Source organism: Juglans microcarpa x Juglans regia, chromosome 4D (genome assembly GCF_004785595.1).
Source record: "Juglans microcarpa x Juglans regia isolate MS1-56 chromosome 4D, Jm3101_v1.0, whole genome shotgun sequence".
In the NCBI taxonomy this organism is placed as follows: Eukaryota; Viridiplantae; Streptophyta; class Magnoliopsida; order Fagales; family Juglandaceae; genus Juglans; species Juglans microcarpa x Juglans regia.
Window position 1 is genome coordinate 27,194,845 of NC_054600.1, and position 72,089 is coordinate 27,266,933.

A 72,089-nucleotide genomic window follows, 5' to 3' on the forward strand; every position below is an offset into this window, starting at 1 on the left:
ATTTTATTAAATCTCCACATAATAAAATAAATATATCAATTTTTTTAAATCATAAAATAAAAATAATATTAAAAAAATATATTTTAATAATATTTTATTTAATTTTTAATTTTAATCTTACGTCATCTCACCTGTTAAAACAAACGACACATGAAAATGATCGCACTACAGCAACCGACACAGTGAAGTACGTGAGCTGCAGGACTGTAGTTGCTTAATTTTTGTTCCATTTAAGCAAAGAATAAATGGTAAATAAAAAAAGCAGAGTATTTGAAAAAGTAAAATGACCTGCTTATCCTTCGTCCGATTCAAAGTGATTTTCCGCCATCTCCCATGTCCCTGAGAGGCGAAGAGAGTGCGTAAATGGAGACGAAAAGCCCTCTCCCATGTCCGAACACGGTGACTGTTCGGAGAAACCCTCACCGGAGGGCTAGGCCTACCCCTTCCACAACCGCTCCCCAAATACCCGTCCCATCCTCGTCTTCCTTGACGATAGCCCAAGATATTCCATCATTTCCTATCCAGGACATTCTTTCAATAGAAATCCCCCAGAAGGGCCAAAGCCCTACAAAACCGGACCTCCCGTCCTCATCGTCCTCTTCCACCGATGCTCCAGTCTCCGAGAACCTCAGAGTCTACCTCAGAATTCGGCCTCTTTTGCAGCCCAAGGCCACGGTCCGAAACGGCAGCGCCGGGGAGCATAACCATAGGTCGAGAGCCAAGAACGCGTGGCCCCAAAACTTAGCAAATAAGGGCTCTGCGAGGGACAAGAACGCTATGAAGAAGAGCGGTGAAGTTTGTCTCACGGTCAATGATTTTCAGTCAGTGACACTATCGCCGCCCTTAGCTTTAAAAGAATCGAAGCGAATCAAGTCTGAGGTTTACGGAGGGTTTTCTCACGTATTTCCGGCCGACTCGTCTCAGGTTTCTTGCTTTTCTAGTCCGTTTGGTTACCATGAAAATGCATTAAAATAAGAAGGATCTGAATATGCAACATGGAATATTCTGATTGAAGTGAACTTTCCGCTTAACTAGTTTGGTTCAGATGCGGAAAAAGTATTAAATTTTATTTCATTATGATTCTTGTTACTAATTATCAGGATCTTTTGGAATTTGTCTCTGATGACAACACAGGGTGAAGTGTATGAGAGAATGTTGAAGCCTCTGGTCGAGGATTTTCTCCAGGGCAAAAGCGGAATGCTTGCTGCATCGGGTCCTAGTGGCTCCGGTAAGACTCATACGGTTTTCGGGAGTCCTAGGGAACCTGGTATGGTGCCGCTTGCGCTACAACAGATCTTTAAGCAGTCAGGGGAAAATAATTCTGAGACATTCAGGTAGCTGGCAATTGTGCAATTACGTCTATAGATATCTACATTCTATTTAAGAGTTCTGAACTTGCCAGAGTCCATTGCATTGTGAATGTGGGGTTTTTGTCTAATTTGTTCCCAGATGTGGTAGCATTATCAGTATATTCGTAGTTCAATGATTCTAATTGTTAACATGTCTGGAGCAAATCAAGGTTGTAAAGAAAGAGACTTCTCGTATCATGTATTTTCAGGTCATTTTCTATATCAATATTTGAAATAACTTCAGAACGAGGAAAAGGAGAGAAGGCATACGATTTGTCACCTGATGGAACTGAATTAAGCATGCAGCAATCAACCATAAAAGGCCTACAAGAGGTTCATAGATATTTCTGTTTTATGTAAACATTGGCTCTTTTGCTGATTTACATTCATATGGATAACTATCTAACATCTATGTTGATGATGGAGATAGAACTTTTGATTGGATGATGGAGATAGAACTAATAATATGACTTGTCTGTGTATGCAATTGGTATAAACAGGTTGTTATTTCTGATGCTGGACAGGGAGAGTCTTTAATAGCCCGTGCTATGTTAAAACGTGCCACAGGAATGACTAATGCAAACAGTCAGTCAAGGTGAATGACAACGCAACTAATTTTTTCACTGATATCGTTATTGTATTTTATAGTTGATTTAGATAAGAAATATCAAAATAGTGTTGTGAGTATTAGAGATTTAAATGATCACTATGATCAGTTCCTGTTATGCTTTTTTTTTTTTTTTGGTACGTAAAGTTCCTGTTATGCTTAGTTGTTATTCAGTTAGATTAGTTAGTAGTTAGATGCACACGCAGCAGTTTAGGTAGATGTTTGGCTAATCAGTTCTAGAACTAATCACTGACTCTTGTATATATTCAGTTAGCTATTTTATGCAAAGTTTTAAATTTCATTTCGTACCGGCTTGTACGGCCGAAATATATCGTACCGTCCGGTATAGAGAAAGGCCGAGTTTCATACTGGTCAGAATTTCGGCCTGTACTGGTCGATATTTCGGATTTCGGCCTTTACTTTTTTTTTTTTTTTTATTTCTTCCTCATTTTTGGAATATAATTTATATATATATAATCACTTATAAAAAAAATATATATTTATATATAATTTATTCATATATAGACCATTATTTTGGAATATAATTTATTCATATATAGACTATTCCGAAATGGTACCGGTACTGAAATATCTTGTTTCAATGCCTCAACCGAAACAGTATTAAAAACATTGGTTTTATGCTCTCCCCTTCTTTTAAAATCTTGCAGCCGGTCGCAGTGTATCATTAACATTAACAGCGTTGCGAACAAGGTTGATGAAGTCGGTAACAATGCTGTCTTAACCATTGTTGACCTTGCTGGAGCTGAAAGAGAAAAAAGGACTGGGAATCAGGTACCTTTCCTTTAAAATAAGCTGATTTATTTTTATAAAAGTAGTAGTTGCAAATTGTTGAAATATTTGTGGGTTTTGATTCTGATATCTGGTTGTATGATTATCTAGATTAAGAAAGTAATTAGGAAAAGATACTTTCTGATTAATTATCTTAGTAAAATAATACAAGGGTATATATACTATTTACAGGGCCAAAACAAATATCTACAGTTAGTTACATTCTAAACACACGTTGGAACTAAGTCTAACTAGAAAATATAAGCAAGTAAAAAACTTTGAGTGATACATCAATTAGAAACTTTAATACTTCCCCTAAAAATGGAGCGTAAATGGAATGAACTCCCATCTTGCATATCAAAGTAATAAACTGTGATACCCCATATGATAAGGATAAGGGTAGATGATGTATGAGATCCCACAGTGCTTGAGGAGGAGAAGTTCTTGCTCTTTATAAGGTTTCAATTGTATCATTGACTAGTCCTTTTGAAGTATAGGCCATGTGGTTTGGTCCTTCTATTGGGATGTTAAATAAACTGCTGACCACCTAAATCCTTAGCGAGAACATCAACAAGCTGATGTTGAGAAGCAACATGAAATGTCTTGATAACTCCAGCTTGAAGCTTGTCTTGTACAAAATGGCAATCAAACTCAATGTGTTTTGTATGCTCATGAAAAACAAAATTTGCAGCAATGTGTAGAGCAGTTGTATTATCAAAAACAGATGAGCACTGTTAGTATGAGAAACCTAAAAATCTGAAAGTAAAGTGAGAAGCCAAACAATTTCATAAGTGGTGGTTGCCATCGATCAGTATTCAGCCTCTGTTGAAGAACGATAAATTGTTTGTTGTTTCTTGGATTTCCAAGAAACCAATGAATCTCCAATAAAAATACAATAACCAATGATAAATCTTTGAGTATCCGGACATGAACCCCAATCAGAATCTATAAAAGTTTTAATCTGAAGACAAGTGTTAGCTGGAAAGAACAGACCATGACCTGGAGTAGATTTTACATACTACGAAATGTATAGGTTGCTTGCAAATGAGGCTGACGTGGCTTATCTATATATTGACTAAGGCCCCGTTTGGATAGTGAGAGTGTTTCATCTCATCTCATCATTACAATTTTCTCAAATTTCCACACAAAATATAATAAACAATTCAGTTTTTTCAAATCTTAAAACAATAATAATATTAAAAAATAATATTCTAATAATATTTTATTTAACTTTCAACTTTCATCTGAAACCATCTCATCTCATCTCACTATCAAAACCGCACTTAAGCCTATGTATAGAAAAAGTAAGGCCAAGTCTTGTAATTGTAAGATATAAAAGTCTACCAATAAGTCTTTGAAAAACTGTAGGATCGTCCAATAAATTACCGCTGTCTCGACTAAAGATTAAGCTCAAGAAGTGTAGTGGAAAACTTGGAAAACCATTGACGTGATGCCTGCTTCAAGCTATAAAGAGACTTGTTTAGTTTGTACACCTTAGACTCCCCTTAGTATGAAAACCAGGAGGTAAAGTCATGTAGACTTCCTCTAGCAAATCATCATGTAAAAAAGCATTATTCACATCAAATTGTATAAAAAACCAATTCTGAACAATAGTTATAGGAAGTAGTGTGCTAATAGTAACCATTTTTGCCGCAGGTGAAAAAGTTTCAAAATAGTCCAAACGTTCACGTTGGGTATAACCCTTAGCAACTAATCTCGCCTTATATCGTTTAAGAACCATCAGCTCTATATTTGATTTTATAGACTCACTTACATCCAATGGGTTGTTTCCCTGAGGGTAGGGAGGTAACAGTCCAGGTATTATTGGTTTCTAGATCTGCAACCTCACCAGCCATAGCATCTCTCCAATGAGAGTGCTTGACTGCTTAATGATAGAACTCATGCTCAATATAGCAGTAATTGCTAAAGCAAAATATCTATGTTTAGGAGATGAACGATGATAAGAAACAAAATGATTAAGAGCGAATTGATTACCTGCTGGAACAAAAACAAAACCTATGGAATTTGATGCAGAGTGTGTAGTAAAAGAGTTACAATAATAATGCTGCAAATAACCAGGAGCTCCTTGGATTTGAGATGATTTACGGACTGGTAAGGAAACTGTATGGTAATTTGTGGATGAATAATTTGCATGTGAATTAGGAGATGAAGGATCTTGAGTTGCAGGTGAGGTTGTGTTTATGGCTGTATCTGCAAAAGAAAAAACTCCAAGAATAGGAGGAGAGGGTAAAGTGACTGTTGAAGGCATAATAAACATTTTAGATGTTGGTGATTGACTTGGAAATGGCAATGGAATGATGGGTGATTGCACTGAAGTGTATTTAGATGGACACACAAAGGGTAAGGAAAGAGAAACTTTGTAAGTGAATACATGCTCATGAAAGACAACATGTCTTAAGTAAAGGTGACTTTTGTAGTACGATCTAAGAGTTTGTAACCTTTTATACCAAAGGGATAACTAAGAAAAATACACTGTCGTGCTCTAGGATCAAACTTAGACCGAGATCTGAGTAAAGAAGATGCAAAACAAAGACACCCAAAAGTTCTAAGATGATCATAACTAGGAGGGGAATGAAAAAGCAACTCACAAGGAGATTTATGACCCAATGTAGGGGTTGGTAATCTGTTTATGATGTGAGTGTCTGTCAAAATGGCATCACCCCAGAATGGAAGAGGTAGATGGGATTAAAACATTAAGGTCCGAGCTATGTTTAAGAGATGTTGGTGTTTACGCTCAACAACAGGGTTCTGTTGAGGAGTTTCAACACAGCTAAGCTGATGTAGGACACATTTGGAATTGAGAAAAGATGATAATGAAAATTCAGTACCATGATCACTACAAATTTTCTTGATTTTGGTATGGAATTGGGTTTCGATTAACTTGAAGAATTGAGAAATTATAAATGAAACTTTAGATTTGCATCGCAAAAGATATACCCATGTGGCTCGTGTACAGTCATCAACAACAGTTAAAAAATATTTGTGACCTTCAACAGTGGGAGTAGAGAAAGACCCCCAAACATCACAGTGAATGAGGTCAAAAGGAAACTTAAAAAAATGAGGATTATTGGGAAAAGGCAGCTTCTTTTGTTTGGCCAAAGGACCGACAAAACATGGAAGATGAGATCTAACATGTCAGAAACAAGTTTATTGAGAAATTTCATCCTTGAAACAGAAGGATGACCTAATCTATGATGCCAAAGTTCAAATAATGTACATTTTGATGAATTTGAACAAATAGACAATTGTTTAGCTAAATTTGAAGAAAATACAGACAAAGACTGAGATTTATATAAATCATTGAGGGAAGAGCCTGATTGTTGCAATACATAGAGTCCTCCTTTTGTCTACCCACTCTAATTAGCTTCCAATGAGTCAGGTCTTGTATGAAAATAAGATCAAAAAGAAAGAACAAGCAGCAAGTTAGAGACGAAGTTAACTTGCTAAGAGAGATTAAATTGGAAGAAAAGGTTGGAACACAAAGAACATCTCTAAGAATGAGAGTGTTAGAAATATGGATAGTGCCAATGTGTGTGACAGAGACACATTAGCCATTCGAAAGTTTGACTGTAGTGTTTACGATTGAAGTAAAAGAAGAAAAAAATGAAGTAGAAGGGACCATATGATCTGTGGCTTCCGAATCAAGAATCCAAGAAAGAGAATCAAGATTAGTAGTATTAATACTAGTAGAGGAAAAAATTGAGGGAATGTGATGATTTGGGTTATGAGAAAAGGAAAATAAACCAGCAAATGGAGAGGAAACAGAACCGACTGCATTAGCAGTGTGTTGTGGAACATCAGAGGAATAAACAAAGTTGGAAGGTTGGAGCAAGGCCAATAGTTGCTGATATTGAGACTCAGTCAAAGAAATGGGAGATGCAGTCGAAGAAGTGTTGTCAGAGACAACCTGTTTTGCCACCTTGGCTTGAACTTATATCCCTGTGGAAATCCATGGAGCTTTAAGCACTTCTCAACAACATGACCAGTGGCTCCACAATGTTTACATACTGGACTTTCTTTCTTGGACATGGATCTTGCAGGACAAGTAGTATTAACTTTTATAGCAAAAACATGATTCTTAGATGAGGAAACAGGGAGGATCGAAATCTCATGCTGTTGCTCTTCTTGTAAAACAAGGCTGAAAACCTTGTTAAGAGGAGGCAAAGGCTCCATTAAAAGGATCTGAGCCCTAATAGGAGAATAGGACTCATTTAAACCAACAAGGAACTGAATAATTCATTCATGATGAACATGTGTTTAGGGTATGAACAGCCCCACAAGAACAAGCCGAGATCGGCTTGTAATTGATTAATTCATCCCAGAGTGCCTTCAGCCTTATAAAATAGGCTCTAACATACAATTGCCCTCGAGAAAGAACAGAGATCGATTTCTGTAATTGAAAAATGCAAGGACCATTCTTTTGGGAAAATCGCTCCTTTAAGGAGTGGTTTGAATTCAGAGATGAGTTGAGATGGTTTGTGAATAGTACAATAAAAGTTGAATTATTTGTTATATTTTATGTGAGAATTTGGAAAAGTTGTAATGATGAGATGAGATGAGTTGAGATGAGTTGAGGTGGGTTGTGAATTCAAAAGGCGCCTAAGTCATTCTAGATCTCATATGTTGTGTTGATATAAAGGATGCTAGCAGAAATTTCAGACGAAACTGAGTTGAGAGTCCAGGATATTATCATATTGTTGCAGCTCATCCATGAAGCAAGCATCGGATTTGAAGGCTTGAGGATGGTTCCATCAACAAACCCTAATTTGTTTTTTGCAAACAAGACCATTTGCATCGATCGGGATCAAGTATGATAATTGTCACCAATAAGTGGCTAGGTGACGAGAACGATGCCAGGACTATCGCCTAGGTGAAGGAAGAATAGGCTAGTGGTTCTTCCATCGAAGAGGAAGAATGTGTCGGTGCCGTGAGGGAGAGAAAGAAACGTGTAGAAGGTCTTAGAAATCTGATACCATATTAAGAAAGTAATTAGGAAACGATACTCTCTGATTAATTACCTCAGTAAAATAATACAAAGGTAAATATACTGTTTATAGAGCCAAAAGAAATATCTACAGTTAGTTACATTCTAAACACACGTTGGAACTAAGTCTAACTAGAAAATATAAGCAGGTCAAAAACTTTGAATGATACATCAATTAGAAACTTTAATAATCTACCTGACTGCTCTCCTATAACCTCGGTAATTTGTTGTTTCTCACAATAAAACTAGATACTATCTAAGACTTGAAGCTCATAAGGGGCTCTATATGTTTTCGTTAAAGGTAATAGTCTCTTGGAGCTGGGATGAAATTTTAATTCGGGATACAGTTCTAAATTTCTTTCATGTTAGACATGTAATGTTCTAGGGAAGCATTGGAACTCTAGGCAATAATTGGAATCATTTTCCCCTTTTTTCTCCAAATTTTCCAGTACTATTACCAGATTATCAGAAATATAATCTTAAACTACAATATAAGATTTAAAAGAACATCTTTGGAATGAGACTTTAGGGATTCATGATAAGATTGCATGAAGTTATCTTAAGCATTGAAGGGTAAATGTCATATGTATAGTGTTGCGACCTTGGTCGGGCATATCTGATCTTAACCTGGTCTGACAATTTTCAGGGGGCAAGATTGCTTGAAAGTAATTTTATCAACAATACATCAATGGTTTTCGGCCTGTGTCTAAGAGTATGTATCCTCAATTTGGTTCATGGATCTCATAGTCAATTCATTCTATATCTTCATAATTATCCTTAGTTGCTATATTTCCTTAGCATTTAATCATTGATTGTTTCACTTTATCGATTGAATACATTTTATTCCTTCCATTCTTTATCAATCTCCATTCTTCCATGCGCACGTGATATAGTTCCTTTCTTTTTTTACAGTCACTGTTGGAGCACCAAAAGAACCCCAAGAAGCCATTGCAGAAGCACTTCCAGAACTCATTGGTAATGATTCCAGTAATGATTTCAGATGTTGCTTTTATTAATGCATTTTAGCTTACAATCCCTTTTTTCAATACATCTCCCATTCAAGGGTTTCTTGTTGGCAAGGAAATATTGCTACACAGTCTTCTAATCTTTGGTCTTTTCACTCTTGGATTGATTAACACATTCTTATCGAATCAAATATAAGCTACAATTGCGACTTCTTTCTCTAACAGTTGACCAAATACCTGCGAGATTATTTGGAAGGAAAGAAGCGGATGACACTGGTATGTAGGTTGTGGGTAATGGTGCTTTCTGTTTGATGAGATCTTCCATGGCCAATTTAGTAATCTGAAATTAGCTTTCACTCCACTTTTCTCCAACAAGCTTCTGAAAAAATTGCATGCATTTTTTTTTTTTTTTTTTTTTGCACTTGCAGATTTTAACAGTTAGAGCCGGAGCAGAAGACTATCTTGATACATCCTACTTGCTAAAACAAGCTTCACCATATATGAAAATCAAGTAAAATAATATAGCAGTACACGTATTCTTTTTCCAGAAATCTGATTATACTTCCAAGTTTCTTAGTATTTTTCTTGTAATGTTAATAATTTTAGGTTCAATAATGTTGAGGAGTCTTCCATCAAGAATGGTAACAAGAGGCATGTCCAAGCATTGCCTAGAGTTGAGCAGCCCAAAAGAAGGAAACTTAGTGGCCTTGAAGCCCACGTGGTATTTTATTCATCCTTTTTGGAGTCCTAAATGTTTCCCTTTTAGAGTTCTAATTCTGTGCATACCACTAACATCAGTTAATTTTTTTCCTCCCTGCATTTAGGCATGCCTACTGCCTAGTGTAATTTGTCAAGTCCATTTCTTTGCATGGGGTTCGTAAGATGTTAACGTAGGTTCAGTGAGGATTGAATTATACTCTGGCTTCCAAGTCTCATGGGTACTGTTTTTGAAGTTTAGGCTTTTCTTTTGATATCAACATAAAGAACCTAGAATGGTATGGAATATATTTTTTCTTGATAGGTTTGGTGAAAGGCCGATAATTTACCTGATCTATATGGTCACGGGTCTGAGTTTTAATGGGTAAAAAGATATGTTGCATTTGCAGTGTCTTTGGGATTCCTTATCATTAAAAAAATATTGCAAAACCTGTTGAGTAATGCCTTTTTGCTTTGCTTATAGCTTTAGAAGTGAGGAATACAGCATGCATGGGAGAAAACCTCCCTTATGATTTAATAGAGTTTTTCTTTTTGAAACTCTTGTACATTCCAATTTGTTCTTGCAATTTGGAACTCGTTTCTCTCTGAATTCATCCTGGCCATTTACATCTGTTGGATTACAAAGGAACATACACAAGAAAGTTGTTCAATATTGGTACTAAAGTATGATATGCAGTACTCTTCCCCAAACTTAAAATATGTTCAAACACTGAGGACACAACACTTTACCAACATCTGATACTTGTTAGATGGCTTGCAAATAACTCATTCTATCACGTGTAAAAAGTGCCCAATGAAAAATTTTGGCCTGATTTGGATAGTGAGTTGAGATGGTTTGTGAATAGTAGTGAAACTTCCGAGGGTGCGGTGCATGGGACCAGGGTTTATTTTGCAGGAGTGGGTCTGAAGGGCCCTGCCTTGGAGAGGTTCCCCGACATGAGAGAGAAAAAGTTGAATAAAAATATTATAAAGTTAAAATATTGTTAGAATATAATTTTTGTTTTATGATTTAAAAAAGTTGAATTGTTATTTGTGTTTTGTTTGGAAGTTTGAGAAATTTGTAATAATTAGGTAATGATTAGAGGAAAAAGTTGAAAAGTGTTTGTATTTGTGGTGTTTGGATATTGAGATGAGACGGGATGAGATGAGATGAGATGGAAGTATCTCTCTATCGAAGCCAGGCTATACTTCTTTCATGTACTGTTACATAGTTGTGTTTTATTAATGATTTATTTTCTTACTATCTACGGTCCTGCAGACTGATAAACACTCAAAACATGTTTTTTTCCCTAGGCTCCTTTAAACATATAGATTAATGGTTAATACTAACACAGCATGTGCAAGTATCTAAATTTATAGTAGTTGCTGGGCAACATCCTATGTTTTCATGAAACGTGAAACTCATGTCCTGTTCCACATAATGGCTGAAAATGGATTTCCTTGATCATCATATCTGCTGTTGGATGTGATTCCTGAGATCCAGTTGTTGGTCATACTTTTCAGATTGTTATTATGAATATTTATGTGATTTTAGGCTTACATTTATCATCACTTGTACTTTGATTTGATTTCAGCCTGAAGAAGGAAAGCGCATTGGAGAGGAGCAAGGGCTTTCTGAGGAAGGTTGTAGAAAATGCATTAATTTCGTGGTTTCTCATTTTGTTCTAGTTACTTGACTTGCATTTTTTTCTGGTTTATCTTTAGAATATCTGGTATATTTGCTTCTTTTCAGAGGCCTCTCAAATTTTCAGATTGGATGTTAATGAGAATGCAACCAGAAAGTCGGACTTTCCCAGCTTGGCAGAGAAAGAGAGAAACCATCAGATCATGCAGAATTTCACTAAAGCTATATGGAACGTCTTGAAGCAATATAACCAAAAGCTCAAGGTATTAATTCATTAATAGTAAGTTTTGGTTAAACATTTTTTTTTTCTTGTATATGACCCGTGTACTTGGGCTTTTGCCTATTCCTACGATCTATAAAATCTTATTTACCGATAAAAAAAAAAAAAAAGTTTTGGTTAAACATTTTCATTCTGTACATGCCAGATCATGAATTAGTAACTGCATCCAATCTCCATGAATGTCTTGAAGTTTTGATATCTCTATCAATGCAATTTCATCAGTCAACTGTCTGGCACAATCTATTCCAAATTTCTGGTTCTGATCAGGTGGCAGAGAGTGAAATCCAGAGTCTCAAAGAAAACCTTACAAATGAAAAGACTAGAAGTCTTGAGCTGGGAAAAGAGCTGGAGGATTTGAAGTCCTACTGTACTTGTTCCAAGGGACTTCATGGTGATGCCTCCGTGGTTAAAATATGCACAAGTTCAGAATCCATTGTAGAATTAAATGGATCTAATAATGTTGAAGAGGTTTGCATTACACACCCACCCACCCCCCCCCCCCCCCCCCCCCAACAACCCCCATCTCTCCTTTTAACGTGCTGTTTAATTTTCTTTTGCATATTTTCCTGGAACTACTCACTTTCTTGTTTTGCTTATGATATCCATCTGATAAAATAATCTATACTTAATGTTGATGTTCAGAAAGATGTGGACCTTCATTCTTCCAGCCTCAGGGCATCTAATTGCAATGACACTCTTGGAAAGTGTGACTCCTGTCCAAGTCAGGATAAATATGTGTTCTCACAGGTATAAAGATATCTGCAATTATTTTGTTCAATCTATTTTCATCAAGTCCCGGCCCTGGTCTTATATGATCCCAAACTATCTCATGTGGATCTGGGAGTTAATAGTTATTCGTTCACTTGGGATACATCTATTTGCTTTAATAAAATCTCTTATTACTTATAAAAAAAAGTTATTCATACATTTTGTTACATGTTTCTTTTGATCTCTCAAATATGATTTCTATTTCCTTTCTTTTTAGTGCTTTTGGCAATATAACAGTATTTGAATTGTATTTCAAGGAAAAAGGTGGAAACTTCTCCTTAAAGTTGAGTGGATTCGACTGTGTTGACAATAAGCAAGAATCTGATGCCACTGTAAGGAAGCGTCACCTTATATTTTTTTAGTGGTGTCTCCTTTTGTGAAATCCTTTGATATTGTGAAAATTTTTTCTCGAGTTTTCAGGAGAGTTGTTCTGATGTTGACATAGGAAATGCTTCACGCTTTTGTGTTGAAAACTGTAACCAGCAGAATTATCAGGTATGACTGTTGAAGTTGGGAACTTCTTATATTAGGAAACAAAGAACATGTATTTACTCTTATGTGTGCTGAGAATAGCTGGGGATATAACACATTTTTGACATTATGTAATCAGGTAGGTGATATCTATCCCAGGAATGGACACAACACGGGGGATTTAAACGAGTCTAAATCTTTGGGAGTCAAATATAATTATTATCCAGATGCTGATGCAACAGGTTTGATTCAAAAAGTTTGTTTTTTGTATGCATATTGTGCTATAATGACTACTTGTTCTATGATATGGAAACCATTGGTAGTTAGATGCTTGAATTCTTTTGAATAGTTTATAGAATCTAGCTACCCAATGTGTCCTTCAGAACTAGTAGATGCAGGAGATCTTCTTGTTAGCAATTAGGCCTTGTTTGGATTTGAGACTCATCTCAACTAATCATTACAACTTTCTCAAATTCCCATACAAAATATAATAAACAATTCAACTTTTTCAAATCCCAAAACAATAATAATATTAAAAATAATATTCTAACAATATTTTATTCAACTCATCTAAAACCATCTCAACTCATCTCAACTTAACTCATTTCTAAATCCAAGCGAGGCCTTAATGTATCTTTTGTGATTTTTGCATATGAAGATAGTTCTAATGGGCTTTGTTTAGAAGGTAGCCCTAGTTAATCCGAAGGGATTTGGATCCCAATAGTATGGTCTATGATTGATGTCATTCTTCCTTATCTACTAGTATATTTTTCAGCCTGGTTTCTATCTGTAAGTAACAAGTTCAAGGCTTTCAGAGGTTGCTATCAGCTGTTCTCGGTCACATGGGATAGTTAGAGATGACAGCTGTTCATCCGTGGAGCTGGACCAACTTCTTACCAAGGAGGATAAGGTTAAATTCTTTTTCACGACTTATTCTTTTATCTGAAGTGGTGCTTTTTCCTCAGGTTTTATGTCAAATGTGTGTTTTTCTGCTTTGATGGTTAGTTTGTAATGTTTCTTCAAGTACGATATCCAGCTAAACACACGAAAAAATACTACTTCAAGTACGATATCCAGCTAAACACATGAAAAATTACTACTCTGTCATTACATACATATATCTGCTTCGTTTAATTACTTTCTTCGTGGATTACCCATATTCAATTGCCTATACTGCTTCTCATTAGTCTTTTTACCCAAATAACAGCATACGTTGTGACCTGAGGAACTTGGTGCTTGCATTTAAAGCAGAAGAGCAAGGCTACCAAGCTGGGACCTGAATTGGCTTTGCCAATATCCCTAAACTGAATTACTTTGAGCTTGTAGAAACGCACACACATCTGATTATTTTGGTCATTGTCAGGTCATCCCCATGGACTTTTAAAACTTTATTTACAATTAAAAATTGAGGTATAAATTGATTAAAAGATAATTCAACACTTCTAGAACTGAAGAAGTTATCTTGGCTGTGAGCTCTATAAACCAGATGTTCTTGTTTTGAAGCTCCGGATTCACACTCTTAGGGCCATTGGACTGGGGGAATTTCCCCTTGAATTATCCGAGGTGCAATTACGGGAAACTTCTTACTAAGGGCCTGTGCACCATCGGGATTAGTTGGGACTTTGTTCAGGACACCCGGTGCCAATCAAAAGAAAAAAAAGAACTGAAGAAGTTATTGGTCCATTAATAGAACTTATATATATATATATATATATATATATATTCTTGTGAATTGAAAATCATTCTTGGGCAACTTTGTACCTTTAGATGCATGCATACAGAGTAAAAAGTGGTTTCATGGTTCTTTTTCTTCTTTGGATCATTTTTTAGGAATCTTTGGATTTGCCACCATCACCTAAGGAAGATGCTGCATTTACCCAAGCATGCAGTGATCTTGATGTGCTGGATAGTGAACCTATATCTAGTACTCCCTATAGAGACTTGAATTTGGAGAAATTAAGCAGGTCAGTGGGTTGTCATTTCATTTTCAAAGTGTTTGGCTGCACACACTGTCTTCCTTAATTTCAATGCTGATGACACAGCTTCTCACAATTAATCAGGAAACCTTTGCTTGCATCCTCGATATGGCCAAGGGACCGCAGTGCACTGGATGTTGACGATGGGATTATGGAGCCAGTGGTAAGTTGTTTGTGTGTTTCCCTGTTCTTTGCTACTTTTATGCATATACAATCACTTAAAATTTGAAAATGTTTTGTGATCTCTCTGTGATGATCATGGGAATGCCAACACATTTTTCTCGTTAAATGAAAAATAATTTTATATGGATAATATGATGCAAGGCTTTATATAAAATTTGATCTGCTCTCTTTTCTTCTCTTTCTTGTTCTGTCTTTTATAGGATTTGTTGGATCCACCTCAATCACAAAAGGAAAAGGTTACATTTACCAAAGAATGCGATGCTGATGATGTGCCAAATATTGAACCAAGAGTTGATTCTTCCAGAAAACTCGAGAAACCAAAAAGGTAACCGGGGCTGCCTTCCATATTTGAACTTGACATGTCACTATGTGTCTTGCCTTGGATCTTGTTGAGGCTATTAAGTTTACATTTTTTTTCAAGGTGGATCTCTATCTTTGTTCCTGAATCTATTTGCATTTTATTGCCAAAAATTAGGAGACTTTTGCCTGCATCATCCATATTGGTGAGGGATTTCAGTGCATTGGGCGTTGAAGATGATGTTGAGAAACCAAAGGTAAATTTGACAATTCTGCTATTTTCTTTTTGGTTTGCTATAGCCTATTCCTGTCTGAGGCACTAAAGGAAACAAAATTTTCTAAGTTTCGAGGTAAATTTGATAAATCAAGTTTGTACCTCAATTCACTGACGTGGAATTAGGAACCAAAACAATGTTTTTTTAACACCCAAGTAGTGAAGTAGTAGGAACTCTTCATAAGGTGGGAATGGGCACACTACAAAAATTGCCTTGCGGCTTCATTTTGGCCTACAATTTACAGACAATATTAGCTGAAGAAATAAGAAAAGGACAAGTATTTAAGGATTTTTTTACAAGTATTCTAGGAAATATTATTGTATATTTCTATTAAATCATATGCAGAGCAATAGAGCTGGAAGGAAACTGGCTATGGATGAAAGAAAAACAACTCAGGGTAGGATCGCTCTCCTGCGCTTACTTAAGATCACTCCCCCGTAATATAGCAACGGCGCTTTTTTTTTTTTTTTTTTTTTGCCTTTTCTTTCGGTTTGGTGTATAGTTGGGACTTTACGGCCCCTGCAGCTCTAAATTACGAAGTCTGGTACTTGTAACAGTCACCATTGTTGTTCCAAATAGAAAGCTTTTACATAATATGTTTTAACTCTCAGTCGTTCAATCTGTCCAACTTATGTGCACGTCCATGACTAAAATGTTCGTGATTCCATGGTTTAGGTTTTAGACTTGGGAGATTCCTTTGTCCTCTCAATTGTTTGTAGTCTCGAGCGCATGGCTCGGTCGAAACTGTCTTTGTAATTTTTCATTTTGCATAAAAAGAAATGCAGTGTTTTTGGGCTACACCGACAGCTTAGGACAGTTGTGGGGTATGGCGTTGTCTGAGCATAGGCACAAGTACAACAAACATTTCCTATGTCCCACGCCAATTTATTCTTTATTCTTGGTCGGTACCGGCCCATGCTATTAGCCTATTTATATAGATTAAGAAGTCGGGTCACTTAGAGCTGGTAGTGGTAGATACTAGATGAGGCGGGGGGTTGTTTAGACTTTAGATGCATCTACAAAACTACAACTGAGCTAAAGGTAGCCTGGGAGAAGACTGAGGTGGGGGTCATATCGCAACTTGAGTCTTTGTAGTTGCCACGATCCGATGGGCTAGCCCAAATTGGTGAAATCGGCTCGCCATGGGAGTGGTGTACACTTGGGTTTATCTAGGGCTGAGAACCGATTATTTTGGAGTCGGAGGGCCCAACCTCCGACTCCGACTCTGACTTTTTCGGAGGTCAAATCCGACCTCCGACTCCGAGATGTACAAAATCCGCTCCGACTCCGACTCCGACTTGTCGGAGCGGAGTTGGATTTTTTTTTTTTTTTTTTGTCTTTTTTAACTTCATATTTGACCCACTTTTAAAAAAAAAAAATTGTGGGATTTCAAATTTCAATTTTCTCAATGTTACAATCTAAACTAATTAAACTTTTGATTATAACAAAAAATACAACTAAATAAAACAAGTAACATACTAACTTTTGATTAAACTTTTGCTAGTGATTTTAATTTAGTATAACTATATGATAATATTAGTATAAATATTATACTAACTATATCACTAATAGTATTAGTATACTAATACTAGTATATCACTATAGTTAATAGTACCCTATAGTAATATAACTATATTAGTATTAGTTATAGTGATTTAAATTTTAGTATAACTATATTAGTATAAGTGATAGTGATTTAGTATAGTTATAATACTATAAGTTATAACTATAGTCTATATTAGTATTAGTATTAGTTATAGTAATTAGCATAATTATATATTAGTATTTGCTATAGTGATTTTAATTTAGTATAACTATATAATAGTATTAGTATAAATATTATACTAACTATATCACTGATTGTATTAGTACACTAATGAATAATACTAGTATATCACTATAGTTAATAGTATCATATAGTAATATAGTATTAGTAATTAATACTATAGTGATTTATATAGTAATTTATATATAGGCTTAAAGTGGTTTACTAATTTATATATAGTAATTAATACTATTAGCAATTTATATGAATAATACTTTAGTTATTATACATTAGTATTATATGTTATTATAAATTTATAGATTAGTGTTTACCATTAGTATTACAATATTACATGTTGATGTTATTATGCATCTTAGTGTTTATAGTATATTATATATACATTAGTATTACATTCTATTATATTTATACATTAGTAATTTAGTGTTACATGGTAGTAATATTGTAAATTTGTAATAGTATGATATTTACATGTAGTCATATACTAAACTATTATTAGTCAATTTAGTTTATATATTATCGTATAAATATATTATTTAACTAGTATATTATTGAGTTTAACTAATTATATAAGATATATTTGTATAAAATTTAAATAATTAATATATAGAAAAACACATCTTTTTATAAAATATGTATAAAATTGGAGGCGGAGTTGGAGGGCCATGTCGGAGGCAAAGGCGGAGGGTCGGAGTCGGATCGGAGCGGAGCCGGAGTCGATTCATCAATGACTCCGACTCCGACTTCGACTTCGACTTCGACTTCCAAGAGAAAAAAACCTCCAACTCCGATAAGTCAGAGTCGGAGCGTAGCCGGTGCGGAGCTGAATTCAGAGTCGGATTATTAGATTTTTTGTCAGCCCTAGGTTTATCTCAATCTTTGTGTCTCATCGTCGTGCACAAGGCCCCACATTGTGGCTGATCACGATGGACTTACTACCAGCTGCCCATTGTTGTTATATTTGTAGCCTCCCATTGAGTTTGCCACCAAAAAATAAAATATTACATCACTATCTTGTTATCTATTCTCATTTTATTGCGTTGGTATTTTTTATCAATTAAGAAATCAGTTTTTATTTCTTAAAAAAATAAGCTTAAGATTTGATAAACTGTCACCTAAATCAATACAGTAAGATAATAATAAAATAAAGGTATAGTTTATAGCATTTATAAGAAAGAATTGTGAAAAAGAAAGACACTATTTTAGTTGAGTTGAACAACTCGTAATTAAGGGTCTGTTTAGAATTTAGAAGTTACTCAGAGCAATTCAATTTAATTTAATTTTAAACTGAGTCTAATATTTAAATACTCAACTTTTAAATTATTAACATCATTCAATTTAAAATTTCTTTACATGTGAGACATATAACTTTTTTCAATTCAAAATTTTACTTAAAAAAATATAAAAAAATTAATTTTTATTAGTGAGACTTATTTTTTTATAAAGAAATTATATGAAATTTATTTATTTAAAACTTGTAATTAGACTTGCTATTTGTGTTAGATTCATTGGATGTGAAAGTTGTAGCGCGTTTGCTGTTGCCATGAGGAGACCTGACCTTACGTTGCGTGGACCACATAAACGTTCCGTGAAGTGGGTCATAAATACCTTTCTGTAAACTTTACATTATATTTTAGGGTAGTAATACTACTTTATTACTATTTATCTATTATTTAAATATATTTCAAATTTTTTTATATTTTTATCATTTTTTTAAATATTTTTTTTAATATTCTTAATCTCTAAAAAAATTAAAAAATATATAACTTTATTAATATTCACTTTTTAATTATTAAATAAAATTAAAAATTAAATAAAAATAATAAATAATAAATAAATAATAGTAAAGTAGTAAACTATCATTATTCTATATTCTAAGCCCGCCGTATGCTTTCGACTTTGGACTGATGGAAGAGATTATGTCTGCTGTCAACGTCCCAATCCCGACTGATTAGCTCAACCTTTTTGTCCTTATCCCTTTATTTTTCACCCTGTCATCATTAACTTTATCATGTCTTGTCAGAATGTTGTGAGCTCATTTTTTCCTAATCATTTCAAATTATGTTTTTAGACACTTTTAAAAGCACTGGCCACGCAACTTCGTCCTCGCTCACATTGTGTTTTCTTTTTCTGTCGGCCGGACATTAATAATAAAATGCTATAATGTAACAGAATGGGCTATAATGTAACAGAATGGCAGACCAAACCCAACAAAAAGAAATCTATATCGACCATAGTAAAGAGAAAAGAGAAATAATATATTAATAAAAAAAAAGTAAATATGAGATTTATAAAAATAAAGAAATTAATTTTTTAATTATAAACTTTATTCTTTTTTTAAAAGAGTACAAAACGCTTATAAAATTTATGACTATATATACTATTATTCATTACGCCTAGAACACTAGAAATTCTCAACTCCATGGTAACAAGATTTTTACCTCATGGTGTGTGTGGATATATGCACAACCCTAGCGACAACAGTCCCCACATTATCTACCACGTGAAATGTAGCTAGTCACATGTATGCGCATTCCGCAAGAATAAATGAAAAATATTATATATATAATCAAGTATTTTTACCTAACCAATTGTTGGAATACACACACATATATATATATATACACACATTAATTTTATCGTGCTGAAAAAATTAATTTTCCATGGAGTTGTAAAGAGCACAGTCAATAAAAAAAATGTTGATCGATTCTCACTACAATGGGTGATAACATGTACATCTCATGTTTACACGAAACTCTATTATTTTTCAACGGTATATTATCCAATTCTACTACGGACAACTGCCCACGTGGAACCGTTGCATAATCGAGTGACACGTTAGCATTTGAAAAAAAATATTAAAAAATAGAGAAATGAAAACTGAGAAATCGAGAAGACCATCATAGTATAATTCATGTAATTGCATAGAAGAAATAAAATCAGAGAAAAAGAAATTAGAAAAAGTAAATAAATAAAAACATTATTGATGTCGTGTTTTGCAGCCCAAGCAACTTCAATGTTCCTTGGTTCTCCCGCAAGGATGGAAAAGATGGGAGCTCAGGGTGGTGAGGGTCATTTCCGATGTTTAAGTCAGTGCCAATCTTAAGGACTAGTTTCTTGGAAAGGAAGAATACTCATCCTTCTCCTTGCCCCTAGCCCTGGGGAATGAGTATATATACTTGGTTGTGGTGGTCCCAACACCTGTCAGCGGTAGCACGTTGGCGTATTGGGGAGGCCCTGGTGGCGGGCGATCCCCTGTCAAGCCGATCATGGTCATGCCACTTCGTACTCGGATTGTACTATCCTCCTTCATTCTGCCAAGCGACAGGCCTACCAAGCCTGATCATGGCCACCTTGACAAGTTTGCGCCCACGATTGTCGTGGCGTGTCAATCCCACTAGTCATTAAATGTGACGTGCCTCTGTCCTGGCACGCCCTCTCTCGCGATCTATCCTACCATTAGTTATATGGGGGTGACAGTGGCCGCCTTTGACCTTGCGTGCGTGGTTTGTCGACCATGGTATCGGGCCTTCTGGCTTGGAAGGCTCACACTTTGTGCATGCAACGTTGTCGTTCCTCTCTGTGTCTCCTAGGTCGGGCCTGCCCCTCGGACCTGGCTCATCCTATCCCTTATCCTAGTTTCCTATCGTTGGGTTGCTCGTGGGCCAGACCCTCACATATCGACCTGCTGTGGGAGGAATAACATTCCTCATAGTACCTCGCGAACTCGCACCCCCACGTGTGGTGAGAATTCAAAGAGTTTTTGCTACTTTCTTCAAATCGATCTTTCCTTGCACTCGCCTGACACCTTGCAACAGTTTGGTTGCCTCCATAATGGCTTGCAAGCACCTTGGGATCTTCCCACCCTTTCATTCCCAACAATTCTGGGTAAGTGGGGGTCCGTCCATGCACTCGTCAACGTATTGGCCCATGTCTTCCATGCGCAAGGTGCCCACTTTGTACTTGCTCGTGACTTCGTGTTGGTTGGGTTCCCCATGACACCACTCAATGAGAATCTTGGGATTCGCCATACCCCCTCAGTTCTTGACGGCTGGTCATTTCACTTCATGCGGCATGCCAATCGTCACACACCCTTCCCTATTTAAACTTGCTTCTCCTATTTGTCATCAACCTCTTCTACTTCTCTCACTTCCTTTCTCATATTCGTGCTCATCTTTGTTTACCTGGTTCTCTCCTCGCCATTCCTTTGCTTCACTTCTTCCATTTTCTTATCATCGATGGCGCTTAAAGAAGCTTCCGAAGTGTGACACCAGTACTTCGCAGGGTGAAGCTGTGAGTCGTCAGTTTCAACCGCTGACCTCCGTGTGCTAAGGAGAACCTACGACATACCAAAATTGGTGATTCTGGAGATTGCAGTGGATTCGGATGGAATGGCTTCTCATGTTGCACTCTACGCCCACCTACTGGTGGTATTTCTTCAACTTTCACCCTTCATGGCGAACTCACCTAACACCTGATTGACGACCACTTGGGAGTCTACTTTTACTTTGACCTTGGTGGCTCCCGCAGCCTGGCTACTGACATTCCTGCTAGCAGAGCCTCATACTCAGCCTCATTGTTAGTTGTTTTGAAGACAAGTTTTATCACGTAATTGTGTTCCTTACCAAACTCAGTGACAATGTGCACCCCTACACCCCCTCTAGCCCTGCAGGACGAGCCATCAACGTAGACTTGTCAAGACTTTCCCTGAGGTGCAGCTTGTATCTCATTTGTGAAGTTGGTAAATTTGGTCACAAAATCTGCTAGCACTTGCCCCTTAATCGTTGCCCGGGGAGGTACTTTATGTCAAATTCACTTAGTTCGATTGCCTAGTTCATCAGTCGGCCGGAGGTGTCGGGTTTCTGTAATATCTTCTTGAGGGGAATGTCGGTGAGTACCATCATAAGGTGGGCTTGGAAGTATGGCCTTAGTCTCCTGGCAGTGACCACTAGTGTGAAGGCTAGCATATCTATTCGCGAGTATCTTGCCTCGACTATGCGAAACACTTGACTCATGTAATAGATGGGCCGTTGTCTTTCCTCCTCATCCAAGACCAGGGCTGTAAATACGGCATGCAATGATACCGCCAGGTACACAATCAAGTTCTTGCCCAATTCGATTTGGCTGAGAAGTGGCGCGCGAGCTAGATATCCCTTTAGTTCGCCAAATGTCCGGTCGTAGTTGACATCCCAATTTCACACTTTCCTCAAGACTTTAAAAAGGGGAGACATTTTTCGGTTGAGTGGGTGATGAAGCGGTTCAAGGCCGCCACTCGCCCCACTATCCTTTGCGCTTCATTAATGTTTCAAGGGGGACATACCTATTATTGCTTCGACCTTCTCCGGGTTGGCCTCGATTCCCCAATTGGAGACCATGAAGCCTAAAAACTTTCCCGACTCCACTCCAAATGTGCACTTCTTTTGATTGAGCTTCATCTTGTAGCGTCGTAATACTGCGAAAGCCTCTCAGAGATCAGACAGATGCTGCTCGGGCCTCTTACTTTTGACCAGTAGGTCATCCATATAAACTTACATGCTTTGGCCGATCTGATCTTTGAACATACAGTTGACCAGATGCTGGCATGTGGTGCTAACATTTTTTAGCCCGAAAGGTATGACCTTGTAGCAATAGAGTCTTCGGTTAGTAATGAAGGCCCTTTTTTCTTTGTCGTCTGAGCTCGTGCAGATCTAGTTGTAGCCTAAATATGCATCCATGAAACTGAGCAGCTGGTGGCTCGTGATTGAATCGATGATCAAATTGATGCGAGACAAGAGGAAGTTATCCTTTGGGTAAGCCTTTTTTAGGTCAATGAAGTCGACACACAGTCTCCACTTCCCGCTCGCCTTCTTGACCAGTACCACATTTGATAGCCATTTGGGATAGTAGGTTTTCCTAATGAGACTCGTCGCAAAAAGATGACCAACCTCTTCGGCTATGGTGGCGTACTTCTCGACACTGAAGTTTCGACACTTTTGCTTGACTTTTTTGCCCTGGGATCAACACAAAGGTGGTTTTCAATGATGTCGTTATTGATCCTGGGCATCTTTTCATGACTCCATGCAAAGACGTCCTGATGCTCGATGATGAGTCGCTTCATTGCCTGCCTCAACTCGAGAGCCATCTTGGTTTCGACCCTTATAGTGCGTTTGGGTCTTTGGTGGCCTACAAAAACCAGCTCTAAGGGTTCATTTAGCTTTGCTTGATGCAGGTTCTACTCATCACGGATCTCTTCACCCCGGTTTGCTAGGGTCGGTGGGGGTGGTGGCCTCACAGTCGCCTTTGCCTCTTCAACCGTCCTGATGTCCTTCCCTCATGTCTTAACTCACGCTCATTAGATTCTTGTGCCAACACTTGTTCACCTTAAACTTCATCCACCACCGAGTTCTTAGGGATTTCATCTTAAGGTGATATGTTGACGTCATCGCGCTTAGACTATTCAGGGTCGGATGGCCCAATATTGCATTGTACAAGGATGAGGCCTTCACTACTAAGAAGTCAATTAGTGTCGCAAAAGTTTTTGGGGCCTTCCCAACCAGAACAGACAGGGTGATGGCCCCCACTGGTTGGACCACATCTCCCATGAAACCCTTGAGCGACATCAAGGCCGGGTGCATGCAGTCGAGATTGATTCTCATTCTGACAAACACTTCCCATAATTGGATGTCGGCAGAGCTGCCATTGTCGATCAGGACTCTTCGTGCCATAAAGTTGGTGACCTGCACAATGACCACCAAGGCATCGTCATGGGGGTGGAGGATCCCCTCTTCGTCTTTCTTGGTAACTGTTATGGTGGCTCCTACTATATGCCTCCTTGACCCGGCCGCGGTTCTCTTAGTTGTGAATATTTCCTCGTACCGGGCCATGGGGGTCTCATCCCGATGAAGTGGGTCCCCTACAGGCATATCCCCCTATGATAGTGCAGATTTCGCCTACTAGGTTGTCATCCTTGATCAAGCTTCAGTTCTGTGGGCTCCAGTCCTCTGTCACCTCAGGCTTTCGCTTCGTCGGGGCCATGGGAGCTCTTTTTCCCTCCCCCTTGGCTGCCTTGTTCTAGCAAGCTCCCAAGCTCCTCCATCTTTTCGCTTCAGAGTGTAACAATCTTTCGTTCGGTGTCTGTTTGTCTGGTGGTAGGTGTGGTATTTGCGGGTCTTCTAACTCTATTGAGGTCCCCCACGCGAGCTCGGGGTGTGCTCACCTTCCACGGTCATACTCAAATACACTTGGGTTCCACCGTGAGTTCAAGTTAACGCCTCGTTTCTTCTTTTGGCCTCCTGTGGCCCCTTCTTGTTCTTCTCGTGGTTCGTATTGCTACTCGGTTTGCCAGTTCCAGTTTGGCCTTTTAAGAAGCCATCAAAGTCCAAAGGGTGTCTTTGGCATTGATAAAGCTGTCGGCACGATTCATGAATTCCCACAGAGTTCCAGGGGGTTTTTCTTGCCAACTCGGCCATGAACGGGTTTTCGCGGCCAGATCCCCCAACAGGGGGCCGCCAATGTGATCTTCTCATCTTGATCGCCTGAAATCATGTACACCCGATTAAATCGGGAGAGGTATGCCTTGAGGCTTTCGTTGTTGTGCAATTTGACTGTCATGAGGTAGGCGGCCGATCCTCTCCTCTTTCAGCTCACCATGAACTGCGTTAGAAACAGGCGCGCCAACTCGCCGAAGCTATCGACGGATCTTGGTGATAGGGATCTAAACCACACCCTTGCTGCTCCCTTCAGTGTCAGCAGGAAGGCTCGGCACATGATCTCATTCGGGAAACCATGAAGGATCATATGGGTCTTGAATGTCTCCAAGTGTTCCAGTGGGTCTTTGGACTCGTTGTATGTCTCCATCTGGGGGACTTTGAATTTGGGTAGAAAAAGGACGGCCATGATCTCCACACTGTATGGCAAGTTCGTGCTGGTGAGCAACTGATCTATAGAAAATGACGCGCCCATCCGTTTGGCCATTTCTATGTATTTTTCCCTGAGCTCCTCGATTTCGTGGTGCATACAACGTCTTTCTTCCTCGGCTGTGTCGATTTCTGGGGCGTGCCTCGACTTGGCGTGTTTGTTCTGGTTGTGTTCTAATCCTCCTTCCAACTCCTTATTAGCCTTTCACAACGCCTCATTCTCTTGTCAAATACCTCCTACTTCCGTCGTCAGCTTCTTTATTGTGTCTCTAATTTCGATGAGTCTTGCTTTCATAGCCCCAGACTGGTCTTCTTCTTCGCGTGGTCTAGAAACATATTGTTGCCAGCATACAAAGGATATTCTTTTATAGGATAGATCTCACTTACGAAGCCACTGTTGATGTCGTATTTCATGACCTGAGCAACTTCATTGTTCTCCTGGTTCACCAGCAGGGATGGAAGAGATGGGGGCTCAGGGTGGTGAGGGTCACCTCCGATGCCTAAGTTAGTGCCAATCTTAAGGATTAGTTTTCTAGAGAGGAAGAATAATCATTCCTTCCCCAGGGCTGGGAGAAGGAGTATATATATCTGGTTGTGGTGGTCCAATACCTGTCAGTGGTAGTGTGTTGGCGTACTCGGGAGGCCCTGGTGTAGGGCGATCTCTTGCCAAGTCGATCATGGTCGTGCCACTTCATACCTGAACTGCACTGTCCTCCTTCCTTCTGACCAGCGACAGGCTTGCCATGCTTGATCGTGGCCACCCCGACTGGTTTGCACCCACGTTTGTCTTGGCGTGTCAATCTCGTCAGTCATTAAATGCGGCGTCCTCTGTCCTGGCACCCTTTCACTCGCAATCTGTCTTGTCATTGGTTATTTTGGGGGGACAATGGCCTCCTCTGACTTTGCGTGCGTGGTTTGCCAACCATTAAAGGTGCCGATTCTTCTGGCTTGGAAGGCTCACACTTTGATGCGTGCAATGTTGTTGTTCCTCCCTATGTCTCCTAGGTTGGGCCCGCCCCTCGAGCCTAACCCATCCTATCCCTTATCCTGGTTTCCAATTGTTGGGCTGTCCAGTGGGCTAGGCCCTCGCATCTTAGCCCGCTGTGGGAGGAGCAACCTCCCTCACATACATGATTTTATTTGCACAAGACGAACATCCAAAAATTGGAAAATACCAAGGCCCGAAATGCCATAATCAACATGTCTAATGTCCCTTACATTCTCAGCTTTCTCGCTTTTCTCTCCCTCTTTTCTTTCCAAATAATCTCGGTACATTTTCCTTCCCTCCTCCTCTTCCCTCCCTTTTTATCCTCCCAACGCTATCCAAAGTATTGCCAAACTGTCATTCTCGTTCAAATGCTTCCCATCCATGTTTTCCACATGTAAGCTTACCTCCCTCAACTACAGGTCCCTTCCCTCCGACCTGCCACACGATACCATGATCCCACACTATACGAACTCTAACAAGGATCCTCTTTCACCAGTCAATAATGTCGCGAAACGTATGTGTATCTCTCTGCTCAGGTAGTGCCGCTGAACCAACACTACCTTGTGGCTTAAGAGGTTCACCGCCCATCGTCCAAGCGGTTCAATCATAATCTAGCTCAGCGCAAGGTCCTTCTCGAGCTCCAGGCAGGCATCCTCATAGTTGGGGAACTATATTGGCGTTAAGACCACATCTTTTGGATCTAGAAGGTCTAGTTGAAACGACGAGCACTGGAACCAACCAGACACGGTCTCGATCTCGATGACCTTGCAAAAAAGAGCTTCAAAGCAGGAATGAGTTAAATAAGAAGAGAGAAAAGGAAAAAGCTTAGAAGGAGAAGGGAGAAGGAGAAGACCATCAAATGGAAGGAGAAGAGAGTCAAAACAGTGTGTTTTGACTTTAAAAGAAACACATCGTTTCATTAAAAATGACATATCAAATGCAAGTAGTGTAGTTCATCTCATCACCTTCTGCAAGCTTTAATTAAAACACATCGCTTTATTAAAGTGATGTAGAGCGGTTGCATATGCTGGTTGAATAAAGCTTTTTTCTATATTAATTATCAGGTGCAATCTGCATTTGATCCACATCAATTAACATGATTTAGGCTTTCGTAATTGGGGTAAAAATGTAATCTACAAGATGATATAGATATATTGAATTCTAGATTCGAGTATACATACGTACATATATACATATATGTATTTGGTACATGGAAGATACAAATCAATGATGGTCTTCAGTTCAATCTACATTCAGCACGCCACCTCCAAAATCAAACCAAGGCAGTAGCCCTTCAAGACAATGACCGCAAATAAAATAAAAAAAGATTGAAAAAAAGAAGAAGAAGAAGAAAAGCTAGTAATAACTATTATCTTCCTTTTTGGATCAAATATATGTTATCCAAGCTTAAGGCTTCCATTATATCATCAATCTATTTCAATTCATCTCAACTCATTATTATAATTTTTTAAATTTTAATATAAAATATAATAAATAATTTAACTTTTTCAAATTTTAAAATAATAATAATATTAAAAAATAATATTCTAATAATATTTTATCATCTCAACTTAACTTACTTTAACATCTAAACACAATCTAAATATGATAATGTGTGAATCCTTTTAGGAAAATATATATTTTATATATATATATATATATATTCGCTCCCATAGTTTTAGTATTCTACATGTACTATGCATTAATGGGCGTTTAAGAGGGGTATTAACACATGGTACCATATCCCTCTTCTCCTACGTTGCACAACTCCATTTTTTCTTAATTAAAAAGTTATCACGTGTGGCGGCATGTGACTCATATGGACCAACTGAGACAGCGACGACTATCCAAGTAACCCACGTACTTTTCCTCTGGGCTGAGACCGTGTCCAACCTCATAAACTATTTTCTTCCAAAAATCTATTATTATTATGTTTTCACGTTCCCTAAACAACAACCCCCCCCCCCCCCCCCCCCCCCCCCTCCCCACACACCAAAAAAAAAAAAATTCCCCAACGTTACCGGTTCATCCGGTCCTTTCCGAGCCGATTAGCCCGAGTCACTGCCTGCGCCAACGCTCCTCACGTGCAGTATGGTTTACCAATTGGAAAGCAAAACCGGCCGACCCAGAAAAACCTTAAAAACAAAAACAGAGAGAGAGAGAGAGAGACGGAAATTTAAAAAACAAAAGCATTTACGAGGTAGGAAAAAAAACTTGGGAACGTTGAGCGTTTCTCTGGTTCGAGAATAACAAAAATTAGCTTCACGGAGAACAAAGCGAGGGTTTTGCGAAGAGCGTGAGCGAAATCCAAGCCATAGAAAGATACAGAAAGTGTACCGATAGAGAGAGGTACACAGAGAGGAAGCTGAGCTAAGCTGCTACTCCTTGTGAAGGCCGAGTCGGAGCTAGGGTTTCGAATTCATTGACCAAGGTAAAGAATTACACGCCTCGATTGTAATTATTGCTTCTCTTTTTGCATTTTAATTTTTGTGATATTTATTAATTTCCGATTATTAGCGTCATTAATCACCCTGCCCGAAAGCATTAATTATAATTATTTCTTTTGTATAATTCTCAAATTTGTTTATCTTCTTATCACGTCTGAAACGTGCCATCAGCCCAAGGATTCTTCGTCCTCTTGTTTCTGCTATTTTTGAATTCTAGGGTTTTGGTGCTCTATGCCTATGTTAATTTGTGTTTTTTTTTTTTTTTTGCCTTTTTTGGGAGTGTATTATTGTAGAGAAGATGAAAGTGTTTCTGTATGGTTTCGAGCTGTTTGGTTTAGAAATATGCTTGCTTTTGATCTAGCAAGTCTGAGTTTTGTTAATGTTCCATTCACATATAGCTTGTTTTTTGGGTTTTGATATGTTGACCCTGCGGTCGATTCAGGATTGAATCACCTTTTTCTTGGCGGTTCAGTTTCAACTTTCTCGACATTTCAAGGCATTAAAATATCAGGTGATTTGAATTCTTTTAAATGTTTGGACTTCTTTCATTTCCTTTTGAAGTTTTCCACTTCATTATTTTTCCCTAATTAAAAATTTTGTGAACTTCAGCCAAAATGATTTGGCAGAGTGGAAACTATTTGTAAATGATAGGTTTGAATGAACCTCAATCTTTTTTTTTTTGATCGATGGACATGCAGGTGTGTTTTGTTATAAATGCGAGCCTGATTCAGTCTTTTTTTTTTTTTTTTTTTTTCTTTGCCTTGTATTCTTGTTAATAGTTTCATTTGAAAGAACAGGACTTTCGAACATTAGAACGTGGTTTGCAACATATATTGACAGATGTTATTATACTTGGTATTTCTTTATTGGGCTTACACGCAACACAGGAATGTTGTCTTCTTCAGTAGTTGACAGATTAAAGTTAAGGAAAAAAGTTTTCATTTTATTTGCATGGTTTATTTGTTACATACAGGGAAAGACACAAATGACTAAACCTGCAAAAGCCCGAAAAAGGTAGCTGAGAATTAATATTCAAAGAGCCCAAGAAAGTCTCCCACAAACATAATTTGTTTATTAACCTATGGGGTACATATCGTCTCAACACCTCCTAGAAAGTCATTGGACAACTGATGATCTAATCTGACATTTTAGTTTAGCAGCTCTTATTTACCAAGCATGATAAAAGCCCAATATTTACCAAGAGAACCTAAATCAGATCTTTTAATTTGGGGTCTGTAATGTCACATTGTCCAAAGGCAACAGCACAGTTATATTATGCATGGAATTCAATTGTGGCTGACAACCAGTTCCTGCATTACTATGGCTGCTTTTGGTAGGACCATTAGTAATGAATGTGCTCTAGAAGTCATCGTCCTTGTGTAAAATGTGATCAACTTTCGTCCCTTTTAAAAAAAAAAATCTCTAAAACCCTTTTGTGGGGTTAGTTAGTTCTTGTGAAGGTTTTTAATTTTGTTGGGTTTGGCCTTGCATTTGTGTGGAGTCATAGTCTCTGTTAACTTATTCTTATCCCATATATGGTATATGGTCTTCTTATGTATGTCTATTAGTATAGTTCTGGCAGCTTTTCTGTTCATTCTACTTTCTGATTGGGCAAATTTATTACGTTTTTATTATTCTTGGATTTTGTATAAAGGCTTAATTTCTTTTGAAGTTGTGTAATCAATGAATGCCCTTGTACTTTTCTGAGTTTTTTGACTTCATCATTTATGTTCGTCTTTAACATGTTAGCTGCTTCAAGTTGTTTGTACTTTGTAGTATGTTGCCAAAGTTGCTTGGTAACTTGACCATTTATCATCAGGTCACAGATGCCTCATCTCAAGACCCTTAGCTTTTTGTCCCTTGTTTAATTTGAATTAGATCAGAACTTTGTTTAGTTAATGGTAACTAGGTGGGCTCAGTTGTATACTTCCTGTGTACTAGGGGCTATGCCTATTTACTTTTTTCAACAAAACTTTAATTTACCTGTCAATTTTTTTTTTTTTTTTTGGTTTAGTTAATGTTCAAGGTTGCCGTGTATGGGGCATTATACTGTAAAATTTCTGTTTTCCAAATTTGTAAACTGGCAATGAAACAAATAGGAAAGTCAACTGTATCTGACTGATAGAAATGTGCCAAAAAGTAAGTATACTTGTTTCAAGTGCTCACATGACTTATTGAAGGTGTGATGACTTGAACTAATCTTATCCAGTTAAACTACCCAAATTACCACCAAAATAAATGTGTACCTTGTGATGCTTTCAAAAAATGCTTTAATCCGCATCAATGGATATGCAAATACTAATGCTCCTGCTCATGTATTATTATTTTCTCGTGTTTCATCCTCTCATGAGTTTTGGACTTCTTTAAATAAATAATTTTGTGGAGATGAGTACTTTTTTATGAATATATACTTTGAAAACTCTTTTGGCATCTCATCCAGGAGGAGGAACAAAGTAGGGATTGAAGTTGATTTTTCCTAATTTGTTGATTGAATTCCTAACTAGGTTAGTTTATTTCCCTAATCGATCTCTCCCTTGGCAGTTGACTCAAATCTTTTAAGATCAACAGTTTTTTTTGGGACACTTGCCGAGTTAAACATTATTGTTGTGAAAAGATTAACTTGTTGATAAGTATCGCTAAACTAGCATGATAGGCGATGCTCTTGTATATGTCCCGTATACTTGGGCCTTTGTCTACTTTATGCTCAATAAATATTTATTTATCGATAAAAAAATATTTGGTTGGTTTTGGTTGGTGTTATGTTTTTCGTAGTAGATTTAATGTTTGTAATTTATTGATCACGGCTGAGGCTTTTTCCTGGTGTCCAATTAATCTGCAAATGCTGGATACACTTAAAAAGTCAAAGTTAGTGTTGTGATTTGCAAGCTCTGCCAACCAGTTTATTTGAAAAGACTCAAATTGCAAAGATGATTGTGTTACTGGAACTTGATTGGTTGAACATTTTATTAGGCCTGCTTAGGTTTCTTGTTACACCCCCTTTGGGTGAAAGTAATTTGGGGATGACTTATTGTTGTGGTTGGGAGGGTTATGATTATAGTAATTTTATGCTCTGCAGGTAATTGGTGAACACTGTCCTGAGATTTTACTGCAGTTTCCAATGGGTAAAAAAGCATCAGCATGTCTCAAGGATTTATTTGATGCTTGGAAACTTGGTGTTTGAAGCAGGATGACTCTGGAGGATTTCTTTACCTTGACTGAGATGAAAGATGGGCTCACTGCCCCATCTCGAGTTGCAGAACTACTCAATGTAATGCAGAAGGAGAAAGATTCTGTCATGAAGAATGTTGGTGATGCAACCAGGCAGTGGGCTGCTGTTGCAAGTACTATTGCTGCCACTGAGAATAAAGATTGTCTTGATCTTTTTATTCAGTTAGATGGGCTTGGGTATATTGATGGATGGTTGAAGGATGCTCAAAATTTTGGTAATGACACAAGTGACAGTTTCTTGGAAGAGTCAATCACTGCTCTGCTACGAGCACTTGAAAAGCTTCAAATAGACAATGAGAGATCAATATCTTCAGGGATTTGGATTACTGTCAAGAATCTTCTTGGCCACAATAGCTCTAAGGTTCAGGATAGAGCAAGAATTTTATTTGATAGCTGGAAGCAGGGTGAGGATTCTGATTCAATTCTCCAGAATGTTGAGGATAAAAGTAGAAGGCTTGCTGAAGAGGACGGTGGGCAATCTACTTTAGATAATCCCATCACCAGAGGAAGTGTTAATGAAGAAAATAACGTGTTAGAACATGCCAAAGATGAAATTTTGCCATTGAGAAGATCAGATGAGCTTCAGCCAGAAAAGAGTGAAGATGCACAGGTTCCAACTCATAATGATCAGCCTGGTTCCCACAAAAAACTGGACCATGAGGATGCTAAAGATGGAAATCCTGACCATTTAGCCTCCTTGTCAAACACACTACAAGAAAATCCTTCTATAAAGGAAGTATTGCCCATACATGCTGCAGAAGGAACCACTTCTACTGGGGCTTGTGGGGTTCCAGTTACAAAGCAGTGCACTGATGATGCGGTACTTTCTGACGTTTTAAAGTTGAATGAGCAATCTAAAAACGAAAAGCAGGTCCACAAATTTGAAAATTCTTCAGATAAGTTGGGCATGGCAGAGATCTCTTCTACCTCTGATGCATCAGAATCTGGAGGTGCTTGTACAGGTGATGATGACGCAAGTATGCAGAAGATTGTGAGGGAACCTGCTTTGCAGAACAGTGTTGCTGCAGGTGAGAGAGATATCTGTTCAAAAATCAGTGCAGTTGGTGATGTGAAGACACCTTCTTCTGATTCTAAGAGTGGGTTAGATGATACAAGAGTTATAAAGCATTGCAGTGGAAACATATTCAAGACTACTGGTCAAGGCAGTGAATGTTGTTCTAATGCTCTTCAGGACTTGTCTGCAAATGGAGGTATTTCAGGAAAAGCTGAGGATTTAGATACTAGTTTCTCTAGGATGGAAGACACTGTTGAAGCTGACGAAGATAAGGAGCATACAAGTGATGATGGCGATGATTTAATGAAAGCTTCTGATTTTCCTAAAGCAGCAATGGATATCAAGAATCCTGATGTGATTGACAAAAGAAGGTTCAATATTGAACGCGAGTATGGAATAGTCGATGCCCTAGAAGTTGCTCGGCTGGTTGCTCAAGAAGTAGAGAGAGAGGTGGTGGATTATAGAGAACCTTTCAGCAGCTCGTCTTCAGAGAAAACATCAGAAGGTGGGATCAGGCAGCCAGATAGCCCAGACTCTATAAATGGAAAGCATGAGGTCCCAATAGATGAACCACAAGAGGAGGTACCAACAATACCAACTGGGCAAAGTCATTCTGTGGAGACAAATCTTGAAGGGGATGAAGGCTCAATTAATTCAGCTAATCTGGACAATGGACCAGAAAATTCCACTCATGATATGGAGTCCTCTCAGGTGACTGAAGCGGCTCAAGAACCAGAGGTTAACATAGAGAAGGGCCCGTGTGACTTTGATCTGAATCAAGAAGTATCCTCTGATGAAACAGATTGTCCAGCAAATTCCTCTACACCGATTTCTTTGGTTGCTGCTTCAAGGCCGACAGCAGTTCCTGGATTACCTGTAGCCCCTTTGCAGTTTGAGGGGAGTCTTGGATGGAAAGGAAGTGCTGCTACTAGCGCTTTCCGCCCAGCATCTCCCCGCAGAAATCTAGATGGTGATAGGATGACTCTTTCAATTGGAGGAACTAATGATGCTTCAAAACAGAGGCATGATTGCCTTGACATTGATTTGAATGTGGCTGAAGGTGGAGATGAGTTGGGAAAACAAATTCCTGCATCATCTGGCCTTCCTTCTGGGGAATCTTCAGTTGAAGTGGGCTCAATGAGATCAGGGAGGCTAAAGTTGGATTTGAACTGTATTGGTGATGATGGGGATGCTCCAATTCTGGATACAATTATGGGAGAACAGCTCTTCAACAACCGCAATAACCATCGCAGCCCATCTCCTGCCTCGTCATCTTCATCAATGCAGCCTTTTTTTAGGAACATTGATTTGAACGATAGACCTAATATTCACAGTGACACTTTGGATCACGGGCCTAGCAAGTCTTCTCAATTTGTAAATGAATATGGAGGACCTAAACCATATGCTCCTGTTATTTCTCTCATGGGCACCAGAGTGGAAGTCAATAGGAAAGATTTCACCTCTCAAACTCCATCTTTGCCAAATGGCAAGTCTACAGAGCCTACAATGGATGCTAGCAAGACTAGAGCAGGGGGTGTTTTGGGGATGGGTCCTACAATGTCTTATACCCATTCTCCTGTTTTTGGGAACATGGGATTGACAACAGGACCCACCATGTCTTTCTCCCCAGCTATTTATGGAGCTGCTGGCTCAATCCCCTATATGATGGATTCTAGAGGAGCCACCGTTGTCCCACAAATTGTGGGGTCTGCATCAGCTGTTCCGCCTGCCTACCCACAGCCAGCATTCATCATGAGCATGAGTGGTGTACAGCAGCCAGGTATAAGCAATGCTGGACGGTCTCGCCCAAATTTTGACCTGAATACTGGGTTCATGATGGAGGGAGGGAATAGAGAATCGGGGGGTTTGAGGCAGCTTTTCATTCCTGGTCCAGCCAGGTCTATGGAGGAGCACCTGAGAACCAACCTACAACAACCCTCTACAAGCTCTGGGAATGGTGCTAAAAGAAAGGAACCAGATAGTGCATGGGAACCCTACCCATTTAACCATAAACAACAGCAGCCTCCGTGGAAATAGAAGCGTTTTATTTGCCTATGCTTCTTCCTTTCTGTGAATCAGTTCATAAATCCGACCAAGCAAATTGATGCTTCAATGCCTCGAATGATCCAGAATATTAGGTGAGCCATTGGCTTTAGTGGGACTGTGGGAGGGGAAGGATAACTGAATAAAGCCAGGGGAATTGTGAATGTAATATGATTCTTGCCATTAATTGCTGAAGGGAAAAAGTTAGGTTTAATGTTTTAACTTTGATTTACTCTCTTTTCTGTGTTTCATAGATGGCCATCGTAGTCATGGAAGGCTTGGTACATTTAGCTGTAATTTCTCTCTATATCACAGAAATTTATAGGAACTATGTCTTTTTCGTTGTTTTATGGTGCTCCCATTCAAGTTTCAAGAGAATAAATCGAGTTCACGTTACACGTATGGCTTTTCTAAGTAGTTTATCTGTCACGATCTTAACTGCTAGAATTTTCTGGACACGGGGCCTGAAAATTTCACTTTTGGAATCGGTTCTGCTGGAAACCGCATGGAAAGTATTCGAGTTTCATCTGACACCTAATTGACAGCTCTCCTGGCTGGGATCCAGGCGAACATCGGTGCAACTTTAAATAATAATTCTGGTCTACGATCTGGCGGTGGTAGGTCTAGACTAGACTTAATATTGCAGGGAGAACAAAATAAATCTCAAGTTCCATATATGTTTGGAAACCTCAACCTTTTCTTCTTTACTGCTAATGTTACACTTGACGTTACATCGTAATAATTTATAAAACAAACAAAATGATGATAATAAATGTCCAAATGAAAATTCCATAGAAAGTCCATTCCGTCGCACAGAGGTATGTTATAGGAAATCTTAGCCACCGACTTGATAGTGCTACCCGCGCTCGTACCTGGAGAAAGAAATTGAATAACAGTGAGTTTTCCCATGCAGCAAGCATTGTGGCATTAACATTATCAATGCAAATTCCCTGACTATAAATGATACAACGGTAAGTATACTTAAGATCCCAAACAATGGGCGAAGATACCTGGCAACGGCTCCACCACAAAAGCATCTAAACATAGTCCTCAATTAAAATATAAACTAGAAAGGCGAAAAGGACTGCAAGCTAAATCATATACCTTGACTTGCTCTTAAACGAACTTTTGGATTTTTTCTTGGGTGCACTGACGTTTCTTTTTCTGCTCTCTCGCCCATGTCACTCTGGAATAGCTCCCGCATCTGTTCTCTTCTTGATCGAGTTTTTTGGGTTAGAGGTTTTGATTTCTTACTGGTCTTCTTCACAATCTTGCCAGCATCCTGCGCCCTCTTTTTAGCCTTCACTGCTTTTGCCCGTCGGTATAACCCACATCGACAAGTGACTTTCTAGTCTTTTCTTTATTAATTTTCCCATTACCCTGCAGTTCTTCAAATTAGACAGTGTGCGCCACCTTATAACAAACTTAATAAAACCTCCTACACTTAAATGTAAGGTAACAAAAGAGCAACAAAAAAGCTGTAGTTGATAATAATATCACTTGAAAGGGCAAGTAAGGCAATTGTGTTGACACAAAGAAGCGGAAGTAACCTTGGACAAAAATCAGCTCAGATATTGAGTTATAAAGATCGATTAACAGAAGATAGGCCACAGATCACAGAGAAAGTTGTGCGAGAGTGGATGCATGTGCCAATGTAGCATAGATAATGTTTATAAATGTTACAATGTAAGAATCATATAGACATAAATTTTGAATTGCTGGCATGCCTAATAAACACAGGCAGATCGAAAGGCTGCACCAAAATTTGACAATGGAAATTAAAAAAAAAAATCTAGCAAAATTTTCATTACTCTTTAGGTTACAATATCCAATTATGCACATTCTTCATAGTACTACGCATAGGTTTAGTCATCCACTTGTCCCAGAAAGCTTCTGATTCTTTTTTTTGTTAATCCAGACAATTTTTGTGTTGCTAAAAGCTGCTTTTTAATAAGATAAAAGTATGAGAACTATTCAATATTTATGGGAATCAACAAATACACACACACACACAGAAACAGGAGAAACATACTTCTAATTTGTTAATTTGATTTTTATCCTCCAACATTTCTCTTTCCAATTTTTTACGCTTCTTCGAGGCAAAATTTTCTATTCAGCATATAGCATTCAAGAAGCATGAGTCATGTTGTATATCAACAAAACTTTTCACAAAAATCATCAAATAAACAAGCTCAGATACACAAGATATAAGCACCTCACGCTCTTGCTTCCTTTTTTCCTTCATTTTGAGGTCTTTGGCCTGTTGGACACTGATTAAGTCTTTTCCAGGATTGTTTTCTTTTTCCAAAGATGCCTGTTGATAATTTTGCAGATGCCATGTCTCAGTCATCTGCAAATGGAAGTGTTTGGAAAGAGAGGACTCCACTGGAGATAAGACAATACAAGGGGAAAGAAAAAGTAGAGAGGGAAGTTCTGGAAAGAAGCATGGGGGCAGGGGGCAAATAGAGAGGGAGACAGATGTTCACCATAAAAAATGGCTAGCTATAGTTTAAGAAAATAGTGCTCAGATTCGAACGCTAGGATCACACTGTAGAAGGACCTCGAAAATAGAATACCCATTTGCTTTATATATAATAACAAAATTTCACAGAAGATCAAAAGAAAAGGGCAAACCCTAGTAAAGGAGAATATACAAGATACAAAAAGTAAAACCCAGTCTGACCAACAAGGGCTGCATGGGAATTTGAATATCCAGCAGAGAACAAAACACTATTTGTCTAAACACCCTTTTGGAGAAGTGATGTAAAAAATGACATTACTGGGGAGAAGGTCTTCTGGAGCCATAAAATTTTATTGCATCATATAGAAACGATATTTTTTATAAGAGTACAGAAGCAATCAAGTAGTATTGGAACTGCAACACCTATCATGCAGAGACATTAAGCACAATTGCTCCCTCCAGGTCCAAGGTTCAAATCCTCTTGGCTACAAACAATTTCTAGGGGCCATCGGACTGGGGGAACTTCCCCTTGAATTATCCGAGGTGCACTTGCAGGAGTTTCCTTGCCAAGGGCCTGTGCACCCCCGGGATTAGTCGGGACTTTGTTCTCGGGCCTGTTGCGGGAGATTCCAACAAGTCACGTACTAGTCAAGAATTTATTTCTGTTCAAAATTTTGAAAAATAATAAAAAAAAGGAGTTGATTATAAATAACCTTTGCAGCATTCACGACAAGCTTCTTCTCTTTTTCTGTAACAAACCAGGTCTTTTTGGGCCGTGAATAAATTTCATCCTTATATGCAATCATATTTTCAGCATGTTCACATCATAGAGGTGCACCAACTTATGTCAGCTAAAAAGATATCTGAACGATCAACTAATCACAATTAACCAAAGAAAAATCAGATTACAAGGGATACTTTGGAAGTGAGAATACAGAGCTTCAAAACGCTGACTTTGTCAAAATAATAGAAAGATCACATACAAATATTCAACTCATTTATCATGGAAGTACAACTGTATACAAATGATTTCAAGTGAAAAGTAGCACATATGTAAATTTACAAACCTTTGTTGCTTCCATTTCAGCTTTTCGTAGGGCTCTCTCTTCACTGTATATATTCAAAATCTCTTCTTGAAGAACTGCAGCCACTTGATCTTCCATGTGCTCAATTATCTCAGACCACTTAGTTATTGATTGCTCAGCAACAATTCGACTCTTCAGCTTTGAATCAGCTCTCTTAGCCTACCAAATCAGAATCAGAATTCAGGTAAATCTTATTCAGGGTTTTGTGAATGCATCAATTTTGTATTGCTCTCTCTCTCTCTCTCTAGTGGATGGAAGAAAACCTCAAGAAAATTCTCAATAGGGGAAATTTGTTTTAAGAATGATTATGCAATTAATATAAAAGAAACTATAAAGAGCAAAACTTCTGATAGATGGTTGGGAAAAAAGAAGATTGACTAATTAAAGGTGACAACCAGTTGTAAAACTGAGAAATATGGAGCTGAAGTAGTTATGAGGAGCAAGGTTTTAAATCAAGAAAGAAGAAAAAAGAAGATGAGAGAGGGAGAGAGAGAGAGAGAGAGAGAGAGAGAGTTTTCCAACAAATTAACTGGAACAACTAAGGAGTCCACCTCTTTTCTTTTGAAAAAAAAGAAAATACAAAGAAGCTTTCCTTAATGCTAAAGTAGACTATCCTACTTATCTTCCAGATGATAAAATCCTTATCAGGATATGAGGAAGAGAACGATGCTCACAATGTCTTTCAAAAGAGATCTGTCATTATCTGTTAGAAATGTAACAGCATATCCTTCCCTACCAGCTCTTGCTGTACGACCAACACAATGAACATAGCTGCACAAAGGAACAAAAGACTGAAATGGTTTTCACCAGGATGCAGAAAGTGAGCTCCCAATTATGCATCATATCGCAACATTGATAAGGGTTAAGTATCTACCTGGTAACATCCTGAGGACATGCATAATTTATAACCATTTGAACACCTATGATATCAAGTACCTATGAAAGGCAAGCAACAAATAGTGTCACCAAAACAATAAAGTTTATTATTATCCAACTTAGTACCACTTGAGATCTTTTAGGCTTTTACTTATGCCTGCAAAAAGCATGGAGAGGAAAAAAGGAAGGGAAAAGACAAAGGCTTATAAATTCATCCATTAATTTAACACCCTACCCCCACCATATGAGGGAAGAGAAAGAGGCTACAATAATTGATTAAAGAGTTGATATTATCGAACAAAAATGTGAAATCATGAGAACTCTTAAGAGAGAAGAAGATAAACAAGTTTGAGAGTTTGTTCTCACACGAGTAGCTACATAGTTGCAATAAGGAAATCAACTTCCTGCTTTCTGAAGAGTTCCAAAGCCTACAAAGCACAGCCATAATATAGATTCATAAAACCAAAAGGATAGGCATGCAAGATAAAGCATTCTCTAAAAAGCTTCAAGATTTTAGTACAATAAGAATATGATTATCTCTACCTAAGAGTGATGTAACGAATCCAGAAAAACAAAATGCACTTCATAGAAGATACTCACATCAAGGCGCTGGACTTGTGTAAGATTTCCGTGAAGCTCGGCAGCTTTAAGACCAGCTAATCCAAATAGAATCTTCAACCGATGTGCAGCCTGTTTTGTTCCGCAGGAGCTAAGGTAAGTCTGTAAAGTTTAAAAGCTCAAAACTTGATTGAATGTAATGGGGAAACAGGATTGATTGAAACTGCAAAGCAATGCCATCTCACCGGGCTCACACTGTGTCATAATATAATAGTCTACTCTAGACTGAAAAAAATGTGTATTTATAACAATATTTTACCATATACTTATGCAGCTTTAGATAAATTCATCCCAACATGACGATTTCACAGTTAGATACAATTTAGGCAACAATCAAACTCACCATTCACACATGAAGACAATAAGGCCTTGTTTGGATTTAGAAAGTGTTTCATCTCATCACATCACATCATTACAACTTTCCCAAATTTTCACAAAAAATATAATAAACAATTCAACTTTTTCAAATCTCAAAACAATAATAATATTAAAAAGTAATATTCTAACAATATTTTTTTCAACTTTCATGTTTCATCTAAAACCATCTCATCTCATCTCATCTCTAAATCCAAACCAGCCATAAATCTAAATGAACGTAGCAGTAGTTAGAACCAGAAGATGATCACTTTGGAAGTGAAAGTCTTTGAGCATAATGCAAGCAGAACTGCTTCCTGATTTACTTCACGCATACGACGTATCCTAACCACTCTACACAACATAAGTCATATACCTTGATGATTTAGATGAAAATGTAGAGTATAAGGCTACCACAAAAACTATAGAGGATGATTCAGATGATAACCATCTGTTCAACAAAGCACTCTCCAGAACCATCTTAGCTAAAAAAAAAAGTAGAAAATAGCATTATAAGCAAAAAGAGAATTAAAGTTAGGTCAAATGAAAACTTCAATCAAGGAATTACTCCTCTGTCAATGTTGCAGGCCGTTTCATGGAAGGGTCAGCCGAGAGGCGCAAGGGTTTGGTCAGAGAAAGCTTTATAAGCCCATCAACTTCTTCAGTCATTGTAGCTGAAAACAGCATGGTCCGTCTTCTTGCTGCACATAGATGGACCTATTAATAAACCATCAGTGGGTAGAGCTCATTATTAAACAAATCAGAACACTAAAATATCTCAGCTCTATACTCAGAATTTTTAGAATTATAAAAGACAACAAGATACCAGCTCCTGGATTTCAGCATTAAACCCAAGCTCCAGAAGGCAGTCAGCCTCATCAAGGATTAGAACCGCAAGATCGTCAAAATCCACAGATATTGGGCATTGATCTCAAGGCTGCCTCTTGCACCTAATATAGAAATACTATTGCTGCAATATCCCTGAAAAGCTATACAGGGAAAAAAACACATTTTTAGAGTTTTTCTACTAGCAAGCTAGTGTGTAGAACACATCATATACATCACTTAAATGATAAGATTTGATTTGTAAGATTCAAATTTTATAATGTCTTTCAAATCAAAGCATGCCATTTAAGTGCTTTGCTAGATGTGTTATCCACACTGGCTTATAAATAGAATTTTTCTGTTTTTCTTCTATCGGTAAACAAGATTTTACTGATCATAAGGATAGGTGAGAGTTCAACTACACAGGACATATACAAGAGCAAAGCCTAGGTGTATGTTCTAGTGATACGAAAATACACATATTTGTACTATCAGTTAATAAGTCGTTCAACTTCTAATTAATGACACACTAATGGTGTCCTCATACTTGTGTTTAAATGTTTATATTTGCTTTTTGGGGAAATATTTTTTGATAGGTAAATATAAAAAGTTCATTCATTTCAAGAAGAAGAGGAAGAGTAAACACAAGTACTCTTTTTTACCATTAAAGTTTGCTATTGCATTTCACCATATAATGGAGTCAGAAAAAAAAAAACAATTATCATAAAACCCAGGATTCCATTTAAAAAAAAAAACATTTAGTGAAAATGTGCACACTAAAATACTTGGAATCTAATGGAATCTAATTCTGGTTGTTCAAATAGATTTGATTTCATGCGTTTACAAGAACAACAGCAAAAGTGAAAAAAAAAAGAAGGTTTTACTGAAAGCATCACAATCAAAAGGAGAATGTATTCACACATCACACCAGGTGGGTGGAAATTATTAATGAAATTAATGATCGAACCTTTGTTGAAAGTCCACCGACAACCAGGCAACATCTGATGTCAGTAAATTGAGCAAGTTTCTCCATCATACCGTGAACCCTGCATAACAAAATCAAAATTCAATTGATATATTAGGATCAAAACAGGTAGGTAGGTAAAAACAACAATTTCTTTCTTTTTCTATTTTCTTTGACAAGTGAGGTATGATAAAGGAACAAATCCTGTAGTGAAAGATTGAATTCTCCATATAAGTTTTCTCGAAGATGGTATTTAAAGCTGGTATGACTTTATATATATATATATATATAAATTTTGTTAACCGATCAATAGAAGATATATATATATTTTTTTTATCGGTATATATATATATATATAAAATATTGTGCCCAGCTTGGATTTGAGATGTCAAACAGTGTCTCAGAATTCATAATTGAAAGCTTCTTCATAATCATCAACACAAATTCAAGATAACGGAGAATTGAACTGGAATAATATTAATGTACTGCATGAAACATAGTGCGCTGCATGGAAGCACAAGTGGAAGCTTCAAGCTTCAATGCATTAACTAAATGGGAGCAGCAATACAAAAAATTCTCCTATAAAAGAGCGTGCTGTATGCATGAAAAAAAAAAGTTGGGGGTAATAGCATCTACTGAACTGCCAACTCTCGAGTTGGAGTAAGAATAAGAACCCTTATCGCTGGCACACAAATCAGACGGAACAATAACCTCTCCAAAGTTGGTAGTGTAAAGGCAGCAGTCTGTGAAATGGAACAATTGCAAAAAACCATTACTTCCAACTAAATTGACACATCGCAAAAAGTTTAAATTCATGGCCCTCCCAACTTCATTTATTGGCTTTGTATAAGATTTGCAGCATGCATGTCAGTAATGGTAGAATAGTTTATTTCCAAAAACAAAAGAAGGAAATCACAGCATTTCAGACAATTTACCTTCCCGGAACCAGTGATAGCACTCCCACAGATATCTCTCCCGGTCAATGCTAATGGTATGACCGCCGCCTACAATCAAAACCCTAAAACTCAGAAACCATAATTGCGTAAAATAAAAGCAAACGAACCGCAAGATTTAAATTTTACAAATTAAAATACTAAAAGGATGGTGTAAGAGAAACCTGAATTGGCGTGGGCTTAATGTATCCCAAGGCCTTGCAAGCCCAAAGTAGAGGGTGCGATAGATTTAGCTCCATGAACGAATTGGCATGGAAAGAGGCTCCTCGAAAGGTGCAAAGAAAGGTTTACTCTCACCGGCATTACTGGTCCCATCATCTTCCTCGGGGTTATAATCATCCTACATAATAGGGGAAAAAATAGGTTTACGAATTTTCATAGATAAAGAAAGCATGAATTTTGAATTGAGGGATTAAAAAGAGAAGAGGTTTAGTTACTTGTTCGTCGGGTTCAGACTCGGATTCGGCATTATCGGAGTCGTCGTTGGTGATTGGAACAGAGTGGCTAATGCTCTGGAGATCTTAAAGTCGACAAAGGTTGTGCTGCGATGAGCGTGTTCTTCGGCCACTTATTCGGAGTAGGAACCGAAGTCCCATGGAGATTGAGATTTTTAATTAGAAGATCGCTATCGTTTTTCTTCGTCGTCGTCGTCTTCTTTTGCTGCTTGTTCTAATTCTTTTGTTTCTTCTTCTTCTTCTTCTTCTTCTTCTTCTTCAAAGTGATCAAGTTCTTTGTCGCTTGGGTGTTCGAAAACGAAAGCTGGAGCCATGGAAGAGGACTGGGTTAAAGGATTTGATCAAAGAGAGTGAGGGTTTAAAGGGTTTTACCTATGAGAAAAAAAAAAAAAGGGGGGTTTAATCAGGTGGTCCGGCACTGTATCCAATCCATTAACCAGCCTGAAAAGATTGGGCGGATTTGGCTTAGGGCTTTAGTCAGTCTACTCCACTTGCGAAGGCTTGTCACTGACGTCGGGCCGATATCCGGATTTGAGCTTTGAGTCATGTCACTGGGCCTATTGTAACTTCACTCAGATTTGCGCCTTTCCAGAGTTGCTTTTGAAAAGGAGTAATAACGGAGTGGGAGAGAGCGGCAAAATCTTTACTGAAAGTTGCAGTTTGTTTGTAGCAAAAAAATCATTGTATTTGTATGTGTAATATTATAAAAATTAAGGAACAAGATTGATTAAGATAAATAAATGAATAAATCTCTTCAATCTATTTTTTAACATGATATGTTCAGTGATTTTCAAAGGGAATAATCAGCCTTAATTGAAGCATTTCCAAGTCTGCCGTCCCACCACTCCGATGTGAAATAGGCTCCTCTTCAACTAAATTTAACCAGAAATATAGAGTCAAAAGGCAATTTAAGTGAGTAGAGGTAGTGAACACATTGGATTATGTTCATGCAACCTTAATTGGTATTTAACTCCAACGCGTGCACGCAACAACTTGTGCTTCTGACAAGTTATGTACGTGAACAAGAAGAATGCGAAGACGACTTCTGCTTTTCACCTATTGTACTAACTGCATAACCTAATTTCATTACCAAGGGCATTGCATTGCCTACTAGGCTACTTTGAGGCCAAAAACAGGAAAGCATCGTTATTGTTGTTCTCTCCCACATTAGCTGAGGCATTACCTGAGCATGAAATATTGCTCATATGGGCGAGGAGATGAACGACTCTTCCTCCAAAAAAAGAGTTGACTTGAAAGTATCAAACACCAAAGGCAACCAAGTGATTGACATCTGTCCACCATCTTTACACAGATTGCATACTATGATTCGTGTGTTTGCAAGCAATTAAACTTCTTTTGGTCAAATAACCTAATAGAACTCACTCCTTATTAAATCAAACGATGAATTTTTTTTTCCATAGACGTTAATCATGCAACAATTATTGTACAATCGTTTCAGTTTTTTATTGCACTTCAACAAATGTGTCTCATTTATGTCCACCAGGGAATTCTACAGATGGTATTAAATAAGTATCATCGTATGCCAGTTAATCACTTGGCTTCCTTCTTAAGGATATCTGCATACATACTTCTCAACTATATACCACACAAAATGATCCTATTAATTTCAAGTTTCTTCATAAAAATCATTAAGCCTCTTTTCGATATAAGAAGTGTTTAATATCATCTCATCTCATCATTACAACGTTCCCAAATTCTCACACAAAAATGTTACTATTCATTCCAAATCTTGTCATCCCCAGTAAATAGTGTCATATTTCAAGGAGTTTCTTATATCTACCACTTAAATGGCATGAACTTGAGAAATGTATCACATCAAAAGTGCTATGGAAAATGACAAAGGCAGTGATGAAGAATAGCCTTACTCAAAATAGAATGAAAAAGAACAAAAAAAACCCAAGTGTTCTAATGACCCTTACTGGCTATTGAACTCGGCATGGATGCACAATATAAGAGTGGACAAACCATCAAACTATAACTGAGAGCTAATACCTAAGAACAGATATGCATACGGCCTGCTAGTTTTGGGGACTCCAAGATGAAACTAGAAAGTATACACGGGGAGGAGGGGGGAACCTAATCAAATGAAAATGGAATATAAATTCGCCTAGGCAAACAGCCACGACCTAAGAAATGAAAAGGGGCAGGAAAATAGCCAAAATGATATCAGGCAATACAAACACGAAAGGTAGTTAGAGCAGGCAAAAAAAAAATGCATTGCGATTATCCAAAACTGAATGGCCAACCAGCACTCATGAAACCTCGCCAGAGGACAATGACTTAATCAATGTTTGAGCATCTCTCCACTGTAAACCCGTCTCGTTTTGCCTTAATAGAAAAGAGATATATGTATAAAACAAGAACGGTTTGAGAATCAAATTGAAGCCGCAGAGGTTGAATCTAAAGCTTCTACTCGTGCTAAACAGGCTAAGCTAGTGCAAGATAATCTCAGAACTTTATTTATGAAGGGATGACATTGAACATAAGCAACACCAACTTGAGTTAAATACTATTTACATTCAGAAGAAACGGAAACATTTCTCAACTCTAATATACTAGTAAACAAACAACCCAAAGTTCATAAACAACTTAACATTCCCCACAAAAAAGGGTGCATACCGATTCGGATCAACCTGAACCAGAATTATCTCCACCGGAACCGGAAGCTCCAGAGGCACTCGCCCAAACTTTCTTCTTCCTCTCCTCCTCGTACTCCGGATCATCCGTTGGCAGCTCGAATCTACAAACCGGACAAGAGTTTCGGGATCCCAGCCACGGGCCAATGCAATCGCCGTGGTACTCATGCGCACAGGGCAATTTCGTGGCCGTTTCGCCAACGTTGACCATGTCCTTACATATAGCGCAGACCAAAGCCTGGTCCTCCGACGCAATCTTCACCGTCGGTAAAGTTGACACGGTTGATTTGGCCGCTGGTGGGGGGCCTCTCCTTGCGGATATATCGTTCTCCGCCAAGGCCTGCAGTAACGCCTCGTACCCATCTGCGTCCACGTAATCCTCGGGATTACCGACGTATCGGTCCGATTCAGGAACCTCGAAACGAAATTCGATGGAGGTGTCCTCCAGGCCCATCAGAATCTCGGCCCAGTCCAAGATCCGGTTCCGCCCGCTCCTTTCCCGGGGCACAAAGTCCTGGATCCGAACCCGCAGCAGATCACGCCGCCTTCGCCGCATATCTTCCTCATCCTCATCTCTCTCTAGTTGATCTTGATTTTCCTGGTCCTCGTTGTCAGATCGATCTTCTTCTTCGTCTGCCTCGTCGCCATCCTCTGCCTCTTGATTTTGAAACTCAGTATTGTTCGGATCTTCGTCTTCTTCATCATTATCCCATCCATCGAGCTCAATCCGGAGAAAATCGTCATCAGGAGAATGGTCCCGAGGCGGTGGAGGAGGCGGGTGATCTTCACGCGCAGCCTGCGCCATCATACGGAGGACCTGAAGAAATTGTGAGCCCAGAAACGGATCTTCAGCCTGATCGGATGATCCAGAAGGTATAGCCGACGGCGGACGCGACGTAGCAGGAAGGGATTCGACAAAGCCGTTCTTGCACTCGTGGCAGATAACATCTGGGAGATTGTCTAGGGTTTCGATAGAGACACGTTTCTCGCAGTGGTAGCACCAGTACTGCAAGGTTTCCGTGTCGGAAACTGGCTCCGTCGGTGTCTGGTAAGGGGTTCCGGCCATGGTGTTTCGGGTTAGTGTTAATCCGATACGGCCGAGGCAAACCCGGCACGAGGTGGAGGCGGAAAAAGAAAGGGGTTGGGGGTGTTGGGGAGCTCTAGGGAAATTGGGGTTGGATTAGATTTTTGAGGATTGAAGGAAAAGTGGGATATAGTTAGGTGGTGGTTTGCCTTCGATCTAGAGCCGTTCGATGGGAATGACAGCGTGATTACGTGGATTTGAAAAACAATCGAGGCAGTTAATGCTAACTTTTGTCGAGTTTATCTGGTGGGTCTACCAGTGCCGCCATGGGTACATGCCGTTCCTTCCGCATCAATATTGGACATTTTTCTCTCACCAATTTTTTTATTATTATTGCTTTAATAATGTACGGTTGTTAATTTTTTCAAAGAGATGTGCGGTTATTAATTATTGAAGAAATAGAGTTTAAATGTGGAAGATTTGAAACAGAAAATTTTGATTTGCTTTTTTTATGGGGTTTGATGAATTCTCTATGTGTTTATATCTTTAAGAACAATATTTTTTCGTCTCATATTTTTTGACGATTTTAACCCTTACTTTTTCAGCAAATTCTCATTTTTTTACTATTTTCAGCAAATTCTCATTTTTTTACTACTTTATGTATCTCTCTCATTGTTGGTCCTATTTCTCAACTTAGACCCTCTATATTTTCTCTCTCTACCCCTCGCGTCCCTTGGCGCCATGCACTCATTGTCAGCCGGACAACAGCTCTCTCTCATTGTCAGCCAGACAACAACTCTCTCAACCTCTCCTACGTTTCTCCCTCGTAGTTGTCGTGCACTCGCCGTAAAGAATACTCATCGAGTTGTCAACCACTGTTTGGAGCAGATCTAGCCTCCAATTCTCACTTTCATTTGCTCTTAATGAACTAATAGTTGCATGCATGTTATAAATTTTGTTGTCTATTGTAGAGTTTGAGCATCGATTGCAGAGATTTGATACAGGGGTGTTGAAAATGAAGAAAAAAAATCTTGTCGTGCGTCGTATTTGTGGGTTGTTCTTCTTTATTTTCATCGTTGGTATGCACTGTCGTGCATGGTGCTTGTGGGTTGTTCTTCTTCGAGTTTAGAGTTGTTAGCTCTTTTCTTTGGTCATCGGTGAAAGAGATTTTGGAGCTGAGGCGTCGAATATGAATTCTCATTCGCAGCCGCATCGGTTGCTTTTGTTGTTGTGGGTTCCGGTGTACTGTGGATATGTTGATTTCTAATCATTTTTCTCTTCTTTATCTGGGACGTGATTCGCATGGGTAGCTCAAAATGTATTCCTCATTTTTTTCTTCTTGAAATCTGTTCAGATTAGTGTATAGGTCTCTCTGGATCTCAGGGATGATTCCAAGTTTTTCTTGCTGTCATTGTTTTTGGGTTCAAATGCTTTTGAATTTATTTTATTTTCTTCTTTGTGCTTGTTGGGTTTTCCTTCTCCTTTTTTTCTTTGGATATGGATCTTGTCGTGCAATTTTTGTTCATCGGTATGCAACATATTTTTTTGGGTTTGTCGGTTATTTCATGTTAAATTTCTCATTTGTTATTTTAGTTCTGCTTTAGTTTTTTCTGTAAATCTTCTTTTTGGTTTTCATCAGCAACTGCTAGGCCATATCTCTAGTCTTTTTCGGACGAATCCATCCAAAAAACATTGTCCTAGGAGTAACACTGCACCCACCAAAAATTTGTCTCAAATGTGTGTCCCGAAAAGCACATTTCATTTTTTTATTTTTCTTTTCTTTTTTTCATATATTTTTTAATCATTATAAATATATTTTTTAAAACAAATAAAAAATTCACAATATCATTTAAAAGCACTTCCTTAATCATTAAGTAAAAAATAAAAAAAGTTTCGAGACACTTTCAAGACACATTTTCGGTAGATTTAGCATTTCTGTTATCCTGGATACCACATACGGTTATCACAATTTGATTCACAAGTTTCCATATATCTAGAATATCAACATTGGTGCAAAGTGAAGCAGCACAGGTGTTGTTGTTGAAATACTCATATTTTCTATTCTTCCTTATGAGTATTTCCACTATTATTTTTTAATGGAATGTAGTAAAAGGTTGTTTGTGACTGTATATGGAATTGATGAAATGCTTAAGCTTTATTGGGTTTAGCTAAAGATCGGTGGTATTTGGCTTTGGCAGGCACTCAGATTTTAGCAATAATTTATATATATAAAAAGAAATAGAAATGTGCCGGGTGCTAAAATATTTACTTTTGATTTATTTTTTGTTCAAAGGGTATTTTTGTCTCCAAATCAAATGTTTTATTATTCATGTTTTAAATATTGAAATAATTTTATCAGTTATATTTTCTCAAGACTCGGATGATGTGGATTTGTTTTTTTTTTTTTTTGAGTTTTGAGTTTTGGGTTATCTTAATAATTGAAATTTGAATGATTATTTAATAGGTCATCTCATAAATCATGTCATGGCGTAAATATTTTTACCCATATAATGATCTGTCATCTTCATATTATATAAAATGATAGAATGAAAATAATAATATATTTGAATTCTAAAACTATTTAATGTTTCTGCAGTTAGGTCTCAAATATAGTGCCACTAAATGGGTCATACATATTTTATGCTTGTTAGTAGTTCATTTATAATTTTCATTCTCCATTCTTTTCAGCTCGGTTGAGTTTGCTGAGTCAATTGGACTTCTCTGTTCTACCTCCAATAGCTCCGAGATAACCGACAACGCGTTGAATGTATCTATTTCAATTATTGGTTTTGATCTATTGAAACATATATTTGGATTGAAAAGGATTTTTAAGGAGTCTAGCTTGAAGCTATGTCACAATGTTATGTTGGAAATGTTGATATTTATGATGCCCTCAATATATTCGAGATTTTCAACTTCATTGAATTTAATATTCATTTTCCTCCAATGTTTCTTCTATATCGACAATGTCATATTTATTCTTCTATTCATTCATGCTATTTTGATAGAGGTTATATAGAAGAATAATTCTAGAGCCACCGCTAGGCTCCCGTTGGGCTCTAGCATGTATTTTTTTATCTGTTTTTTTTAGTTCTTTTTTTATATAGATTTTTTTAACAATTTTAAATATTTAAAAAAAATAAAAAAAAATTCACAGCATTGTTAAAAAATATTTCCTTAATCACGAAGTAAAATAAAAAAATATTTTTTTATGATTTCTTATTTTATTCTGTGATTAAAGAATTATTTTTTAATATTTTTGTTTTTTACTTTCTGATTAAGGAATTTTTTTTTTAATGATGTTCTAAATTTATTTTATTTTTTAAAATATTTAAAAGTGTTAAAAAATTTATATAAAAAATAAATTTAAAAAACACACATAAAAAAACACATGCTAGAGCCAGCAGGAGCCCTAAGCGGCGACTCTAGCATTGTCCTATATTTAATTGGTGATTTATATTATATCTATTTATTTATTTTAAAGCTTGTAAAATTTAAGAAATATGGATGGAGGAGACTTTTGATATATTGAATAGATCATAACATATATCCTCCAATAGATACAAAAGACATATTTGTTATTCATTGAGTATACTTCTTATTCAAAGTACATTGAAATGAAGTCATTATCTATCTTAAAAAATTATGCTTATTAAATTAATGGTTTTAAAATTCATTACTTTCTCATGTTCCTGAATTTTTTGTTTTGAATTATCTTAATAATTAAAGTTCAAATGATTCATTATTATGTGATCTCAAAATGCATATTGTTGTGTGTATATGTTTAGGGAAATAACGATATATCATATTTATATTATATAAAATCATAGGATTAAAGTGGTGATATATTTGAATTCTAAAACTGGTTGATGATTAAATATTTAGGTCTTAACTATAATGTTACTAAAAGGGTCAGAAAATAGTTTTTTATGCTTATTGGTGGTGTGTTCCTAATTTTCATTCTTCATTTTCTATTTAATTGGTGATTTATATCATATCTATTTATTTATTTATTTTAAAGCCTATAGAATTTAAAAGTAACTTGCCTTGGAATTAGACCAACTAAATCATAACACGTATCCTCCAATAGACACAAAAAACATATGCTTGTTATTCATTGAATATGGTTCCCGTTGAAACTTGGCCAAAATCAAATTGTTATGTATTTAAAATAAACCCTGCTTAATAATAATTAAAATTGTTATGTTACTTTTCCATTGTTTGACTTTTGAGTTTTGGATTATCTTAATAATTAAAATTTGAATTATTATTTATAAGGTCATTTGAAAAAGCCTTCATAGCTTCACATATTTTGACTCTCTCCCATTTAATATAACAGAACATTTTCCTTAATTTCAATTCATGTTTCTGGATATCAAGACTTTGAGAAAACATAAATATTTCAATTTATGTTTTTGTTTATACTTTACAAAATCTGCAACTTCCATTCATTGCCCCAAGTATTTCTCAACTGAACATACAGATTGTTTGATGCATCTTTTCAATCTAGAAGGATTTTAAATGAACATTGCTAATTTTATTTCCAGAACCATGAGAAACTTCATATTATTTTCTATTTTTAGGTTCTATTTGTTTGATGCATGTTTTCGATCCAATCCATTTGTTTGATGCAGCCAGTATTCATAATTCTTTATAAACTTTGATGCATGTAACAACACATTAAGCCAAAAATAGTGTAAAAAATTATCTGTGGTGTGCATTTTCTATGTTTTTTTTACTTTGAGTAAGCTTATGGAGAAGTCATGGATAATCACAAGCTATTGACATCATGAAATTCACTTTCATGTTTCTCATTATAAATTACTCCTCTTTATGTATTAGGTGGTGGATTCATAACACCCAATTACTGCATTTATATTTATTTACCATACTTTATATTTCCTATATTTATATGCTCCTAGATTTTTAATAATCATACTTGAACTCTAAATTCATTTAATATAGGAACATCTACTATATGTCTAAAACATTGTAACATTGTGTTTACAAAAAAAATGGATCATACAACTAGGTATAGATGTAGATCAACCAATGTTTTTAAATTTGTACTGTACCAGCCGGTATTTAACATACTAGAGTAGTAACTGGTACAAGAAATATATGTGTTTTGTATCGGGTCAAAACTGGTCGTACCGGTGCATTTCAATCAATACCAACCATTTTTAGTGTACCGACTGAAATTATTATTTTTTTATAATTAATCTAAACAAATTTACATTTTTATAATTTTCACTCAAATCCTCACATCTGAATGTTATTTTCTTAACTTTTTTTAATTTCATTTTCTAGATGACTGAAAATCAAATCCTTACTCCCATTTTTGTGATGAAGATAAGTAATTGTTTTTCTTTAGTAGTTGGATTGATAACTTAGAATTATTTTTGGGTTTTATAGATATATGTTTTAACTTTTAAAAACTTGCATTGATATTATTTTGAAATATAATTTATATATATGCATAATTAATTTATTATATATAAACTATCTCGAAACGGTATCTGAAATGGTAGTGGTATCAAAATATTTTGTTCCAATACTTTAATCGAAACGGCCACCGAAACAGTATTCAAAACTTTTAGATCAACTCCAGAAGTAGTGCCACAAACATTTCAATGTTCTTTTGATAAATGACGTGGATGAAGACACCACATGATCTCTACATGCATAACTCCTAAAACTTTGTAGTAACCACCTGAATGATGAAGAAAACAATTCCATCATATTTTGGTGTTTAAGTGAAAAACTGTAATTTGAATTCCCAACAAACAGGTTTTATTTCCCAAGCTTGCTTCAACCTATGGTTTATTTAAACTTATTACTATTTGGCTTAATAGTTTCCAACTGAAATTACATTATTATCCTTCTTTAGCTTATAGTTATAATTTCTTTTGATTATATAGAGCACATTTATATTTTTTATGAACTTGTTTTTCTCTCAACAGGAAAAACGTGCCTCGCACATTACCCCACTACTAGTGTACATATATATATATATATATATATATATATATATTTGAAAGAGCTCTAACCTTTTCCCTCTTTGGAGACCTATTAGACCATGTTATGGGCCCGAACACTAGCCTAACCCAATAAACATTGAATCGAGGATTTGACCCACTAGAAGGATATAAGTGGTTATCATCGAAATGATAACTACCTAAGAATCTCAGGAGAGATGAGTTTAGACGTTAAGATAAATTTTGATATATTTATGAGAAGTTTAAAAAGGTTGTGGGTTCCACATATAGAGAGATATTGAGTTGAAAAAAGTTGTGAGTCCTACGTGTGAAGAGATTTTAAATTAAGATAAGTTTAGTAATTTAAAGATTAGATATTTGGATATTAGAAAAAATCTATATTTAAATCGAACTCAGCTAGATGCACACACAACCTTAAATAGTTGAGAAAGTCATATAAACAAGTAGATGAAAAATCTAACATTCAAAAAAAAAGGAAAACTATTATATTCTTTATACGAGCTCATTAACTTTCAAGTGGAATTATTTTTTGAAAAACGAAAAGAGAAAAGAAAAGTAAGGAACCGTATCTTATTTTAATATTAGAGCCCCACAGGAAATGGGTTATCTAGAATGGGTTGAAAATTGGACGTCTAAATGTGAAAGTATGCTTCAATGGGTCCATACTATTTTCTAGGTATAATAATTACGGGTCCTGGCCCATCCGGGGCGATTGACATCAAGGTCTATTCTAGTAGTACCATAACGGACACTGGGTGGCATTTTTCGTTAATTTTATTTAAATACAGAAAGAAAAATGTGATTGGAATTTGGGGCCATTACCGACGAACTATAAAATGAGATATTTGTCTTACAGATTCCAATATTTAATGTAGACGGAATTCAATACTTATATATATGTATATAAAATATTCAATTGGGACATCCATATTCCTTAAAACTAAATCGACAAAATACATTATATCGACATATGATTAATTGATTAGGTGTCGTAAATCGATGGTCTGCAGTTCATCTTTCGTCTTAACGTGTTTTCCTGTACCATGTTCGCAGGGTGGTCAATTTTTCCACAATCTCGATTCTCTTTCTTGGACACTAATGTCGTTTCATGGAAAAATAAAAATAAGAAATTTATCTTAGGTTGTCTCTTCTTGACCCCGTCCTCTACGTCGTTTTGTAATGCACCGACACTCCGTATTCCCCAATGCTACCCAGATTGGCAATAGACAAAATAATTAAGAAAAGTCTGGCTATGTAGCTGCCTATGAAATTAGGGGGAATTTCCAACTCTAATTACTTTTAAAAATCAAGAAATATTTCATCCTCCTTTCATCGTCTTAGTCCTTTTTCTTCTCGTAAGAGGGGTGTTGGATGAGACCACTCACTCATATAAGACGGACCTGATAGTAGGGAGGAAAAGAGGCTCCCTAACCTGGCGGGTGAGGGAGCTGGGATGGCCCGACAGGCACCCTGTAAGTAAAAACATTCACTAATAATTGAGGACCATTCAGAAAGAGTGCCAGTAGAGGCTGCCCCCAATGTGGAGATTTTAGTTACTATCCTGGGATGTAATATATCTTCGCTTTCTATAAAGTATCTTGGCCTATCGTTGGGTGCCTCTTTAAAATCTAAAAAGATTTAGAATGATGTAATCAAAAGGGTGGAGTGCAAATTGGTTGCTTGGAAGAGGCTATACTTGTCGAAAGGTGGTAGATTGACTTTGATTAAAAGCACTATTTCTAACTTACACACCTATTTTTTATCTTTGTTCCCGCTTCCCATAAAGGTGACTAACTGCATTGAGAAGCTACAAAAGGATTTCTTATGGAATGAATTAGGGAAAGAGTTCAATTTCTACGTGGTTAATTGATCAACAATTTGTACCCTAATTTTTGAGGGAGGGTTGAGGATTCGTCACTTGATGAAATTCAATCAAGCTCTTTTGGATAAGTGGTTGTGGAGGTACCAAAATGAAAAAGAGGTCTTATGGAAGTCTGTTATAGATTTTCAGTTTGGGGAAACTTGGGGAGGATGGTGCTCGAATGAGATACGAGGCACTCATAGAGTGGGTTTGTAGAAAAACATTAGGAGACTTTGGGGGACGCGAAGTGAACATTTTGTTGTAGGCGATGGTTCGCGTGTCCCTTTTTGATTTGATGTATGGTGTGGTAACCATTGTTTACGATATACCTTCTCTACCATATTTGCGATTGCTAGAGTAAAGGAGGCATCGATTGCCGACCTTTTGGTCTTTTCAAATGGCACCCCTCAATAGAATATTAACTTCATTAGGGCAGCTCATGATTGAGAGTTGGAGTCTATTACGAAATTCTTTACGGCATTATATTCCGCAAGTATACCAGAGGGCTTTGGAGACAAGATGCATTGGAATCATTCTAAGAAATGTATATTCTCTGTTAGTTCTTTTTACCAAAAGCTCACAAACTCCGAAATGTCTATATTTCCGTGAAAGAGCATATGGAAGACGAAAGCTCATTCAAAAGCAGCTTTCTTTGTCTGGACAATATTTTTGGACAAGATTCTCACCACAGATAATTTGAGAAAAACGACGGGCGATTATCCTTGATTGGTTTTGTATGTGTAAGAAGCATAGGGAGTCACTTGATCATCTGCTTTTACATTGCGAGGTGGTCAAGGCTATATGGGATGATTTTTTTCTCAAAAGTCGAATTGTCTTGAGTTGTGCCTTGTAGATTGGTGAACTTCCTTGCAAGTTGGAGAGGACTACACAGAGATTTTTCAGTAGCGGCAATTTGAAGATTGGTACCATTATGCATGTGTTAGTGTATTTGGAGTGAGAGAAATGCTAAATGTTTTGATGATCAAGAGAGAACTATGGATGAGCTCAAAGTTTTCTTTTTTAAGTCATTGTTTCTATGGGCGGGGGCTATAGTTTGTAACCTCTAGTTAGGTGCTTTTCATGTATGCTTCATGTATACCTGGCCTTGCCTATTTGTATGAATACAATATCTCTTATTAACTATATAAAAAAAAAAAAAAATGCGGACCATTCATCCATCGTAATTGGCTTTCACTTAGAAATGGAGGCCTTTTTATCTTCTATTTTTGTTTAATAACAAAAACAAGGAATTGGATAACACCAATCACTTGAGATGGCAACTCAATTTACGAGAGATCGGAAAACCTATAATGTCTCCAGTATTTTTCATACATCTTAATTCTCGTAACTCTTGAACCCATAAAAATAGAACTCCAACGAGACAACGAGACACCGAAAGGTACCATAAAGCTACAAAAATTCAGAAGTGATATCGAAACAACTCAGACAAACCTCCCGACAAATCCGTTTGACAGAAATTGCGCGACATCTAAGCCATTCGACGCATTACCAAGATTACCAAGAATAGAATACAGACCATAAAACTATAGATCTACGCACAATGCATACATCAAGGCTATCATTTCAAGAGGTTGGCTTGGCCATTTTTGGGTTCTCTATCGTATCGTGCTGCTGCTGCTAATACTACCGTCAGTTCAATCGGTCTCTCCTACCCCCACCCCCCCGCCAACATTCCAATCATTCATCTCCTTCCTCCGTATACGAACACGTTATGGAAGCAAAGGAAACAGCACGGACAACTAAACAAACACACTGGGGCCTTTACTTTATGCACAAAACTGATTCCATTCGATAGTAATTATTACATGTACACTCTTCCTCTCAATCAAAATAGCAAACACCTCGTGGTTTTTAATATTTAAAGACAACAACTCAAGCAACAAACACCACCAACCAAAAAGAAGACTTATGTATCTTACAGTGTTGAAACCCTTTGCTCTTTGCTTTTTTCCTTAAAGCTTGTTTTTACAAACGGCCGTGTGGGGTTTGCTGCGGTAGCCTGAACCGGACCTGAGAAGCAGGAGACTTCACCGCCACGCCGTGCCAACATATACCACCCCTGCACATTTCGTGGGCGTGCTCGCGCGAAACTGCATACGTGGCCTTGCGGGACACGTCCCATGTCAGCGTCCCGATCAAGATGAGGCCCACCACGATGGTCGACACAATCAGCACAAAACCACCACTGAAGCTCCGGCCACAGGCACACCCATAGACCTTGATCCCCGCGATCACGGCCACATAGATCGTCGTCAAGTTCCCCACCACGCAGTCAGACAACGCCATCTCCGTTTCTATTAACGCTTTAGCTCTATGGATGGTTATTGAAGCGCGAAGGGGGGTGGGTATTTAAGGAAGATTAAAAATTGGGAAACGACTCGGGAGTTGAGAGTGAGGCAGAGGGGAAAGCCGCAAGCAAATCTATGGAGGGATCGGAGAGGGGAATTAATGAATCGTCCGGAGAATGTCTGGGGACTTGATTATGGAGTCGAAATTACGAAAGTAGGGCTAGTTCCGATGTCTGATGTAATGGCGTAATGAGCTTTTATCTTCAAATTCTCGGTGGTTTCTCAGAAGGGGAAAGTGGAAAGGTATCTACTTATGTTCGTACACCCGCCGACTTTCGAAAACCCAAACAGATATCGCCACGTCCTCTATGTTGTAATCCTGCCTACGTGGCTGTGCTGTCGTCCAAAGTCTCCAACATTTTTTCTCCCATTCTTCTACTGTAACGACGTCGTTTCTGTCATGCTTGGACAGTTTGAAGCAGATCAAGTTGCCACCTTGTTATTGGAGGCGGCTCTTGGAAACGCCGGGCTTTCAATCTTTCCGGGGTGGACGGTTGACGATGCACCAATTCCAAATGAACGTGCGGATCTGAGCCACGTTTTACAATATTCTTAGTGTGTTGATGGGCAGGCCACGTATTGAGAGTTGAGCATTGAGCTGTAACCAAGACAAAACCTCTGTATAAGTGATAGCGGCCCGCAACTCTGGGTAGGAAGGACTTCGCTGTTGCTTAAAGCTGCTTCTTCCCTACTTAAAAAATGTCAAAGTGTTTGATTAGCGATAATGAGATTGAAGGGGAACCCATAACCATAATGCGCGAAAAAATATTTGAGGGGTCCAAATTTAATCGGAACATATTCAAGGCTTTAAGCAAAGCCTACTTTAGTTGGGATGGATGGTTAAACGTAGATAAGGAATAAAATCTTAGAATATTTGGATCTAATTATTTTCTATTTTTAAAGAAAATTATTTAATACTTTGAGTGACTTACCACTAATAAAAATAAATCGAGGGAAGCGGTTGGATCACCCCCAAAGCATGTGGTGAAAAATACCATCTTTAATGACTTAAAAATGGTACTTTTGAAATAAAATTTTTAAAATTATCGGATTGCCTTGCCCTTTTGTCAGAGTGGGTGTTGGCCACCGCCACATTTTTTTCAGTTCAAAAGTGGTTGACTCTTTAGAATAAAAAGAAAAAAAAAAAGAAAAAACAATACATCCACAAATTGTGAGAGCACTCACGAGTAAGTCACTTCATTTACTTTCACGTCGATTCACATGTTATTAATATAAGTAATTGTTGATGTCGTGTTTTGCAGTTCAAATAATTTTACAATAACCAAACTCATACCACCTATAACTAAGAGGAAGAAAATGTTTCGGTAACATTTGGGGTTAGTAAGATGTCAAAGTTAGTAAAAAATTCAGAAAATTAGAAAGAATAGTAAATGGATTCAAGAGAGTCTTCCTGTAGAAGGGATGACTGCTATTTATACCTGATTCGGGCCCCACTACCCAGGGAGATCATGGCATGTCAGGTTGTATCTCAGTCAGACCCGCTACCACTCATTCCCTGTTTCAACAGTGTGCTAGTTCGCGGCTTAGGCGATCAAGGGAGATCGTGGCGTGTTAGGACGTGCTAGGTTAGACCTGCTGCCACCTTCCTACCAGAGTTGGGTATCAAGTCATAGTCGAGCCATCCTACGTATTATGGGGGCATGCCGTTGCGTGTCGGGCCTTCTGATATATGCATTGAATGTGACGTGCCTTAAGTCTGACGAGACCACGATTGGGCACCTCCTGCCATCCGCATACAGTAGGGCATCCTGCTTGGTGCTATACGGTAGGACTCAGTAGGTTGTCGAGTCTTGAGATGATCTCTTTGGCGTATTCGAGTTTGGTGCCGAAAGGCTTTCCTGGGTTGGTTTGTGGTTATGGGCTTGGCACATGTTCCTTTGACCTAGGCTCTCAGCCCACAGCTAGGTTTTGTCTTTGGGCTTGGGATTTCGTAACTTGACCTCACAGTGACTATTGAAACTTATATTAATCTCCAGTGTATTGAGCTACGAAGACAATAAGATAATGGTTATCCAAATATGCTATTAGATTCACGAGGGCCAATGAGGCATGGGTACCAGCTATGATAAGTAGACTATAGTACTGTTTTCAAAATGCAGGCATTGAGCTTCTTGGTGCTTAGGTAGGGAGTGGTGATCTCGAGTAATAATACATACATAATATTTTTTATAATATATAATGTAAAATAAATATATTTTTATAAAATGATGTTATTTTTATATATTATTTTATAATAAAATTTTTTATATTAAAATATAATTATAAAATATATTGTGAAAAATATTACGAGTTTATCGCTTCAACCAAAACAATACGCTGAAGCTAGTGAAAATGGGAGCGGATTGACTATAGCCTATAATTACGGGTGAATCTGATTGCACAGGGTTGAAAGTCCAATCAAGTTCTCTTTCTAAAATGTTAAAATTGTAGTAGTATTTATATTTATTGTTATTTAAGCATTGTTTGAATGTCGAAGTGATTTTAGTTGAATTGAATTGAAATGATAAAATATTGTTAGAATATTATTTTTTAATATTATTATTATTTTGAGATTTGAAAAATTTGAATTGTTTATTATATTTTGTGTTGAAATTTAAAAAAATTATAATAATGAATTGAGATGAATTGATAATCCAAAAGAAGCCTAGTTCGAGAGAAGAGGACAAATAATAATAACCAAAATTCCTGTATTAAGAAAAATAAAAAATTGATTGCACTCGCGGAGAAGACAACACTTTACTATGGTTCATTGTTCCCAAAAACAAAAAACAAAAAAACAAAAAAAAACAATAAGGAACTTGTTGGAATTTGGCCTTTGTTTGGGTATTTAAAAAGTGAAAAAAAATATAAATTATCCATTGAAGCATCTTTTATATATATATATATATATATATATATATATATATATATAAGGACATTGAAGCATCTTTTACTTAAGCATGAAAAGCTAATCTCTCTGTTACCTTCGGGTTTCATGAAAAGGAAAGTCATAAAACAATATTAGCTTTCACAAAACTAAAAGAAATAATTTATAGACAAAATTAAGTTTAAAATATTATCAGCTAAACTTACTACTGTCAAAAACATTAAAAAAACACATACACACAAAATTTATAGAAACCACACAATTCTCACAAATATATATTTATATACATATCTTTAACGAGTTCTAGAAATTTCTCAAATACCATTAAAATAAATATTCAGTCTTTTTTTTATCAACGCCTACAATTTTTGCCAATAATTAGTAAGCTAGGTAATTGGCCTCCCACTATTCGAGACATCTTAAAGGGAAAATGATACCATGTTGCTTGAATTTATTTCTTCAATTTAATTGTCCATATATTTTTTTATTTTAATGGTTAATATGTGACTATTAGTGTATTTATTTTTTTAACATTAAAAAAAATATTTATAAGAAAACAAAATTAGAATTTGCACTGGGACAAACCCAACAATCAAACTGACCGCATATTAGTAGCACCCTAAAAAAAATAGCACTACTGCATATTCCAAGACTTTTATCAACTGCTTTCTAAGTACTAATAGCATTCGTATTGGAATATATAAATGTAAATGTAAAAGCTTAAATGATTAATAAAACATAAAAATAGACTGCATTAAATTATGCAAATGTAAAATCAAATGACTTTTAATTATAGTGATTCAACTCCTTTGGTCATATTTGACTTAATATTGTAGTTCAACCAAATGTTTGTTTATTATTTTCTTTCTCTCTCTTCCCTCGATTTTAATGTGAAGTAGTTGCTTTTCCAATCCAGCCTCTATACAAAGTGCATCAAGTCCAGTAAAGGAACAAGTATTGACATAGAACAAAAAACTAATATTGTAAAATATTAATATTTTTATGTAGCTCTTAATTTAGAAAAAAAAAAATTAATAGAACAAAAAAATTGAAAAAATTTATTATTAAATTTATAATATTTTATTATTATTTTAACTAATAGATGGATAATTTAATGTGAGAATAAGTTTTGAGTGGAATAGCCAAATACAAAATTATGTCATATTATGCAAATTTTACATTTGCATATGCATAATCCAATGCTAATGCTCTAACGTGGCACTCTAGGATTTGGAACTCATTTTCTGTTTAACAATCCGGACCAATCCAAATTTTTCTAAATTTTTACACAAAATAAAATAAATAATTCAATTTTTTTAAATCTAAAAAAAAATAAAAAATATATTTAAACAATATTTTATTTAACTTTTTAACTTTAATCTCAACTCATCTCAGGTTATACATTCTTTTTTAGTAATCATAAATTCAGTTGTAGGATGTGTAAGTTCCGCGCACTCCATTTGAAAATAAGTTGAGTCTACTTTTAAAAAATTAATTTTGTTATGTAGGTTTTAGATTTACTCACTTTTTTCAAAATGAGTACATGAGACTTGTATATATTATGACTAGAAATATCATTTTTTTTTTCTACTCATTACAAACTGGATGTGCGATAATTATGGTTTTGTTTTGTATTTGTTTTTTAGTTTTTTTATGGATCCGCCACTGTTCATTATTCACACCTCACACTTGATGTGAAAATTATTATTTTTTTCTTCTCTTGAAATGAGTGTTTGGAATACCATTTATTGGATGAAGGACCCATGGAGGTCCATAAACTATGTGGCAAGGGATATTGCGGTAGTTTTTGGGTTGGCTGCAGTCGCAACTTATTTTAACAATTGGTTTGTTTGGCCTCTATATTAGGATGCTGAGGGGACTATGTTTGGGGTTCTCTTTATTCTTGACCATGACTGGTAATTACAATTTAAACTCTTTTTGATTTGCAGAGAAGAGAACTTGATTTGCAGAGAAGAAGGAAAGCTTTATCTGTCAGAGAAAAGGGAAGGAAAGGAGATGGCGTGTTCAGGTGAGAGAGTGGGAACCTGTTCACTTGTTAGTGAACCCGGTTTGCTACATAGGATGTGGGGTGTGAAAGATAAATAGGGGTTGATGAAAAGATTTATGCTTTGTTTTCTCACACCCAATTTGAAAAAAAATGGATAAAAATAAGATCCACATAAAAAAAATATTTTTGATTGTCGACTTTTTTTTTTCAAAGAAAGTATGCTAGTTTTGCATACTTTAAAATTATATATAGTATTACTCAAAATTGAAAAGGAAAAAATATACCGGTTGAAGGTTATATTGTGGGTCTGGACGCCTGGCCTCTTTTATTAAAATAAAAAATAGGCTGCATTAGTGCGTACAAAATCACACGTAAAAGTTTTCGTACCTATAGCATTTTCCTAAAAAAGATATTAATGACCTTTATTGAGAATTAAAAATAATTACATTTGTTAAGAAATTGTATTGATATCAAAATTATTTAGGAAATAATATTAGAAGGTCCCAAGAAAGAAATTCTCAAAAAAAAAAAAAATGCTGCTAAAAAATAAAAACTTCAAAAAAAACTATTATTGACTGATGATTATAAACAATTATCCACCTTATTAGTTTATATAAGAGAAAAATTTGTTAGCATAATTAAGAAAAAAACTAAATGAGGTCAAACGGAAGCAACTACCATTGGAAGGGATATGTTGATTCCCACCGAGCCAGGCCTAGTCCATCTTTAGGAGGCCCAATTGGCCGTATTAAATGCGACCACATGTACTAGTGAATGATGATTCCGGGCTCAAGAAACAGAAATCCCACCTAAGAGCATTGAGAAAGGATTAGACAAATGTTAATATAAGTTTAAACTTTAGTTAGATGTGAAAAAAATCTTTACATTAAATTAATCAATGATCTAAAGCTTAAGACTTGAGCTATAATAAATCTTAAGTCCTTTCCAAACATGGCTAACTACTGTTCATAATGGAACGCAATATTTTATTATTTCATCAATTCCCTCTCTCTAATATGGGTGGTTCAGCCATGCATCTGTTTGTATATTAGCATTATAGTATTCTAATGGATATGGTTAAATATCTCGATTAATATTAGTATGAAATGTTAATATTAGGTTAAGGAAACAAATAGTTGGGAAACAATAATTTTAAATAAAATGTAAATTATTAATTAATATATGAATTGTATTTGTAAAATATAAAAAAAAATATAAAAAATTATTAAAATATATAATATAATATTATTATTTTAATTTTAAAATGGCTAGTCTAATATATATTCATCTAGACAAAAATTTAAACTATAATTTAAACTTAAAATTCTAGCTAAAATTTGGACTTATAAAAGCCAAATCACAGGGAAAAAATTCTCTCTCACATAATTTTTACAAGAATTCTCTGTTGTAACAAGATGACTGATCTAAGCATCAGAGGTGCTCCCTTTCCCACCTAACCTTCACGTATTTTATGTTGCAGATTCATTATTATAACGGAATAAAAAGGTCTTCTAGAATTTTTGCCTTTGGCCTCAATTTAAGTTGGGTTTCCCATGTGATTACAAAATGAGTTTTCTCCAAGTTAGAATAAAACATGTGGAAATATAAGAGTTAAGGAAATGAGTAATGATTTATACAAATCTTAAGTATACAAGTTTGCGATCCTTTTATAAAAATAGGAAAATGTTAATATGTTTCATGAGTTTGTCCATTCATTTTGACTGTTCATGTATTTAAATTATTTTTTAAATTTTTTTACTTAATGGTTAAAAAATAGCGTATTGGTGTATATTTTTTTTATTGGTGTAAAGATGTCTAAAAAATATAAAAAAGCAAAGAGAAGAAAAATAAAATGTGGAATTTATATTAGTGGGTACACCCAGTGATCAAAGTTGGGCCACACGCTAGCATCATTAAAAAAAAAAAAAATTGTACTCAACTCAACTCTACCATAAAAAAGAGTTAAAAGTTATTTTTTGTTGTTGTGAATTTTAATTTTTAACAAAAGATTGCACGAGTGTTTAATACTTTACCTAATATTACTGGTTAGGAATTGGGACGAGAGAAGAAAGATAAAAAGAAAATGATTTATACACTATTTTCTATAACATATTTTTCAGTAACGTATTAAATGAGATAATTTTATAAAATACTCTATAAAAGTATTATTATTTTATAAAAATATTTGTATCTTACAATATTATTATGAAATATGTTGTGAAAATATATTATGTGAATTCAATACTTGAAGATAAAACCCTTCAACATTTCATGGGCTAAAAACACTCGTTGGATCATCCATGGTGGCCGAAATCGCGCCACGTTTCGTATGAAGGATCTGCAGCCGTTTAATCATCCAGGACGACAAAATTGAACCAATCCAAGAGATGCTTTACCTCGTAAACTCGTTGGATGAAGAGTCAAGGTCCGGTCGTGAAAATCACGGTCACAGGCTATATATACTCGAAGAAACTGAAGTGTCAATTAATAAGCCGTGGCTAATCTAAGCGGATCATTTTGCTCAGCGAAGCTACTAGAAGTTATACAGTACGACGAGGGAGTGGACGATTCCTTCCACTCAGTTCCTTCTCTGCCTCCTCTTTCTTCTCCCAGATCAAGGTACGATTGGGTTTTCCCTGGAAAACAAAGTACTTTTTTTTTAATAGAATTGTTAGCAGAGGATTCAATCTCAAGTATTGTCTATAAATACATCTATTGTGTACGAATTAAATACCTTGCAATCAATAACATCTTTCATTTTCACTCTATCTTCTCCTATCTCGGCAGTTCTCTCTTCATTTATCCTAACTCCTTTTTTGACATGGTATCAGAGCTTTTCTGAGAAAAGCTTTCGCAAATTGCAACTCTACCTGTGTGGGTTAACCACGCGGCGCTATGCCTATGTGAAACTCCGAAGAGCTATGTTATCGTAAATTTTTGTTCATTTCTTCTTGTTTTTTTTTTTTTTTTCTTTTCATTCTAGTTGCTGATATTGCAAATCATGGATCGATTTCGTGATTTGTTTGCTGTTCTGTGATCAAGACTGTGTTCATCATTATTCATTCGATGAAATTCGTCAAAGGCTTCAAAATTTGGAATTTGTTTTGGGTTCTCAAATCTTGGGTCTGAAATTTCAGATTTCTTGGCCTATGAAAATGCATCAGTTGATTATTCCGGCGGGTTTTGCGGTGATTGTAGTTGCTGTCGGAAATCACAGTCAGTTGATTATTCATCTCAATGAAGAAGAAAACTCCAGTTTAGTTGCTTAAGTTGGTACTTCGCGTTCTGGATAAAAGTAACGTTGTTTAGATATAAGCTGCTATCTGGTTCTTAGCTCATCCATGAGTTGAAGTTTTAAACTATTCAAGATCCAACCCATTCACATGGAGCCAGCGGATATCAACCCTGTAACTAAAAGGATCCCTTCCAACCCGTTGATCCAGTTAGTTTTTTTTTTTCGGCTTCAAGTTAGCTCAGGCCTCTGATAAGCCCAACTCAAAGTTAGTTCAGCCCATTTTTTTTTTCTATTTGAAATAATTAGCCTGTCTCTAGCCAATCTCACTTTGTTCTTGAGGCTTATGTGTTGAAGCAATCAGCTCAATTCTTGAGTCTTTCTCCATCTCTCTTCAAGTCCCAAATGAGCAAGCCACAAGTATTTTGTAAAAAAGTGGGCCACAAAAAAAAGTAAGCTTTTCACAAGCCTTGCCCAAGTTTTTTGTAAAAAAAATGGGGTATCAAGAAAAAGTAAGTTTTTTACACTTTTTTTACAATGGAGTCTACTTTTTTATAAAAAGCATATGCGAGACTTATACATTTAGAGTTAGTATATATCATTATTCCAACTCTAATGTTTCTTTATTCACTCTTTTACTTCTTTCTTCTCTCGGTTCAGACATTTGCTTTTCGGTTCAGGACATTTCTGCCTATTTAGTCATTAGAAAAATGATAAACATACAATTTTTTTTACAATACTTTACACAACTATTATTTAAAACGAGGGATGTAAAAGTAACACTACTTCAAAAAAATTTCCTGATTTCAAAACACAATTGTGAAATGTGTTGTGTAGGTATTATTACTCAAAGAAATCTCTCCTTTCAATTCCTTCTTCAGTTCTTCAAGGTTTTCAATCTTCGGTATCATGGGTTTCAGTGGCATCATTTCCTTGGGTTTCTAGAGTGCTCACATTCACTCTGCAAATGGACGTAACTTTGGGTTCATTGTGCTGATTTTTCAGTACTTGGCGCATCTCTATTACAGTGTGGCTTCTCTGCATTGGTGCTATGCGACTTCACTGCTTCACTGCTTCAATGCTAATTGTTTTGTCTTCAGTGCTTCAAGCAACTAGTTTCATGTTTCTAACTTTGTTTACTACAAGATTCCGGCTTCGAGGGGAGTATTAGAATTGTAACTAGTGTTAATTATTAGTTACAAATTAGTTAGAGCTGGTTAGTTTGTTAATAAAAGATTTAAGCTCAAATCGTTAGAAAACATCTAGAGATTTGTGGGATTCCTCAAACTGACGTGTCACAGTGCCACGTTAATTTGAGTTTTTTTTTTTTTTTTTCCTTTTTACCTCCACCAAACCCCCATGAGCAGCATCAAGTTTTGATTAAGACTATTCATCCGAATTTCGGACTGGATTTCTGGGTATACCCGGCCCGGAACCCGGGCTTCAAAACCGGGCCGGGTTTCGGCCCGAATACACCCGGGTTATGACCCAGGCCGGAACCCGGGTTTCTAGAACCCGGAAATCCGGGTTCCAGCTTCAACCCGGGTTTTTTTTTTTTTTTTTTTTTTTTTTTTTTTTTTTTTTTAATTTTAAATAAAAGCCTACAGTATTTTTTTTTTTCAGAAAAAAAAAAATAAAGCCCAAAAAGTTTTTTTTTTTTTTTTTTAATCTAAAAGCCTATGTTACTGAAAAATTGGTAATATATATATTTAATTTGAGATTAGATGATCATGTACATGTAATATATTCCATATTCCAATATGATAACACTACTGTTAAAAGTGATCGATCAAGTAGTAGTACTTCTGACCTCTACTACTTCTAACCTTCCATGGCCATGCATTATCATGTAAAATGCATGCAATAATGTAATTCACTACATATTAAATTAAATTACATTACATTACATTACAAAATACAAAATTATAATATATGAAAATTACAAAATGCTTCAATTCAAAGTTTGAAACTGCCATTTATTCAGCTGCTTTTGTGTCCTTAAAGTGTTTACTAATTGCATCAACACGTCATGAGAAACTAGATATCCTGAAAAAACAAAATTTTTACTAATTACAAAATATAAATTGCTATGATCATACAAATAAAAGAGTTGGCTGATTATGTAAGAAGAAAGTACTTACTCTAAATTTTTTTCAGCATCAATGGGAAGAGAGATTCACAACATCCTCTGTTGAAAATGAAGCTAAATGATCATCTAAAAAAATATTAAAAAATGAGTTAGATAGATAATAAATCGAGATAGATAGATATTAAAAAAATATTTCAAGTTTCAAACTTACCTTCAAGGTCCGCATATATGCATAAGCCAACATATTAGCAAGTAGTGGAGAAATTCCCAAAGTATTTTGGGTATAAAAATTATAGAAATGAAAGAGATTTATAGAAATGAAATATAATTATCTAATTTTCAAGGTGATTTGTTTTTATAACATGATTTGCGTATATTCTTCTGTTGCTTGTCAATCTAGATGTGTAAGTTATTTTGACCAAACCTTACTTATAAAAAAAAAAAAAGTTAATTTTGACCAAATCTTATTTGGGTAATTATATCTTCTGCCACTCGCCAACAACGTTGTCAAATGAATAGCTGAAGCCATAGATTTAGAGTTCCAATTCAAATGGTTCCATTAAATGAATGTGTTATATAGATTTTTCTTTTAAATTCTCTATGTCTTGTGGCCATAACTGTTTGAAGGTATTTTATCTTAATGGTGTGCCCAAAGAACAAGTTACTGTTAATGGTGAATTGATCCTTAGATATCCTTTGACTCTCGAGAAAATGGATTGGAAGAAGAGAATGAAATCTGCAATGTCTACTAAAATTTCTCTTTACATTCTAGCCTTTTCATATTTATTGGCCAAATCTTCTTTAGTTCCATTTGGCATTTAAGCTTAGTTTCTCTTAATCTTCTTGAAAAGAAAAAGCAGTTCACAAGCAACTTCTCTGTGGATCCATAGCATTATTTCCACTATAGAAATTTCTTTTTCTGTTTTTCCTCCTTCTATTTTTTGGGTCTCTAGAACTAGGGGCCACACACAGATTTTTCGTAACCCAAAACACAACACAGTGAGTCACTTTTGTGTGTGTGTAAAGAAACACACCTACATACACAAATTACGGGTTAATCTATTTTCTTGGTAGCTTAAACACAGTGAATATTTTACTAAAAAAAATATCATTCTAACACCTGAGTTTATTCTCCCACTCTAGCACCTGGACTAACAAGCACATGCATTAAACCTATGTGATAAATTTGACCTTTTTTATTCAAGCACATGGACTAACAAGCACATGTATTACGCCTAAGTCTCAGATTTCTTTGAAATTACGATCTTTCTATTACTAGTACTATATGTACGTACACTCTGATTAAGGTCAATGCCCATATACCTTCTGATTTGCCATTCCTCTACTGAATTCTTATCCTATTCATGATCTGTTTAACCCTTCACCTCAACAAGTCTACTGTCATGATGACCTTTAGTGAGTTCTGGTTCTTTTTTTTTTTTTTTCAAATTTATAAGGTGCTCTAAGTTCTGAAACTTCATTGGAAAGTTCAATTTCAGTACGTAAGAAATCCAACAAAGATTCAAATCTCTCTCTCTCTCTCTAAGGACATCAGTCCCAGATATATGAGGTCTATTACAGAAGTCTATTGGGCCCAAGGATATATGTATAAAATCTATAGAAACAGGGATTATAACATTCAAATTTTCCAGTAACAAATGTAATGTACATATCTGTCAATCTCTGAAAGAAGAAAAAAAATCAATCACCTACACAATCAACATCCAAACCCACCCAAACCCAGATTAGAGTCACGGAGAAACCTAGAAATCCAAACCCAGAAATCCAATGGAGAGAGAGAGAGGGAGGGAGAGAGAGAGAAAGAGAGAGCAGACTCACGGGTCATGATGGAGGTAGAGACTTAGGGAAAGGCCGACGGCTATTGAGATGCGGCGGCGACAATGGGATCGCGGCGACGAAGAGGCACAGACTTAGGGTTTCTTGCAAGCGTACGAGAGAGAGAGAAAGAGAGAGAGAGAGAGAGAGAGAGAGAGAGAGAGATTCAGGGGGGGTTCCTTAGGAGGCGTAAAGACCCGGGTACCGGATTTAAAACTCGGTACTCGGGTTTGTAACCCATATCAAGGCCGGAAAGGTCCGGATTTTTCAACCAGGGTTCTGGCCTGGATCAAATCCGGGCCGGAACCCGGAACCGGATCCCGATTTTCCGGGTTCCAGACCGGGCCTGGAAAAAACCCAGCCTAGTTGAACAGTCGTAGTTTTCATCTCTCTATCTACTCCCCGTTAGTACTCACCCACATGAACAAATAATGGACCGAGTTGGTACCCACGGATTTCCTGAGTTGTGGATCTATTTTTTTGTTTGTAAAGAAATATATATTCTATCTTGGTTTCATTGCTTGGTAGCCATGGATTTATTGAGGAGTTAGTGTTGAGATTAGAAGAAAAAAATCCATTTTATATGCAGAACTGTGTCAAATTGATTGGAGAAGGACGTCTGAGTTTAGAGGACCATTAGCATGTTAATCCTCCCGTGAATTTCAGTTGAATACTTTTTGTAAGATTTAGCTATTCCTTATCTAACTTTTGTTTCACAAAATGTTGGTTTGATTGGATAGTTATGGGAAAAGTTGGAAGTTTTCTCTTTATGTCTTCGGATAATGGCCAGAACACACATGTCGGAAAACTTAGCAGGGGCAATGGCAAACGGAAAAAAAGAAGGAAGAAATACCTTAGGTGCTGACGAACGGGGACAAGAATTCAGGGGATGGCGCTGTGGCACGGAGAATCAGAATGGTGCGCGGGGGGAGAAAAACTTACGTACACTGTACCACATCAGTTTGTGAATCCTTTGTGGAATCCCTTAGGCCCCAATTGGAATTTAGATTGAATGGAGATCAATTTAGTTTAGTCTAATTTTAAGTTGAGTCTAATATTCGAACACTCAATTCTCAAATTACTAAACTCATCTCAACTTAAAACTTCTTTACACATGAGACTCACAATTGTTTTCAACTCAAAACTTCTTTACACGTGGGATTCACAATCTTTTTTAACTCAACACCTCTTTATACGTGAGACTTACAACTTTTTTCAATTTTTCATAATATATCTAAATTCATCTTAACATTTCAGCACATCTAAACTAATCTTAGATGGGCTCCACAAAATTCACCTCACTATCTCAACTCACTACTATTTATAAAGAATTCAACTCAGTTCAACATACAAATGGGGCCTTAGGCTGTGTTTGGTTCCCAAACTCAGCTGAGTTCTTTCCATGAAATTACCCAAGTACCTTTGTATTGTAATGCAACAGAAATATCTACCAATTCACTAAATAAGTTGGTTAGTCGTTAATTATGCAATAATTTGATAAACAATCAAATATATAAAATAAACGAAGTGCGTAATATCAATTTTGGCATCGAAGAGAAACTCTTTAAAGGTAAAACCTTTTAAAGCTTAATTACAAGTAAAGTTCAATTACAAAATCTTTGTCAATTGATATTCTTACTTGACCAGACAAATGATCCATTTATTTTCTACCGCAGTAACAGCCAAAACCTTTGACGATCTTCAAACATTGACTTTTCTCCTGAAATTTCAGTGGCTGAACTTGATCACCTCAACTCCGACCGAAGTATGCACGCACTTAAAAGAAGAGATAAAATACTAAAACACTCAAGTACCACTTTCTGAGAGAAACAATATGAAAATTCTCCAAAAAATTTTCTCACCAAAATATGCACCAGAAAGTGCTATAGAAAATATCTAAATCTAAATATCCGCAGATCATAACCAGTAGGATCCTTTAAATAAACAATCTGAAAGTAGTTTTAGTTTCAGTAAGATTCTGCTGATGGGGCGAGTCTATCGCAAAGACGTCTCCTGAATGAATGTTGACACTTGCGATAAATTCTCTCTATAGAACTAAACCTAGTTCAACTTCTTTTTTGAATAAGAGCAAATTCCTTAGGATTCGGTTTTTACACTTATGACTTATCTAAACAACCTCTAATATCTCATAGATAAACTTAATATTATTATAGATAAAGATAATAAATAATTTACATTTATCCAAAGATTACAAACTTAATGATAGGATAAACTCTTATCATTTTAATCACCTAATCATATCCAAACTTATCAACTTATATCCAAACTTATCAACTTAGTCACTTAATTCTAACCAAACTTTTACATTTACATTCCACTTTAAACTCCTTTAACCATCCAAACAACCAAATGAACTGCTTCCATACATGAATTCAGTGAGTTTTGTTCTTGTAGATGGATTGACAAAAGCTGATCTCGCAACTTTATTCTTATTTTTTCCGTAAATCTCTTTTTGCCGTCAACTCTCTCTCTCTCTCTCTCTGCTTACAAGCATCATCTCTCTCTCTCTCTGAGACAAGCCATCAACTGTCTCTCTCATTTCTTTCTTCCGGCCAACACGAGTCTTTTTTTTTTTTCAAAATATCACTCCAGTGATGGGACAAGCACTGCCAGTGAACAGTCATGAGTCCCACTGACTTTATAAATTATCATAAATATATCTAATTTATCTTAACATTCCAATACATTTTAAACTCATTCTAAATGAATTTTACATAATTTATTGAACTACTTAACTCACTATTATTCGTAAAGAATTGAGCTCATTTCAGTTTAGCTCAACATCTAAATACAACCTAATATCTTTAACG

At 36.5% G+C, this 72,089-nt stretch overlaps 5 protein-coding genes, 1 long non-coding RNA gene and 2 pseudogenes across 7 annotated transcripts; 3 read left to right on the forward strand and 5 right to left on the reverse strand.

The window, feature by feature from the left end:
- The first annotated feature begins 282 nt into the window (after positions 1–282).
- On the forward strand, positions 283–15,762 carry LOC121261416 (kinesin-like protein KIN-6). The gene is made up of 23 exons (XM_041163769.1): positions 283–924; positions 1,135–1,334; positions 1,559–1,682; positions 1,850–1,944; positions 2,625–2,748; positions 8,397–8,462; positions 8,663–8,725; positions 8,941–8,991; positions 9,144–9,226; positions 9,322–9,436; positions 11,007–11,055; positions 11,165–11,319; positions 11,604–11,804; positions 11,979–12,083; positions 12,362–12,436; positions 12,525–12,599; positions 12,715–12,817; positions 13,391–13,485; positions 14,406–14,539; positions 14,636–14,714; positions 14,935–15,059; positions 15,210–15,288; positions 15,652–15,762. The coding sequence occupies exons 1-23, from the start codon at positions 364–366 to the stop codon at positions 15,745–15,747; spliced, it is 2,853 nt and encodes a 950-aa protein (XP_041019703.1). The 5' UTR covers positions 283–363; the 3' UTR covers positions 15,748–15,762.
- Positions 15,763–23,406: 7,644 nt separating this feature from the next.
- LOC121260261 lies at positions 23,407–23,991 on the reverse strand. The gene has a single exon (XM_041162089.1). It carries the CDS (start codon positions 23,989–23,991, stop codon positions 23,407–23,409), a length of 585 nt encoding a protein of 194 aa, XP_041018023.1.
- A 2,129-nt stretch (positions 23,992–26,120) lies between these two features.
- On the reverse strand, positions 26,121–29,789 carry LOC121260262 (annotated as a pseudogene).
- On the forward strand, positions 28,110–35,033 carry LOC121261417. Of its 2 annotated transcripts, XM_041163772.1 has the most exons (3): positions 28,110–28,403; positions 28,862–28,930; positions 31,496–35,033. In XM_041163772.1, the coding sequence occupies exon 3, from the start codon at positions 31,607–31,609 to the stop codon at positions 34,697–34,699; it is 3,093 nt and encodes a 1,030-aa protein (XP_041019706.1). In that variant the 5' UTR covers positions 28,110–28,403; positions 28,862–28,930; positions 31,496–31,606; the 3' UTR covers positions 34,700–35,033. The 2 variants fall into 2 exon arrangements, with proteins under 2 accessions (XP_041019706.1, XP_041019705.1); XM_041163771.1 differs by lacking the exon at positions 28,862–28,930.
- Positions 35,034–35,583: 550 nt separating this feature from the next.
- On the reverse strand, positions 35,584–43,610 carry LOC121261418 (annotated as a pseudogene).
- Positions 43,611–45,753: 2,143 nt separating this feature from the next.
- On the reverse strand, positions 45,754–47,156 carry LOC121261419 (E3 ubiquitin-protein ligase CIP8). The gene has a single exon (XM_041163773.1). The coding sequence runs from the start codon at positions 47,017–47,019 to the stop codon at positions 45,946–45,948; it is 1,074 nt and encodes a 357-aa protein (XP_041019707.1). The 5' UTR covers positions 47,020–47,156; the 3' UTR covers positions 45,754–45,945.
- A 9,467-nt stretch (positions 47,157–56,623) lies between these two features.
- On the reverse strand, positions 56,624–57,900 carry LOC121261421. Its single transcript, XM_041163774.1, has one exon. It carries the CDS (start codon positions 57,142–57,144, stop codon positions 56,824–56,826), a length of 321 nt encoding a protein of 106 aa, XP_041019708.1. The 5' UTR covers positions 57,145–57,900; the 3' UTR covers positions 56,624–56,823.
- Positions 57,901–64,466: 6,566 nt separating this feature from the next.
- Positions 64,467–65,175, forward strand: LOC121261422. The gene is made up of 2 exons (XR_005939896.1): positions 64,467–64,720; positions 64,933–65,175. It is a non-coding gene; the product is annotated as an uncharacterized LOC121261422 (long non-coding RNA).
- The last annotated feature ends 6,914 nt before the right edge of the window (positions 65,176–72,089 follow it).

Excerpts from the sequence above, each read along its gene's own strand:
- LOC121261416 (XM_041163769.1), top strand. The coding sequence starts at position 364 with ATGGAGACGAAAAGCCCTCTCCCATGTCCGAACACGGTGACTGTTCGG. Across the intron at positions 1,945-2,624 it reads AATGCAAACAGTCAGTCAAG|CCGGTCGCAGTGTATCATTA; the intron begins GTGAATGACAAC and ends AAAATCTTGCAG. Across the intron at positions 12,084-12,361 it reads ATAAATATGTGTTCTCACAG|GAAAAAGGTGGAAACTTCTC; the intron begins GTATAAAGATAT and ends TTGTATTTCAAG.
- LOC121260261 (XM_041162089.1), bottom strand. The coding sequence starts at position 23,991 with ATGCCTGTAGGGGACCCACTTCATCGGGATGAGACCCCCATGGCCCGG.
- LOC121261417 (XM_041163772.1), top strand. The coding sequence starts at position 31,607 with ATGACTCTGGAGGATTTCTTTACCTTGACTGAGATGAAAGATGGGCTC.
- LOC121261419 (XM_041163773.1), bottom strand. The coding sequence starts at position 47,019 with ATGGCCGGAACCCCTTACCAGACACCGACGGAGCCAGTTTCCGACACG.
- LOC121261421 (XM_041163774.1), bottom strand. The coding sequence starts at position 57,144 with ATGGCGTTGTCTGACTGCGTGGTGGGGAACTTGACGACGATCTATGTG.